The sequence below is a fragment of the Oncorhynchus gorbuscha genome, linkage group LG09 (assembly GCF_021184085.1).
Source record: "Oncorhynchus gorbuscha isolate QuinsamMale2020 ecotype Even-year linkage group LG09, OgorEven_v1.0, whole genome shotgun sequence".
Classification (NCBI taxonomy): domain Eukaryota; kingdom Metazoa; phylum Chordata; class Actinopteri; order Salmoniformes; family Salmonidae; genus Oncorhynchus; species Oncorhynchus gorbuscha.
Window position 1 is genome coordinate 83,933,950 of NC_060181.1, and position 72,089 is coordinate 84,006,038.

At 44.9% G+C, this 72,089-nt stretch overlaps 1 protein-coding gene and 1 pseudogene across 2 annotated transcripts; both read right to left on the reverse strand.

Moving 5' to 3' along the window:
* Positions 1-12,851: 12,851 nt before the first annotated feature.
* Positions 12,852-25,947, reverse strand: LOC124044459 (annotated as a pseudogene).
* Positions 25,948-36,825: 10,878 nt separating this feature from the next.
* On the reverse strand, positions 36,826-49,079 carry rnaseh2b (ribonuclease H2, subunit B). Of its 2 annotated transcripts, XM_046361162.1 has the most exons (11): positions 48,878-49,077; positions 48,334-48,405; positions 48,046-48,153; positions 47,867-47,943; positions 45,250-45,364; positions 44,881-44,945; positions 42,597-42,702; positions 39,942-40,023; positions 39,529-39,574; positions 39,078-39,155; positions 36,826-37,087 (listed from the first exon to the last, which is right to left on the reverse strand). In XM_046361162.1, exons 1-11 carry the CDS (start codon positions 48,939-48,941, stop codon positions 36,977-36,979), a joined length of 924 nt encoding a protein of 307 aa, XP_046217118.1. In that variant the 5' UTR covers positions 48,942-49,077; the 3' UTR covers positions 36,826-36,976. The 2 variants fall into 2 exon arrangements, with proteins under 2 accessions (XP_046217118.1, XP_046217119.1); XM_046361163.1 differs by lacking the exon at positions 39,078-39,155 and having other exon boundaries at positions 48,878-49,079.
* Positions 49,080-72,089: the final 23,010 nt, after the last annotated feature.

Below are 72,089 nucleotides of genomic sequence, written 5' to 3' on the forward strand. Positions count from 1 at the left end.
TGTGAGTCAGTGTGTGCATGTGTGCGTATGTGTGCAGGTGTTTGTTGAGGTGTTCAGTGAAATATGAAATAGATTTTTGGGGATAATTTATGTCTGTCCTATCTCAGTATGAATATTTTGTCAGTGGGCTCCGAGTGGACAGGGTCATGTTTGCAGAAGGAGGTAAATTATGACAGTAATAAGGATGTTGCTGTACCAGGAACAGACAGCAGGGAAGAGGGGGAACGGCTGACAAAAGACAAGGGAAAGAGAGATATAAAAGAGAGAGAGTGGTGTTTTTCCTCCCCAAATGTCCATTTTGTATGTCAGTGCCTTCAGAAAGTATTCACACCCCTTGACTTTTTCTATATTTTGTTGTGTTACAGCCTGAATTTAAATTTACATTTAGATTTTGTGTCGCTGATCTACAAAGTGAAATTTGTACAAATTAATAAACAATGAAAAGCTGAGATGTCTTGAGTCAATAAGTATTCAACCCCTTTGTCATGTTTTGACATGAGTTCCTTTGTTATGTTTTAGTTTGGTCAGGGCGTGAGTTGGGGTGGGTAGTCTGTTTTGTGGGTGATTATTTCCTGTTTAGTGTTTTTTCATTCACCTTACGGGACTGTTCATTTGTCGTTTATTGTTTTGTTCAGTTATTTTATTAAAAATATGAACACTTACCATGTTACGCTTTGGTCCTCACCTTATTCCACCACAGACGATCGTTACAGAATCACCCACCAACCAAGGACCAAGCAGCGTGGTATCGGGCAGCAGCGAGTCCTGGACTCCTGGACATGGGAGGAGATTTTGGACGGAGAGGGACCCTGGGCACAGGCTGGGGAATACCGCCGCCCCAGGGAAGAGCTGGAGGCAGCCAAAGCAGAGCGGCAGCATTTTGAGAAGTTGGCACAACAGCGCAACAGGGACGAGAGGCAACCCCAAAAATGCATTGGGGAGAGGGCACACGGGGAGTGTGGATAAGTCAGGTAGGAGTCCTGAGCCAACTCTCCGTGCTTACCGTGGACGCAGGCATAGCCCGGTGTGCTACATCGCAGCGCCTCGTATCGGCCGGGCTAGAGTGGGCATCGAGCCAGGTGCTATGAAGCCTGCTCAGCGCATCTGGTCTCCAGTGCGCCTCCTCTGCCCGGGGTATATGGCACCAGGAGAGTCTCCCTCCTGTCCAGCGCTGCCAGAGTCTCGCTCCTGTCCAGCGCTGCCAGAGTCTCCCGTCTGTCCTGAGCTGCCAGAGTCTCCCGTCTGTCCTGAGCTGCCAGAGTCTCCCGTCTGTCCTGAGCTGCCAGAGTCTCCCGTCTGTCCTGAGCTGCCGGAGTCTCCCGTCTGTCCGGAGCTGCCAGAGCCGCCCGTCAGTCAGGAGCTGCCGGAGCCGCCCGTCAGTCAGGAGCTGCCGGAATCGCCCGTCACTCCGGAGCTGCCGGAATCGCCCGTCACTCCGGAGCTGCCGGAATCGCCCGTTACTCTGTAGCTGCCGGAATCTCCTGTCCGTCCGGTGCTGCCGGAATCTCCCGTCCATTCGGGGCCCGCTGCTAGGGTCCCCAGTCCAAGGTCGGCAGCGAGGGTCGCCGCTCTAAAGGCGCCACGGAGGCGGTTAAAGAAGCGGGCAAAGACTATGGTGGAGTGGGGTCCACGTCCCGCGCCAGGGCCGCCACCACGGACAAACGCCCACCCAGACCCTCACCTATAGGTTCAGGTTTTGCGGCCGGAGTCCGCACCTTTGGGGGGGGGAGATACTGTCACGTTCTGACCTTAGTTCCTTTGTTATGTCTTTTGTTTTAGGTTGGTCAGGGCGTGAGTTGGGGTGGGTAGTCTATGTTCTTTTTTCTATGTTGTGGTTTTGTGTTTGGCCTGGTATGGTTCTCAATCAGAGGCAGGTGTCATTTCTTGTCTCTGATTGAGAATCATACTTAGGTAGCCTTTTCCCACCTGTGTTTTGTGGGTGATTATTTCCTGTTTTGTGTTTTTTCCATTCACCTTATGGGACTGTTCGTTTGTCATTTATTGTTTTGTTCAGTGTTCAGTTATTTTATTAAAAATATGAACACTTACCACGCTGCGCTTTGGTCCTCACCTTCTTCCACCACAGAAAATCATTACACCCTTTGTTATGGCATAAATAACTTCATGAGTAAAACATTTCCTTAGCAAGTCAGATAAGTTGCATGGTCTAACTTTGTGTGCAATAACTGTGTTTAACATGATTTTTGAAGGACTACCCCATCTCTGTACCCCACACACACAATTATCTGTAAGGTCCGGCAGTCGGGCAGTGAATTTCAAGCACGTATTCAATGACCAGGGAGGTTTCCAATGCCTCGCAATGAAGGGCACCTATTGATAGATGGGTCAAAAGTAACATTTAAGGGAGCAGGTGATGCCGCGGAGCTGAGCAGACATTGACAAACCAAGCTCTTCAAAGTTATTCTATTTTTACCTAAATAACAATATTCTAAGATCGGCTGATAAATTGTCAAGTACTTACCTTCCCAAAGAGCCATGGACCTCCGACGGAGAGGCAAGAAGGACGACCAAAACGTTGTTGATTCCCAAGATAACGATAACGCTACAGCCAGCAAGATTAGCATTAGCCCTCATAACTCAGATGACAGTTCCAGGCTGTTGCTCTCAGCAGCCTCTTGCGAGCCTGCCAACATGCTGGCTACTCTCCTCTGGGAAATTCAGGATGGTAACAAAGGTCTTTCTATGAAAATTGATAAGAAATCGGCTGAACTCCATTCTTCCATTGACGATCTGAAATCCTCCATGAATGATCTCCTTTTGAGAACGAGTGAGGCAGAGTTGTGCATTAGCACAGTTGAAGATACCATCGCTCGACATGACCAGGTCTTGATACAACTGCAAAAGCACAATGCCTACCTCAAAAACAAGGTCGATCAGATGGAGAACCAGAGTAGACGCAGTAATATCCGTGTGGTGGGATTGAAAGAGGACAGCGAGGGCCGTGACCCGGTCCGTTTCTTCACTCAATGGATCCCGGAGGTCCTAGGCATAATCAACTTCACCAAGCCGCTGGAAATCGAACGCGCCCACAGAACATCAGCGCCGAAACCCTGGCCAGATGTGCCCCCACGAGCCGTCCTGATCAGATTCCTCCGTTTCCAAGACAGAGAGAAGTTACTGCAACACGCAAGAGCCAAAGGGGACATCACCATCGATGGAAAGAGGGTCAGCCTTTTCCCGGATATGAGCACGGATCTCGCCAGACGCCGCAAGCAGTTCAGACCTGCCGCCAAAGCACTGAAGGAGAAGAACATCACCGGCTACCTCATCCACCCTGCGCGGATGAAAGTTCAGTACAAAGGCCAAAGCCATCTCTTCAACACACCGGGAGAAGTGCACACTTTTCTGAAAGAGCTGAACAACATCTGAGCCAGGACGGTCTCTCTGGGGGATAAGATGCAACGTCTGAGCCAGGATGGTCTCTCTGGGGGATAAGATGCAACATCTGAGCCAGGACGGTCTCTCTGGGGGATAAGATGCAACGTCTGAGCCAGGACGGTCTCTCTGGGGGATAAGGTGCAACGTCTGAGCCAGGACGGTCTCTCTGGGGGATAAGATGCAACGTCTGAGCCAGGACAGTCTCTCTGGGGGATAAGATGCAACGTCTGAGCCAGGACAGTCTCTCTGGGGATAAGATGCAACGTCTGAGCCAGGACGGTCTCTCTGGGGGATAAGGTGCAACGTCTGAGCCAGGACGGTCTCTCTGGGGGATAAGATGCGACGTCTGAGCCAGGACAGTCTCTCTGGGGGATAAGATGCAACGTCTGAGCCAGGACGGTCTCTCTGGGGGATAAGATGCAACGTCTGAGCCAGGACGGTCTCTCTGGGGGATAAGATGCAACGTCTGAGCCAGGACGGTCTCTCTGGGGGATAAGATGCAACATCTGAGCCAGGACGGTCTCTCTGGGGGATAAGATGCAACGTCTGAGCCAGGACGGTCTCTCTGGGGGATAAGATGCAATGTCTGAGCCAGGACGGTCTCTCTGGGGGATAAGATGCAACGTCTGAGCCAGGACGGTCTCTCTGGGGGATAAGATGCAACGTCTGAGCCAGGACAGTCTCTCTGTGGATAAAATGCAACGTCTGAGCCAGGACGGTCTCTCTGGGGGATAAGATGCAACGTCTGAGCCAGGACGGTCTCTCTGGGGGATAAGATGCAACGTCTGAGCCAGGACGGTCTCTCTGGGGGATAAGATGCAACGTCTGAGCCAGGACAGTCTCTCTGGGGGATAAGATGCAATGTCTGAGCCAGGACGGTCTCTCTGGGGGATAAGATGCAACGTCTGAGCCAGGACGGTCTCTCTGGGGGATAAGATGCAACGTCTGATCCAGGACGGTCTCTCTGGGGGATAAGATGCAGTTAGTTTGTTTTCTCTTATCCGGACTGAACTGCTGGTGTCTCCTGGTCACTATAATTGATTTGTACATTTTCAACTAACCGTATCTTCCAGGGTGAGTTCTATTACATTTAAAGGAGAGTATATTTTGATTTAGTCCATATCCACTGGGCGAAGCAAATAAGTGGCCTTAGGCCCACTGCTTTCCCCCTCATTTATGTTAATCTTTCGAAAAGAGACTCAAGCAGCCCTTACCGTGGGCAGTAAATATTCAGCCATAAACATCTATTCACAACGTTTGTTTTCAATTTAGAGAGTTTGCAGGTTTTAGTTTACGCCAAGGTTTAGCGAGTAAGAGCAAGATGGAAAGCGAGCAGCAACGTATCTCTACAAGTGTATTCATGTTTGATTGTTGGGACTGTTGTTCTAGTCTGACAATCGGGGTGGGTGGGATTTTTATTTATTTTTTCTTCCTTTTTTCTATGTTTATTGTTTCCTCCCTAAAGAGACACACAGGTCACTTTTGTGCCCAAACCAAAGTTGAAACATTTCCTAATTATCTGCATATGATAGATTTCCATTCAGTTACATATTTGAAACCCAACCTATGCTTAATCCACTAAAATATGTCACATTCAACGTAAAAGGTCTTAACAGCCCGATTAAAAGGAAAATAGTCTATACATACCTTAAGAAATTAAAGGCTGACTGTGTTTTTACAAGAAACACATCTTACAGCCAGTGAACACAAGAAATTGGAGGGAATGGGTAGGACAAGTTTTTGCATCATCTTTTAACTCCAAAGCAAGAGGAACTGCAATTTTGATAAGTAGACACATCCCCTTCTGCGTCAACAACACCATCTCTGATCCCTAGGGCAGAGTTGTTTTGGTGCAGGGGCATATGTTTTCAGAGTCTTGGACCCTATTGAATATTTATGCTCCTAACTTCAATGACCATATGTTTATTCAGAATGTCTTCCTTCAGGTTGCTCAAGCACCACCAGGATGGCTACTGGTTGGAGGAGATTTTAATTTTTGCTTAGATACAGTTCTTGATAGGTCCTCTGATAAACCCTCAATTCTTACCAGCTCACCATGTCATTCATGAAAGATCTCAATTTACTAGACATCTGGAGACAGTTGCACCCACAGGAGAGGGACTACTCTTTTTATTCACACCCACACAAGACACACACATGCATTGATAACTTTTTACTTTCGACACAACTGTTTCATAGAGTGTTAGATGTCGAGTATCTCCCCAGATTGCTTAGTGACCATTCTCCTCTGGTATTATCAATCTCCATTCCTACCAAGGTAAATGGAGCATATAGATGGAAACTAAATTATATACTCCTAAAGCAACCTGAATTTTGTGCATTCATAAAAGAGCAGATCAACATTTTTACCTTGACAAACAAACCCTCCGCTCCTGACAGTTTCATTGTTTGGGACACATTGAAGGCCTATCTGAGGGGACAGATTATTTCCTAAACTAAAGGGCTGAAGAGAAAACACGGTGCGGAACTGAGTGCCCTTGAATCTGAAATCTCCGAGGTAGAGAAAACCTACCAAAGAGGCCGGACTAAAGATCTATACAGGCTTTGGGTAAATAAAAAACGTAAATATAATATTCTGAACACATATCAAGCTGAGCGGGCCATCACTAAATCAAAACAGCGTTATTACGAGCTTGGAGAGAAAGCTCACAAAGTATTGGCATGGCAACCTAAAGCAGAGGAAAGTAAGAGGACAATTAATGCCATAGAAACTCTTACTAATGAGATATATTTCGACCCTACTGAAATTAATAATACTTTTAAGAAATACTTTGAAGACCTCTACACTTCCCAATCAAGTGATGATCTATCAGAGATCGACTCCTTTCTCTCCTCTCTCAACATCCCATGCCTGTCAGGGGAAGAGAGCGAGCGCCTGAGTGAACACTTCTCAGTCCCTGAATTGTTGGAGGCCATTAAATCCTTACCTTCTAATAAATCTCCTGAGGAGGATGGCTTCCCTCCAGAGTTCTATAAAGAATTTAGGGAGCTGTTGGTCCCCTACCTTATGGAGGTACTTAAAAAAGCCAGGGAAGACAACTGCTTTCCAGAGTCCTTTTCTCAAGCAGTGATTACTGTAATCCACAAGAAAGGGAATAACCCGCTAAAGTGCGCCTCCTATAGACCAATCTCTCCTTAACACAGATTGTAAACTGGTCACCAAGATGCTATCTAAGAGACTGGAATCATGTCTTCCCCTGTTGGTCAACCCAGATCAGACTGGCTTCATAATTAATAGATTGTCCTCCAATAATCTCAGAAGGTTCTTTGATATAATTCACCTTGCTAACAAAAACAAAATACCTAGTGTCGCAGACTCCCTCGACACTGAAAAGGCCTTTGATAGGGTTGAATGGCCAGACGTCTTTCGCGTCTGGGAAAAGTTTTTGCCCTCGCCACCTCTTTGCCCTCTTTGCCCTCGCCACCTCTTTGCCCTCTTTGCCTTCGCCACCTCTTTGCCCTCTTTGCCCTCGCCACCTCTTTGCCCTCTTTGCCCTCGCCACCTCTTTGCCCTCTTTGCCCTCGCCACCTCTTTGCCCTCTTTGCCCTCGCCTCTTTGCCCCCAGCTGAGGCTATTCGAACATGCCCTGACATACATGGCTTTGAGGTGGGCCCCCATACCCATAAATTAACACTCTTTGCAAAAGACCTTATCTTATTTCTAACAAACCCAGAACACTCCCTCTCTCACTTGCAGATCCTACTACAGTGTTATAGTTCTTTCTCTGGATATAAGGTCAATCTTGATAAAAGTGAAATCTTACCTTTGACCATCATACCATCAAGCACACGTTTCCTTTTAGATGGTCGCCTATGGGCTTCACATATTTGGGCATAATGGTGGATGGTAATCTGAACAACCTCTATAAACTCAATCTGGCCAGTTTGTTGCAAAAGGTGGAGGTTGACCTTTGTAAATGAATGGATTTACCTCTCACTCTACTGGGTAGAATCAATGTAATTCAAATGAATGTCCTGCCCAGATTTCTATATCTGTTTCAATCTCTCCATATCCCTGTTCCCGCAGCATTTCTTTCCTCTCGACAAGCTGACCAGACGGTTTATCTGGCACGGCAAAACCCCTAGGGTTGGCCTGGATAAACTGACCCTTGATTACAGTCAAGGGGGCTTAAACCTCCCCAATTTTAGAATGTACTACTGGGCTGCACGGTCTAGGTTTCTGGCTCAGAGGTTTGACAATGGTCCCTCTCCCTCATGGTTGACCATTGAAAAGCTTGAGGTAAATGATGACACTGGGGCAGAATTGCTTTACAAATGGGACAGAATATCTATAAAAACCATCACAGACAACCCTTTAATCATATATTCTGTCCTGGCATGGTGCAAACTGCATGAGCTGTTCAGAGGAGGGGGATTCCTTTCCCCTAAAACCCCTTTATGGAACAATATATTGATCCCTATGTTTTTCCAGAATAGTAACTTTAGACCATGGTCTGATAAGGGGATCACTCTTCTGGAACATTGTTACGAGGAAGGAGTTCTTATGTCTTTTGATCAGCTGAAACAGAAATACCACTTGCCTAACAGGGACTTCTTCAGCTACCTACAACCATGAAACTTTATTAGGGTGACTCTCAAGGGACAATGGAACCTTCCTAAGATGTCACCTATTGAACAACTCTGCCACGCAGACCAACCACTGTTCAAGACCATTTCCCGTGTATACGATTCTCTTATGTCAGGACTAACACTGCCTGGGCCTGGGTATTGATCTTGATGAGGGTCTATGTAGTGACCTAAGCAGGGATGGTGTTACATCCACATTGAACTCCAGATACAGACTGATCCAGTTTAATTTCCTCCATCAGCTCTATATCACCCCATCTAGACTGCACAAGTTCAACCCAGATATCTCCTCCCTATGTTTTAGATGTGGATCAGATGAAGGAACATTCCTCCATTCCACTTGGCAGTGTTCAAAACTACACGGTTTCTGGCAGGGGCTATGCGATACCATATCCTCAATTCCCGGGGTTGCATTCCCTTTAGACCCGGAGGTCTGTCTACTGGGTAACTTTACTAATTCCAATCTTGGGCAAAGCCATACTATAAAGCTAACAGAAATATTGCTAGCAATTGCCAAGAAATGTATTGCCTTGAAATGGAAATTGGATTCCTCCCTGCCAGTTGCAATGCGGCTTTCGGAAGTTAATAGTTGTATCCCTTTGGAGAAAATCACTTACTGCTTGAGGAATAAGTTAAAGACATTTTACAGAATTTGGCAACCTTTTATTGACTATATGGAGAATCTCCCCCCCACGTCTCATTGATTGAATCTATATATAATCCTCACATAATGTTTCACACGTAATGTATAATATGTAGCCTACGGCAGGTGATCCAATGTCTCGTTATTATTTTTTTCTTATTGTATGTTTGTATATATAATTAGAATTATTATTTATTTTTTGTTACGCTCGTGTGTTACTGTCACTTTGTCTTATCGTTGTCTAATATCTTTTCACTTTTGTTTTGAATGTTCTTAATTGGAAAATGCAAAAAAATAACATTTAATTTTCTTTTGAGCATGGTGAAGTCAATAATTCCACTTTGGATGGTGTATCAATACATCCAGTCACTACAAGATACAGGCGTCCTTCCTAACTCAGTTGACGGAGAGGAAGGAAGCTGCTCTGTCAATGGTGACTTTAAGACAGTTACAGTATTTAATGGCTTTGATCGGAGAAAAATTCAGATGGATCAACAACATTGTAGTTACTCCACGATACTAACCTAAATGACAGAGTGAAAACAGAATAAACAGAATAAAAATATTCCAAAACATGCATCCTGTTTGCAATAAGGCACAGGATTTCTTTGGCAAATAATTCACTTTTTGTCCTGAGTGCCCTAGTTACAGTTTTCACATTAAATCTGCTTGAAAATCTATGGCAAGACTTGAAAATGTTCTCCCGTGTGTCGCAGCGATCTATTGCACTGCATCTCAGTGATAGAGGTGTCATTACAGACCCTGGTTCGATTCCAGGCTTTATCACAACTGGCCGTGATTGGGAATCCCATAGGGCGGCACACAATTTGCCCAGCGTCATCCGGGTCAGAGCTTGGCCGGGGTAGGCCATCATTGTAAATAAGAATTTACAATGACTGACTTGCCTAGTTAAAAAATACATATCTGTTAAGCTGCTTGTTGATCGGTAAAATATCATTTTAAAATATGTATTTTTAAAGAATAACGGGCAAATATTGTATAATCTAGGTTTGCAAAGCTCTTAAAGACTTACCCAGAAAGAATCACAGCTGATATCGCGGCCAAAGGTGATTCTAACATGTATTGACTCAGGGGGTTGAATACACACCTAATGAAAAAATATTCGTGTTTGATTTTCCTTTATTGAAAAAAATATTTTCAAATGTTTCTTCCACTTTGACATTACAGAGTATTCTGTGTAAATCGTTGACAAAAAATAAGTACAATTAATACAATTTTAATTGCACTTTGTAACACAACAAAATGTGGAAAAAGTCCAGGGCTGTGAATAGCTTCTGAACATCGTGAATCCCTAATTGTAATGTAATATGAATGATAGTACTGTGGGTAAAACACTTAAAGCCAACCAATCCATTATGACCTGCCAAAAACCTACATGAACCCATATAATGTTTCATTAGTGTGTTAACCTACATTTTCCTACTGTCTCTACAGAATCCTTATGAAATTAAACTATTATGAGAAGAGAGCCTAAGTCTTACATGCATATTGACCTCATTATAATCCATCAGACTTGTTGTCTTTATGCAAAGTTATTGTATATATACTGTATGTGTGTTGGATTGATGATTCACTTTCAGGATGTTAGTCATAATGGAAGAGAATAGTGATGTTTTTTTTACCTCATCACACAAAGGCCTCCAGAAGCCTTGGAGAAACAATGTCATTGGGTTTGTATTGTTTGTTGATTAAGTGTTCAACAAAAATGGAAGATGTTGTCCTTGATCTTATAGAGTCTAAATGGACTGAACTGAGTTCTGTCTGCATGGAACAGTGTTCCATCTGGGCTGAACTGAGTTTTGTCTGCATGGGACAGTGTTCCATCTGGGCTGAACTGAGTTCTGTCTGCATGGAACAGTGTTCCATCTGGGCTGAACTGAGTTCTGTCTGCATGGAACAGTGTTCCATCTGGGCTGAACTGAGTTCTGTCTGTATTTCTTTTCTCTCTACATTGTTGGAAAGGGCCCTTAAGTATTTCACTGTTCTTTCTACATTGTTGGGAAGGGCCCATATGTATTTTACTGTTCTCTCTACATTGTTGGGAATGGCCCTTAAGTATTTCACTGTTCTTTCTACATTGTTGGGAAGGGCCCGTAAGTATTTTACTGTTAGTCTACACCTGTTATTTACAAAGAATGGAACAAATAACATTAGACCATTTTTTGGGGGAGAGGGTGGGTTTATTTGTGTAGAATGTCCTCCATATCATCAGTATAGGGTATGGGATGATATATGGAGTTTCATTATGCCATGATGGTCTGTTCTCTGCCTGGTCCCCTCTCTGATCCATCTCTCAGCCTGACTAGCTGTCTCCTGGACTCCAGCTGAGCCAAAGTCATTCACCCAGACACATGCAGGCAGCACACAGACCTTGAGCTGCTAACTGACAATGTGTGTTCTCCTGTTGTCCCACCTACCTGTGTGTGTGTGTGTGTGTGTGTGTGTGTGTGTGTGTGTGTGTGTGTGTGTGTGTGTGTGTGTGTGTGTGTGTGTGTGTGTGTGTGTGTGTGTGTGTGTGTGTGTGTGTGTGTGTGTGTGTGTGTGTGTGTGTGTGTGTGTGTGTGTGTGTTACCATGCGTGTCAATCAGCCGGATGCATAGCAGAGCAGCACTGAGCATTCCGGCGTGTTAGCTAGGTCACCCCTATTCATGTAATCACAAACAACTGCAAAAGGCCCCCTCAAGGCCATCCCAACGATAAGGACAAAGCGGTGTGGTTTCTGAACAGATGTAAATGAATATCTAATTAGATGGGCTGGCCTTAAAGTGTGTACATGAACCTGAGTCCAGTCACCAAATTCCCCCTGTGTATTTGCCTGCCTGCCTGCTTGCCTGCCTGCCTGCCTGCCTGCGCTTGTGTGCATGAGAAAGACACAACGCCTGCGCCAGTCACAAGATTCACAGCGGCCTTGGGTGTGATCTGAAATCCTGTGTCCTTGCCTCTCGACCTCTGTGTTAAAAGCTCTTTGTATCACAGAAATGACTTTATGAACCTATGAAAGACACTCCAAAGCTCCTATTCAGCCCCGACTGACAGCTTGTAGCTCAGTTGGTAGAGCATGGCGCTTGTAACGCCAGGGTAGTGGGTTCGATCCCCGGGACCACCCATACGTAGAATGTATGCACACATGACTGTAAGTCGCTTTGGATAAAAGCGTCTGCTAAATGGCATATATATTATTATTATTATATATTATTCACTGCTCCACAGTATCAGTAGAGCAGAAGTTTATTTAAATTTTTTAATTGTCCTCACCTTGTCCTTCGTTTTATATTTTCTGTCCCGCTCACCTTTTGTGGTTCCTGCTCTTTCGCTGGAACCTCAGACTGTTTGCTCTCTGAGAGCGAAATCTAGTTATGATCCAAGATAAACTATGGGGAATAAAATACTATTTGCCTAAAATGGAGGCTATGCATCAAATTTAGGGAAAGTCGAAATTAACAAAGGTGGGGGGGCTGGTCCAAAATAGGAGGGGTGGGGGGGGGGAAAAAGAGTAGTGAAGATTGTTTTTTTCTCTGATACCTGAGCTATTTTGCCGGTTTTACAATATAATGTCTTCGATATAGCCAATTTCCTCATCTGCTTGCATGCACCTCCCCTATCAAGGTGTTTTGGAATTTCCTTTATGCACTACACTTTTCTGCGAACTTACCATACCTCAGGTCAATATCCTCTACGGGATCTGTGTCCCTAAACCGGGACGGTTGTTGCTAACGTGCGCTAATGTGACTAGAATGACATTGTAAGTAACAGGCAACCTTCCAGGACATAGACATGTCTTATATCAGCAGAAAGCTTAATTCTTGTTAATCTAACTACACTGTCCATTTTACAGTAGCTATTACAGTGACAAAATACCATGCTATTGTTTGAGGAGAGTACATAACAAAAAACGCTTTTATCGCGGCCACTGGTTTATACATTCACCTCTAAAGGTAAATAATGTACTTACATTCAATAATCTTGCTCTGATTTGACATCATGAAGGTCCCAGAGACAAAAGGTAGCATAGTTTTGTTTGATCAAATCTATTTTTATATTCAAATGTAGGAACTGGGTTCCACAGTTTGAGCCCCTGCTGATCCACCAAGACTCTTCCTAGAATTGGCTGCCCGGCCAAACTGAACAATCCAGGGGAGAAGGGCCTTGGTAGTCAGGGGGATGACCAAGAACCCAATGGTCACTCTGACAGAGCTCCAGATTTCCTCAGTGGAAATTGGAGAACCTTCCAGAAGGACATTTGCTTCTCTAACAACCACACAGATGCCAGAGCATTTTGCAACAAATTTATAAATTATTTTTGGTTAGATTCATTTGGTAAATATTTTATAATTTCATATGGTTGTTACATCAATCTTCTCAGGTCACAAACTATTTTCTCTAGGCTAGCTACTCAGGATACCTGCAGAGGCTAGCTAGCGGTAAAGCATAGCTAATTTATTTGATAACTTACTATGGGTAAACTAGCTAGCTGACTGTTATAGCTTGTCAAAAAGGGGCATGAATAAGCCACTTAGAAGGGGAAATAAGGACAATGATTTGGCAAAAATGACCTACTGCTGCTGATTAATATTAGACATTGGTGCATGTACAGTGGGGCAAAAAAAGTATTTAGTCAGCCACCAATTGTGCAAGTTCTCCCACTTAAAAAGATGAGAGAGGCCTGTAATTTTCATCATTGGTACACTTCAACTATGACAGACAAAATGAGGAAAAAAATCCAGAAAATCACATTGTAGGATTTTTTCTGAATTTATTTGCAAATTATGGTGAAAAATAAGTATTAAGAATATATACATATAAATATATGGATGAGCAATAACAGAGCAGCATAGGCAAGATGCAATAGATGGTATAAAATACAGTAAATACATACGCGATGAGTAATGCAAGATATGTAAACATTATTAAAGTGACTAGTTATCCATTTATTAAAGTTCCCAATGATTTCAGGTCTGTATGTAGGCAGCAGCCTTTCAGTGTTAGTGATGGCTGTTTAACAGTCTGATGGCCTTGAGATAGAAGCTATTTTTCAGTCTCTCGGTCCCAGTTTTTTATTTGTTAGTTTATTAGGATCCCCATTAGCTGTTGCAAAAGCAGCAGCTACTCTTCCTGGGTTCCACACAAAACATGAAACATAATACAGAATGATATAATACAGAACATCAATAGACAAGAACAGCTCAAGGAGAGAACTACATTTAAAAAATGCAAAAGACACATGTAGCCTGGATACCAATACATACACACAAACTATCTAGGTCCAATAGGGGAGAGGCGTTGTGCCGCGAGGTGTTACTTTATCTATTTTTTGAAACCAGGTTTGCTGTTTATTTGAGCAATATGAGATGGAAGGAAGTTCCATGCAATAAGGGCTCTATATAAAACTGTACGCTTTCTTGAATTTGTTCTGGGTTTGGGGACTGTGAAAAGACCCCTGGTGGCATGTCTGGTGGGATAAGTGTGTGTGTCAGAGCTGTCTGTAAGTTGACCAAGCAAACAATTTGGGATTTTCAACGGAACGACTTGATTAGTGTAGTGTCAACAATGCAGCCACTGCCAGCTAGCCTACAAAGTCAACAACGCAGCCACTGCCAGCTAGCCTACTTCAGCAGTACTGTATCATTTTAATCATTTTAGTCAATAAGATTCTTGCTACGTAAGCTTAACTTTCTGAACATTCGAGACATGTAGTCCACTTGTCATTCCAATCTCCTTTGCATTAGCGTAGCCTCTTCTGTAGCCTGTCAACTATGTGTCTGTCTATCCCTGTTCTCTCCTCTCTGCACAGACCATACAAATGCTCCACACCGCGTGGCCGCGGCCACCCTAATCTGGTGGTCCCAGCGCGCACGACCCACGTGGAGTTCCAAGGTCTCCGGTAGCCTCTGGAACTGCCGATCTGTGGCCAACAAGGCAGAGTTCATCTCAGCCTATGCCTCCCTCCAGTCCCTCGACTTCTTGGCACTGACGGAAACATGGATCACCACAGACAACACTGCTACTCCTACTGCTCTCTCTTCGTCCGCACACGTGTTCTCGCACACCCCGAGAGCTTCTGGTCAGCGGGGTGGTGGCACCGGGATCCTCATCTCTCCCAAGTGGTCATTCTCTCTTTCTCCCCTTACCCATCTGTCTATCGCCTCCTTTGAATTCCATGCTGTCACAGTTACCAGCCCTTTCAAGCTTAACATCCTTATCATTTATCGCCCTCCATGTTCCCTCGGAGAGTTCATCAATGAGCTTGATGCCTTGATAAGCTCCTTTCCTGAGGACGGCTCACCTCTCACAGTGCTGGGCGACTTTAACCTCCCCACGTCTACCTTTGACTCATTCCTCTCTGCCTCCTTCTTTCCACTCCTCTCCTCTTTTGACCTCACCCTCTCACCTTCCCCCTACTCACAAGGCAGGCAATACGCTCAACCTCATCTTTACTAGATGCTGTTCTTCCACTAACCTCATTGCAACTCCCCTCCAAGTCTCCGACCACTACCTTGTATCCTTTTCCCTCTCGCTCTCATCCAACACCTCCCACACTGCCACTACTCGGATGGTATCGCGCCGTCCCAACCTTCGCTCTCTCTCCTCCGCTACTCTCTCCTCTTCCATCCTATCATCTCTTCCCTCTGCTCAAACCTTCTCCAACCTATCTCCTGATTCTGCCTCCTCAACCCTCCTCTCCTCCCTTTCTGCATCCTTTGACTCTCTATGTCCCCTATCCTCCCGGCCGGCTCAGTCCTCCCCTCCCGCCCCGTGGCTCGACGACTCATTGCGAGCTCACAGAACAGGGCTCCGGGCAGCCGAGCGGAAATGGAGAAAAACTCGCCTCCCTGCGGACCTGGCATCCTTTCACTCCCTCCTCTCTACATTTTCCTCCTCTGTCTCTGCTGCTAAAGCCATTTTCTACCACTCTAAATTCCAAGCATCTGCCTCTAACCCTAGGAAGCTCTTTGCCACCTTCTCCTCCCTCCTGAATCCTCCTCCCCTCCCCCCTCCTCCCTCTCCCTCTCTGCAGATGACTTCGTCAACCATTTTGAAAAGAAGGTCGACGACATCCGATCCTCGTTTGCTAAGTCAAACGGCACCGCTGGTTCTGCTCACACTGCCCTACCCTGTGCTCTGACCTCTTTCTCCCCTCTCTCTCCAGATGAAATCTCGCGTCTTGTGACGGCCGGCCGCCCAACAACCTGCCCGCTTGACCCTATCCCCTCCTCTCTTCTCCAGACCATTTCCGGAGACCTTCTCCCTTACCTCACCTCGCTCATCAACTCATCCCTGACCGCTGGCTACGTCCCTTCCGTCTTCAAGAGAGCGAGAGTTGCACCCCTTCTGAAAAAACCTACACTCGATCCCTCCGATGTCAACAACTACAGACCAGTATCCCTTCTTTCTTTTCTCTCCAAAACTCTTGAACGTGCCGTCCTTGGCCAGCTCTCCCGCTATCTCTCTCTGAATGACCTTCTTGATCCAAATCAGTCAGGTTTCAAGACTAGTCATTCAACTGAGACTGCTCTTCTCTGTATCACGGAGGAGCTCCGCACTGCTAAAGCTAACTCTCTCTCCTCTGCTCTCATCCTTCTAGACCTATCGGCTGCCTTCGATACTGTGAACCATCAGATCCTCCTCTCCACCCTCTCCGAGTTGGGCATCTCCGGCGCGGCCCACGCTTGGATTGCGTCCTACCTGACAGGTCGCTCCTACCAGGTGGCGTGGCGAGAATCTGTCTCCTCACCACGCGCTCTCACCACTGGTGTCCCCCAGGGCTCTGTTCTAGGCCCTCTCATATTCTCGCTATACACCAAGTCACTTGGCTCTGTCATAACCTCACATGGTCTCTCCTATCATTGCTATGCAGACGACACACAATTAATCTTCTCCTTTCCCCCTTCTGATGACCAGGTGGCGAATCGCATCTCTGCATGTCTGGCAGACATATCAGTGTGGATGACGGATCACCACCTCAAGCTGAACCTCGGCAAGACGGAGCTGCTCTTCCTCCCGGGGAAGGACTGCCCGTTCCATGATCTCGCCATCACGGTTGACAACTCCATTGTGTCCTCCTCCCAGAGCGCTAAGAACCTTGGCGTGATCCTGGACAACACCCTGTCATTCTCAACTAAGATGGAGAGAGAGAAAAATAAGCGCAAGGATGAGAGACTGGGATAGAAAAGCTCCCACGGAACATCAAGGCGGTGGCCGCTTCCTGTAGGTTCATGCTCTACAACATCCGCAGAGTACGACCCTGCCTCACACAGGAAGCGGCGCAGGTCCTAATCCAGGCACTTGTCATCTCCCGTCTGGATTACTGCAACTCGCTGTTGGCTGGGCTCCCTGCCTGTGCCATTAAACCCCTACAACTCATCCAGAACACCGCAGCCCGTCTGGTGTTCAACCTTCCCAAGTTCTCTCACGTCACCCCGCTCCTCCGCTCTCTCCACTGGCTTCCAGTTGAAGCTCGCATCCGCTACAAGACAATGGTGCTTGCCTACGGAGCTGTGAGGGGAACGGCACCTCAGTACCTCCAGGCTCTGATCAGGCCCTACACCCAAACAAGGGCACTGCGTTCATCCACCTCTGGCCTGCTCGCCTCCCTACCACTGAGGAAGTACAGTTCCCGCTCAGCCCAGTCAAAACTGTTCGCTGCTCTGGCCCCCCAATGGTGGAACAAACTCCCTCAAGACGCCAGGACAGCGGAGTCAATCACCACCTTCCGGAGACACCTGAAACCCCACCTCTTTAAGGAATACCTAGGATAGGATAAGTAATCCTTCTCACCCCTCCCCCCTTTAAGATTTAGATGCACTATTGTAAAGTGACTGTTCTACTGGATGTCATAAGGTGAATGCACCAATTTGTAAGTCGCTCTGGATAAGAGCGTCTGCTAAATGACTTAAATGTAAATGTAATATTGATGTTTCTTATAAAAAGCTTTGATGTACCTGTCCTAACACTTCCTTGTTGTGGTATTGGGGTGAACAGGCAGTGGCTCGGGTGGTTGTTGTCCTTGATGATCTTTTTGGCCTTCCTGTGACATCGGGTGCTGTAGGTGTCATGGAGGGCAGATAGTTTGCCCCCGGTGATGCATTGTGCAGACTGCACCACCCCCTGGAGAACCTTGCGGTTGTGGGCGGTGCAGTTGCCGTACCAGGCGGTGATGCAGCCCGACAGGATGCTCTCAATTGTGCATCTGTAAAAGTTTGTGAAGGTTTTAGGTGACAAGCCAAATTTATTCAGCCTCCTGAGGTTGAAGAGGCGCTCTTGTGCCTTCTTCACTGCACTGTCTGTGTGAGTGGACCATTTCAGTTTGTCTGTAATGTGTACGCCGAGGAATTAAAAGTGTGCAAAGCTGTCATCAAGGCAAAGGGTGGCTACTTTGAAGAATATCAAATATATAATATATTTTGATTTGTTTAACAATTTTACTACCTGATTCTATATGTGTTATTTCATAGTTGTGATGTCTTCACTTTTATTCTACAATGTAGAAAATAGTACAAATAAAGAAAAACCCTTGAATGAGTAGGTGTGTCCAAACTTTTGACTGGTACTGTATATCTCTGAAATGAATATTGCCTTGATTAGAATGTCCATCAAGTGAAAAGCTCTGTAACTGACATTATTTTTCTAATTTATATATGCATTTAACGCTAGGACAGCACATTAGTTACTTGCTTGCTACCCCCATCAGTTACTGTGGGGGAACTCTATTCCACATCAATTAACTGACGCAAGCAGTACAATTAGATTTAAAAAACAGATAAAAAACACCATATGGAACAGCGGGGACTGTGAAGCAACACAAACATTGACACACACACACACACACACACACACACACACACACACACACACACACACACACACACACACACACACACACACACACACACACACACACACACACACACACACACACACACACACACACACACATGATAACATACGCACTATACATACACATGGATTTATTAATGATATAGATATGTGGTAGTGGTGGAGTAGGGGCCTAAAACATTGTAATGTTTTAAAATTGTATAAACTGCCTTAATTTTGCTGGACCCCAAATAGAGTAGCTGCTGCTTTGGCAGCAAATGGGCGTCCATAATAAATACAAATACAAAATACTGTGTGTCTTTCTCCTGTCTTGCCTGCAGGCTCTTTCTCATGCAGTTTGGTCCTTTGTAGCTCAGTAGTGCTTATAATGTCAGTGTAGTGGGTTTGATTCCCGTGACTACCAATACGTAAAATGTAAGTTGTTTTGGCTACACGCATCTGCTAAAATGCCATATGTTAAAAACAGATCCATGCACAGTGTCAAGTGTCAGTCGTGCAGAGGTGAGGACAGAGTCAGGCACAGGACACAGAACTGAGTAAAATAACGTACTCAGAAAAAATATCAGCCAATAAATCCACTCAGGGATAACAAACCCTAACACAACAGACTAACAGAAAACCAGGAACAATCACGAACAAAACATAATGAGAACCAGAGGGTTAAATAGGGAAATAATAATAACGTAATGGGAACCAGGTGTGTACAATCAAGACATAACAAATCGAAAAAGAAATGTGGATCGGTGGCAGCTAGAAAGCCGGTGTCAACGACCGCAGTACGCCGCCAGAACAAGGAGAGACACCAACTCGGCGGAAGTCGTGACACAGCTTCTGGTCTGTTTGGAGTTTCACAAATCTAGTTGACTGTCAGGCTCAAGAGATGTTCTATAACAACGAAACAAACTCATTATCTTTTAGATCCCTATTTTGCGGCACCCGACACAGCGAGAGACGTAAAATCATTACTCAGTGACACGTTAAATACACAGAATTACGTCTTTAAAAATGTGATTGTTTTGGAAGCAAAGGATTTAAGATTACAGTGCCGCTTTATTTGAAAAAATAAAGCACACATATAGGCTTCATAAACACTGCATAAATGAGTCACAAATCATCTGTAACCGTATTTCATGCTCTATAAAAGATTAATACATGTGAACAAATAAATTGATGGTTATGTCACACAGTTATGCCACATTATGAATCTTTAGAGAGTACATTATACTGTTATGGAGGATTTGTGAGGCATCCATGTAGTGCTTAAGAAGCCTATATGAAGACTTTTTGAAGCCTTCATAAGATGCACTTCAACTAAAGTGGAACCAACATTACTATTATCTTTTCAGATGTACTATAACGAGTTTCCATTTTATTCCAGTCATAATTTCATAAGAGTAGGTGTCACTTTTTCCAAATGGTGACTATAGTGTTTTGCAAAAAAAATAATGTGTAGATGTTTTGGTTACATTTGGTGTCTGATCTGTAAAAAACAATAATTCACAAATGTGTATCACAGATTTTCATCCCTGCTCCAATTTAAAACAAAGCTCTAAATCAAAATTGGCCAAAATGGCCTCAAGCTACTTTTTATTAAATGTTTTATTTAACCAGGTAGGCCAATTGAGAACACCTTTATTTAACCAGGTAGGCCAGTTGAGAACACCTTTATTTAACCAGGTAGGCCAGTTGAGAACACCTTTATTTAACCAGGTAGGCCAGTTGAGAACAAGTTCTCATTTACAACTGCGACCTGGCCAAGATAGAGCATAGCAGTAAGACAAAAGCAACAACACAGAGTTACACATAAACAAACGTACACTTTAATAAATTATGTGGAAACCATTTGTGCTGCAGCTTGGTCAGACCACTTTTACGACGAACGTGACAACTGGAGTGATAGATGTGCAGATGATGATGTGCAAGTGGAGATACTGGGGTGCAAAAGAGCAAAAAAATAAATAACAATATTGGGATGAGGTAGTTGGGTGTACTATTTACAGATGGGCTGTGTACAGGTACAGTGATCGCTAAGCTGCTCTGACAGCTGATGCTTAACGTTAGAGAGGGAGATATAAGTCTCCAGCTTCAGTGATTTTTGCAATTCGTTCCAGTCATTAGTAGCAGAGAACTAGAAGGAAAGGCGGCCAAAGGAGGTGTTGGCTTTGGGGGTAACCAGTGAAATATACCTGCTGGAGCACATGCGACAGGTGGGTGTTGCTATGGTGACCAGTGAGCTGAGATAAGGTGGGGCTTTACCTAGCAAAGACTTATAGATGACCTGGAGACAGTGGGTTTAGCAATGAATATGTAGTGAGGGCCAGTGAGGGCCAGCCAACGAGAGCATACAGGTCGCAGTGGTGGGTAGTATATGTGGCTTTGGTGACAAAACGGATGGCACTGTGATAGACTACAACCGATTTGCTGAGTAGAGTGTTGGAGGCTATTTTGTAAATGGCATCGCCGAAGTCAAGGATTGGTAGGATAGTCAGTTTTACGAAGGTATGTTTAGCAGCATGAGTGAAGGATGCTTTGTTGCGATTAGGAAGCTGATTCTAGATTTAATTTTGGATTGGAGATGCTTAATGTGAGTCTGGAGGGAGAGTTTGCAGTCTAACCAGACACCTAGGTATTTGTAGTTGTCCACATAAGTCAGAACCGTCCAGAGTAGTGATGCAGATCGGGTGGGCGGGTGCGGGAAGCGCTCGGTTGAAGAGCATGCATTTAGTTTTACTAGCATTAAAGAGCAGTTGGATGTCACGGAAGGAGTGTTGTATGGCATTGAAGCTTGTTTGGAGGTTTATTAACACAGCGTCCAAAGAAGGGCCAGATGTATACAGAATGGTGTCGTCTGCGTAGAGGTGGATCAGAGAATATCCAGCAGCAAGAGAAACATCATTGATGTATACAGAGAAGAGAGTCGGCCCGAGAATTGAACACTGTGGCACCCCCACAGAGACTGACAGAGGTCCAGACAACAGGCCCTCTGATTTAACACACTGAACTCTATCTGACAAGTAGTTGGTGAACCAGGCCAGGCAGTCATTTGAGAAACCAAGGCTGTTGAGTCTGCTGATAAGAATGTGGTGATTGACAGAGTCAAAAGCCTTGGCCAGTTTGATGAAGATGGCTGCACAGTACTGTCTTTTATCGATGGTGGTTATGATATCGTTTCGGACCTTTAGCGTTGCTGAGGTGCACCCATGACCAGCTCGGTCGCCAGATTGCATAGTGGAGAAGGTACGGAGGAATACGAAATGGCCGGTAATCTGTTTGTCAACTTGGCTTTGGAAGACCTTAGAAAGCAGGGTAGGATGGATATAGGTCTGTAAGCAGTTTGGGTCTAGAGTGTCTCCCCCTTTGAAGAGGGGAATGACCGTGGCAGCTTTCCAATCTTTAGGGATCTCAGACAATACGAAAGAGAGGTTGAACAGCCTGGTAATAGGGGTTGCCACAATTTTGGAGGATAATTTTTTAGAAAGAAAGGGTCCAGATTGTAAACAAAAGGGAATATGTTCCATCATCTATGTTCATTTACATTCGAGCAAATTGTCCTGTCATTTCTCAGCCCTTTTGGCTGTATGAGTCTATACCTATATCCATTCTGCCCTGCCTATCTAAGGTCTTCGAAAGCCAAGTCAACAAACAGGTCACTGACCAACTCGAATCCCACCGTACCTTCTCCGCTATGCAATCTGGTTTCCGAGCCGGTCACGGGTGCACCTCAGCCACACTCAAGGTACTAAACGACATCATAACATGAGCAGCTAACCGATCGCTGCAGCTGTACATAATCTATTGGTAAATAGCCCACCCATTTTCACCTACCTCATCCCCACAGTTTTTATTTATTTACTTTTCTGCTCTTTTGCACACCAATACCTGTACATGATCATCTGATCATTTATCACTCCAGTGTTAATCTGCAATATTGTAATTATTCGCCTACCTCCTCATGCCTTTTGCACACATTGTATATAGACTCCCCTTTTTTTCTACTGTGTTATTGACTTGTTAATTGTTTACTCCATGTGTAACTCTGTGTTGTCTGTTCACGCTGCTATACTTTATCTTGGCCAGGTCGCAGTTGTAAATGAGAACCTGTTCTCAACTAGCCTACCTGGTTAAATAAAGGTGAAATAAAAAAATTAAAAAAATACCCTCACACATATTTGTTCTTTGTTATTATGAAAGTTGAATGTACTTTTCCAGCACATTCCCCCCCCCCCCCCCCCATCTATTTACTTTGTTTATGCATATTCAGTGTGTCCTGATTATGTCAAAAAGATGGGAGGAATTGTGTAGCTGACAGCCAACTTTTATTGTAATTTTGAAATCTCTATTAAACCCTAAACTGGATGTCATTGAAACCAGTTTGAATGCAGGTTTTTGTTTTATGCAATGGAGTGGAAGTTGTTTTATGTACTAGGTCTGGAAGAGTTAACGCCCCAGCCATCTCTTCTAACCCAAACCTCAGCTGGAAAAACAATGCCTGTTTTTCATTTTCTTTCAAGGTCTCTGGAAATCAGTTTGTTTGAATATGCTCAAACTGTGGGGGCTGTCAGTGCAGTGTGTGTGAATCATATTTACATGTGTGTTTTTGTTTGGGTCTGCCAGGACTGGATTCTTTTAACTAGTACCTAGGCCGATGGAGCTTGATGAAAGCAGAACAACTGAACATGTGTCTCCATGGCCTTGAGACTTCACACTGGCCTCAACTGCAGTGCTCCGCTCTGTAAACACAGTTTCCTCCCGTGGCTGTGTGTTTGGACAAGAAACAAGGAAGTGGATCAAACCCTGGCTCAGAAGGGCAAATGGTGTGGCGGTTCCTTCAGATCGAAGGAAATGTGGATAAATAAACATGTAGCATTGGGTCTCACTGATGTTCAAATGCAGGTGGTTCTGTTTTTCTTTGGTTCGCGTGGGACGTGTCAGCAGCTACGCCAAAAGTATAACCATGGTGAGCTGAGATTCTTATCTTTCACCTGTCTCAGGCAATGTGGAGGAAGCGAAAGCATAGACACACACACACAGGTACAAACACACAGGTGCACACGCAGGTACAAACACACACACACACAGGTGCAAACACAAACATGTACATATACTCATACACAGACACCCAGTACATATGCACAGATACACACACACACACACACACACAAACAAAGAATTACGTACAGACAGACATACAGACATACAGAGACAGACAAACACTCAGTACAGTATGTTTAAGACTTGGTCGTGATGACATCATTGGCGGCAGACGATAGGGAGTGGAATATAACAACCCATTAGCTGTATGGCTTCAAGGAGATGGGTAGGACAGGAGACAGAAAGACCGAGAGAGTGGAAGAGGATGACTGGGAGAGAGACGTAGAAAGAGAGAGGGAGGGAGAGAGAGAAGGACTGGGATAGAGGGGAGGAAGAAGCTGCATGAGAGAGAGAGTGCGTAAAATAAAAAGAGCGGGCAAGAGAGTGCGAGAGAGACAGAGGAGAGGCAACATACTATAAGACAGAGAAGGAAAAATTTGGCCTGGCAGATCCTGCTGGGATACACCTCTCTGCTCCCCTCTTGTGGTAGCTTAAAAAAGTGCAGATGGCAGAGCACACTTCACTACTTACTCAGCTACAGATACAGCCTACATAGAACATAGTTTTTATGTGCAGTAAAACTATCCTGAAATTCTTTAGAACGCATCGAGGTGGTTGTGAAACCTATCTGGACATTCACTGAAGGGCTGAGAGTGTTTTCTCCAACTCTTTGACCACTCAAATGTTATATCACCACAGGACCACTTCAGTGTACCGTACTTTCACGATAATCTATTGGGAAGGATGTGCTGTACTGGGAGCATATCAGTGTTGCTGACATTTGTGTGATCAGCATGTTTATTGATTTTGCACTAAAATAATGAGACAATAACATTACATCCAACGTTACTGTTCTCTTTATGAAAACATGAGAACAGTGCAGACGTCTTTCCTCTCAACCACAGTTTCCACCTGAATGTCCATCTATTTCTATCACTGCAGCTGTTTGGAAGCAGTTTCACTTCCCCAGAACGGTATGTACTGACAGGAGAAAGGGAGAACCTGAGTGAAGGTAGAAAAATAAGAAACAGGGGAGTCTTTCACCAGACTTTAAAACTAGGGGGAGAGTGAACCTGTCTAGTACTGGATGACAGATGAGTCAAGTGTTAGTTTGATCTCTGTAGCAAGGTGGTGTCTGAGTCCAGTTGTTTCAGGGGTCAGGGGTTAAAAGATGTTTTTAACTTGGGGGTCAATTGTAGAGCTGAGAGGTCCCTGAGGTGTTGCTGCTGGGCCCCCTGCAATAATAGCAACAGTAGAAGTAGAGGTAGCACTAGCACCACTAGCAGCAGCACCAGTAGATGTAGCACTAGCACCACTAGCAGCAGCACCAGTAGTAGTATATGTAGCACTAGCAGCAGCACCAGCAGTAGTAGATGTAGCAGTAGCACCACTAGCAGCAGCACCAGTAGTAGTAGATGGAGCAGTAGCACCACTAGCAGCAGCACCAGTAGTAGTAGATGTATCAGTAGCACCAGTAGATGTAGCAGTAGCACCACTAGCAGCAGCACCAGTAGCAGTATCAGTGGGGAGCTGCAGATCCATAGAGATCTGGAGCAGGGGAGTACTGATCTCACTGGACTGCAGGCCGCTGGCCACCCTCAGTAAGCAGCTGAGCACCATGTCTTTGGCCCGGCCCGCTTCCAGATGGCCCTCACGGCTCAGCTGCAGGGTGATCTGATCCAGGCTGGTAAGAATCAACTCTGAGGCCAGCAGAGGGCAGTGCAAGCCCTCACCATGTTCTCCAGCATGTACTGTTGTTACAGGTCCAGTATCTTGTTGTCCAGGTAGCGGTTGAGCTGCGAGTTAGAGAGTGGCCCCTCGAGCCCCTGAAAAAGGACGCTCTGGTCGCGGCCGCTCCCCAACCTCCAGCGGGAGGACCCCGGGCCTGAGCCCCACTGGAGAGGACGCAGAAGCCCGTCTTTAGTGGCCCAATCTGGGGGAGATCTGCGGTCGGGGGTATGTCACAGGAATGCGGCTTGGTTGTCGCTACATCGCAGGACCTCCACATTGTGGGCCGAGAGGCAGCACCTGGTCACCCCCATGTGGTGGTCGCTGTAGTTCTGACAGATGCTCTGGCAGAAGGAGGGCACCAGGAAGGGGACCTCACCACCGGAACAAGCCTGCCCAGGGATCTCCATTTCTGGGGAGATGTGTCTGTCAGGATGGGGCTACTGGGAATGCAGGTCTTGCGGTGGAGATAAAGCCTGGGGCTGGATTTGGGCACTCGCCTGGGAGGGCCTCTGGCTTTGGAACACTCTACTGAGGATGGAGTGGACATTTCTGCTTGGCTGGCCTGGAGAGGCCTGAAGCAGGGTGGCTGCAGCCGGCTCTGACCCAGCCTTCACGCTCATCCTGGGGGGCTCTATTATAGGGGGGAGAGGGTCCAGTCTATCCTGGTCACTACAGTAGGTCATGCTCCATAGTCTGCTCTCACACAGCATGGCTGGAAAGGAACACACATACAGCAGTTTGGCCAGATCATTTTTACACCTCTGGTACTTGCTGTTTATTATCTATGCATAGTCACTATACCCTTAGCTACATGTAAAAATGACCTTGACGAACCTGTAACCCCGGACATTGACTCGGTTCCGGTACCCCCTGTATATAGTCTCATTATTGTTATGTAATTGTGTTACTTATTTATTTTACTTTTGTTTATTTAGTAAATATTTTCTTAACTGCATTGTTGGTTAAGCGCTTGTAAGTAAGTAAGCATTTCACGGTAAGGTCATACCTGTATTCGGCACATGTAACTAATAGAATTTGATTTTACAGCAGTTTGATCAGTTTACAGCAGTTTGGTCAAAATATATTTTGGAATGTATTCATATATTTAAGAACTAACTGTGGGAAGTTATATGCATTTTTTGTTTGTTAGTAAAGCACCTTACCTTCAAATTCAAATGATGCAATGCGTCTCTTCAAGTCATGCAGTCCTCCACCTGTTCCTCTGGGTTGGAGGTGTGCTTCTCTCCTCGCTGTATTCAGGTCAATGTCTCCAGCTTCTCCAGGTCTGTTATACCAAGCCAGTGCAGTGTTGTACCAAGCAAGTGCAGTGTTGTACCAAGCCAGTGCAGTATTGGACCAAGCCAGTGCAGTATGGTACCAAGCCAGTGCAGTACTGTACCAAGCCAGTGCAGTGTTGTACCAAGCCAGTGCAGTATTGTACCAAGCCAGTGCAGTGTTGTACCAAGCCAGTGCAGTGTTGTACCAGGCCAGTGCAGTGTTGTACCAAGCCAGTGCATTATTGTACCAAGCCAGTGCAGTGTTATACCAAGCCAGTGCAGTATTGTACCAAGCCAGTGCAGTATTGTACCAAGCCAGTGCAGTATTGTACCAAGCCAGTGCAGTATTGTACCAAGCCAGTGCAGTGTTGTACCAAGCCAGTGCATTGTTGTACCAAGCCAGTGCAGTGATGTACCAAGCCAGTGCAGTGTTGTACCAAGCCAGTGCAGTATTGTACCAAGCCAGTGCATTATTGTACCAAGCCAGTGCAGTGTTATACCAAGCCAGTGCAGTATTGTACCAAGCCAGTGCAGTATTGTACCAAGCCAGTGCAGTATTGTACCAAGCCAGTGCAGTATTGTACCAAGCCAGTGCAGTGTTGTACCAAGCCAGTGCATTGTTGTACCAAGCCAGTGCAGTGATGTACCAAATCAAATCAAATCCAATTTTATTTGTCACATACACATGGTTAGCAGATGTTAATGTGAGTGTAGCGAAATGCTTGTGCTTCTAGTTCCGACAATGCAGTGATAACCAACAAGTAATCTAACTAACAATTCCAAAACTACTGTCTTATACACAGTGTAAGGGGATAAGGAATATGTACATAAGGATATATGAATGAGTGATGGTACAGAGCAGCATACAGTAGATGGTATCGAGTACAGTATATACATATGAGATGAGTGTGTAGACAAAGTAAACAAAGTGGCATAGTTAAAGTGGCTAGTGATACATGTATTACATAAGGATGCAGTCGATGATGTAGAGTACAGTATATACATATGCATATGAGATGAATAATGTAGGGTAAGTAACATTATATAAGGTAGCATTGTTTAAAGTGGCTAGTGATATATTTACATCATTTCCCATCAATTCCCATTATTAAAGTGGCTGGAGTTGGGTCAGTGTCAATGACAGTGTGTTGGCAGCAGCCACTCAATGTTAGTGGTGGCTGTTTAACAGTCTGATGGCCTTGAGATAGAAGCTGTTTTTCAGTCTCTCGGTCCCAGCTTTGATGCACCTGTACTGACCTCGCCTTCTGGATGATAGCGGGGTGAACAGGCAGTGGTTCGGTGGTTGATGTCCTTGATGATCTTTATGGCCATCCTGGTGTAGGTGTCCTGGATCCAGTGCAGTGTTGTACCAAGCCAGTGCAGTGTGTACCTGCAGTAGTAGCAAGCCAGTGCAGTATTGTACCAAGCCAGTGCAGTGTTGTACCAAGCCAGTGCAGTAGTGTACCAAGCCAGTGCAGTGTTGTACCAGTGCAGTATTGTACCAAGCCAGTGCAGTATTGTACCAAGCCAGTGCAGTGTTGTACCAAGCCAGTGCAGTGTTGTACCAAGCCAGTGCAGTATTGTACCAAGCCAGTGCAGTATTGTACCAAGCCAGTGCAGTATTGTACCAAGCCAGTGCAGTATTGTACCAAGCCAGTGCAGTATTGTACCAGTGCAGTATTGTACCAAGCCAGTGCAGTGTTGTACCAAGCCAGTGCAGTGTTGTACCAAGCCAGTGCAGTGTTGTACCAAGCCAGTGCAGTATTGTACCAAGCCAGTGCAGTATTGTACCAAGCCAGTGCAGTATTGTACCAAGCCAGTGCAGTATTGTACCAAGCCAGTGCAGTATTGTACCAAGCCAGTGCAGTATTGTACCAAGCCAGTGCAGTGTTTGTACCAAGCCAGTGCAGTATTGTACCAAGCCAGTGCAGTATTGTACCAAGCCAGTGCAGTGTTGTACCAAGCCAGTGCAGTATTGTACCAAGCCAGTGCAGTATTGTACCAAGCCAGTGCAGTATTGTACCAAGCCAGTGCAGTATTGTACCAAGCCAGTGCAGTATTGTACCAAGCCAGTGCAGTATTGTACCAAGCCAGTGCAGTATTGTACCAAGCCAGTGCAGTATTGTACCAGTGCAGTATTGTACCAAGCCAGTGCAGTATTGTACCAAGCCAGTGCAGTATTGTACCAAGCCAGTGCAGTATTGTACCAAGCCAGTGCAGTGTTGTACCAAGCCAGTGCAGTAGTTTGTACCAAGCCAGTGCAGTATTGTACCAAGCCAGTGCAGTGTTGTACCAAGCCAGTGCAGTATTGTACCAAGCCAGTGCAGTACCAAGCCAGTTGTACCAAGCCAGTGCAGTGTTGTACCAAGCCAGTGCAGTATTGTACCAAGCCAGTGCAGTATTGTACCAAGCCAGTGCAGTATTGTACCAAGCCAGTGCAGTATTGTACCAAGCCAGTGCAGTATTGTACCAAGCCAGTGCAGTATTGTACCAAGCCAGTGCAGTGTTGTACCAAGCCAGTGCAGTATTGTACCAAGCCAGTGCAGTATTGTACCAAGCCAGTTGTACCAAGCCAGTGCAGTGATGTACCAAGCCAGTGCAGTATTGTACCAAGCCAGTGCAGTGTTGTACCAAGCCAGTGCAGTGTTGTACCAAGCCAGTGCAGTATTGTACCAAGCCAGTGCAGTATTGTACCAAGCCAGTGCAGTGTTGTACCATGCCAGTGCAGTATTGTAATAGCCAGTGCAGTATTGTACCAAGCCAGTGCAGTTTGTACCAACCAGTGCAGTACTTGTATACAAGACCAGTGCAGAGGAAGTGCAGTATTGTACCAAGCCAGTGCAGTGTTGTACGGTCAGTGTTGTACCAGTATTGTACATGCAGTATTGTACAACAGTTTAGCCAGTGCAGTGTTGTACCAAGCCAGTGCAGTATTGTACCAAGCCAGTGCAGTATTGTACCAAGCCAGTGCAGTATATGTAAAGCCAGTGCAGTATTGTACCAAGCCAGTGCAGTATTGTAATACTAAGCCAGTGGACAGTATTGTCCAAGCCAGTGTAAAAGTATTGTACCAAGCCAGTGCAGTAACCAAGCCAGTGCAGTATTGTACCAAGCCAGTGCAGTATTGTACCAAGCCAGTGCATTTACCAAGCCAGTGCAGTATTGTACCAAGCCAAAAGCCAGTGCAGTATTGTACCAAGCCAGTGCAAGGAAGTGCAGTTTGTACCAAGCCAGTGGCCCAAGCCAGTGCAGTGTACCAAGCCAGTGCAGTATTTACTTTTCGATAATACAGTATTGTACCAAGCCAGTAGAAAACCAGTGCAGTATTGTACAAAGTAATGTACCAGTGCAGTATTGTATAAAGTGCAGTATTGTACCAAGCCAGTGCAGTATTGTACCAAGCCAGTGCAGTATTGTACCAAGCCAGTGCAGTATTGTACCAAGCCAGTATTGTACCAAGCCAGTGCAGTATTGTACCAAGCCAGTGCAGTAGTTGTACCAAGCCAGTGCAGTATTGTAGCCAGTGCAGTGTTGTACCAAGCCAGTGCAGTATTGTACCAAGCCAGTGCAGTGTTGTACCAAGCCAGTGCAGTTTGTACCATGCCAGTGCAGTGTTGTATTGTTGTACCAAGCCAGTGCAGTGCCAGTGCAGTGTTGTACCAAGCCCAGTGCAGTTTGTACCAAGCCAGTGCAGTGTTGTACCAAGCCAGTGCAGTAGTCACCAGTGCAGTATTGTTGCCAAGCCAGTGCAGTGTTGTACCAGCCAGTGCACCAGTCCAAAGATGGTGTTCAGAGGGCAGTGTTGTACCAAGCCAGTGCAGTGTTGTACAACCAGTGAGACTGTACAGCCAGTAAGTATTTATTTGTGCAGTGTTGTAAACCAGTGCAGATATTAATCTCCCAGTCTGAGTATTGATTAGGTTTTATAATAGACCAGTGTGATAGCTAGGTTTTCAAGACCAAGAGGAAGTGCATGCAGAGCTCTGGTCCTCATGAGAACTGAATCAACAGTTTAGTTGAAAAAAAAGCAGGTGAGTAGTTTAAAAGAGGAAGGAAATAGTTATTTAATGAAAGAACACTACAAGCAAATACTATAGAAAGGGGACTCTCTTTCTCCTTTTGTCTCAGTGTAAAAGGATGTGGCCCTTCTTAAAGTATTGGAACGGTGTGTGTGTGTGTATTTAATAAGAGTGGAGCGAAAACCCACAGACACTAGGCCCATCAAGGAATGAGTTTGACACATGGCTAGAGTCTGCTGGCTTTTCCTTTCGATAATACATAGAAAACCAGGTGAGGGGAGTTCCAAACTAATCAGTGACCTTAATTCATAAATCAAGTTTGGGAGGAGAAACTAAGACACTCAATGTGAACTGTTGTTTAAATGTGCAGTCACTGGAGATTGTTTTCTGTTGGCCATTTCAGAACCAGTCCAAAGATGGTGTTCAGAGGGCCTGAAACATGAGACTGCAGCTTAATTATTTATTTGGCAGGGAAACTTCAATCTCCCAGTCTGACGATTAGGATAGCTAAGGTTTTGTCAAATAATGAGGAATGCATGCATGGCTCTGGTCCTCTGAGATCTGAATGGGATGTTTAAGAAGATCAATTCAACACTGCTGTAATTTTTCCTAATTTAAATCCAATGAAAATCAACAAGGTACAGTAGGGATGTTTGACACTAGATCAACAACATGACAGATGGTGGGATGCCTTTATTCAGAAGTTTCAGAACTAAGGACTATCAATGTGACACTGTTGTTTAAATGAGCAGTCCACTTGTTTTGTCGGGCATTTCTGAGGAATATTGTTTGGAAACAGTTATGGATGGATGTGTCAATGTCATTTCGACACCACAATCTAGAGACCATTATATTCTCTAACTGTGAGCCGCTCCACTCGCAATAGGGATGTTTAAGAAGATCAACAACACGCTGTAATAGGGATGTTTAAGAAGATCAACAACATGCTGTAGGGATGTTTAAGAAGATCAACAAGGTGCAGTAGGGATGTTTAAGAAGATCAACAAGGTACAGTAGGGATGTTTAAGAAGATCAACAACACGCTGTAGGGATGTTTAAGAAGATCAACAACACGCTGTAGGGATGTTTAAGAAGATCAACAAGGTACAGTAGGGATGTTTGAGAAGATCAACAACATGCAGTAGGGATGTTTAAGAAGATCAACAAGGCCCATAGGGGTGTTTAGGAAGATGAACAAGGTGCAGTAGGGGTGTTTAGGAAGATGAACAAGGTGCAGTAGGGGTGTTTAGGAAGATGAACAAGGTGCAGTAGGGGTGTTTAGGAAGATCCATCAACTCCACCCTAAAGTGGAGCAAAAGTTGTGTAAATGTCGAGTCCACCAGCGCCTTGTATTATTACCAGAGGCAGGACTGGACATGGCTCTAATCTCAGAACCAGAACTGTCTGGAGTATTTGAAAGAGCTGGTGGCTTTGAGACAGTAAAACACAAGGAAAGTCAACAACTTAAAAATCAACAAGATGAAGGCCACCTTCTCCCCCAAGAAGAAGCCAGAACCCCTGCCACTCACCTCCAAGGACGCACAGGTAGAGAGGCTTTGTGAAACACTAAATGGCTATGACCTCTCCTTACCATTATCTTTAATGTGTCCTAAATTAAATTGTTGAACCACTGAATGCCTAATCAATAAACAATCTTATTCTCTCTTTTGTTTGTGCTGTTTTTTTCCCCGACAGATCATGAGGACCAACCCGTTTGCCCCTCTAATCCCAGGAGGACACTTGACTTACACTTGGTCCTTCTGTAAGCTCAGTTGGTAGAGCATGGTGCTTGTAACGCCAGGGTAGTGTGTTCGATCCCCGGGACCACCCATACGTAGAATGTATGTACACATGACTGTAAGTCGCTTTGGATAAAAGCGTCTGCTAAATGGCATATATTATATTATATTATACTTATTTTACGCTGTCATGGCGAGCTGTGACCCTGAGCCCACGAGCAAGCTCCACTTAAACGATGGACACACTTCACTTTATTGGCGAGTTGTTATTTAGTTAGAAGTAAGATCCAGTTGCTTAAAAAATGAAGACAGTGGACAACATCCTGTGGTTGATCTACTGGTCATTGTGAGCGACACTGATGAAATCGGCCGACATAAAGTTTCTTGTCTACGAGTAACTGTAACTGATCACAAACTATCTTTTTGTGTTTTTTCCTGTCTTCCTGTGTAGAATTTTGATGGGCATTTTGAGAACTGAAGTGAACCCATCTCTCTCTCTGTGACCACAAGCACCTGTGAGCACATGACCTCCACTCCAACAGGGTCAAGAGTGTCCCACAGCATCTCATGGATGAGTCCAAGCTGAAGAATCCGGCCCCAACCAGTGACTGCAGCAGCAGCACGGCCAAGAAGAACAGCCACAACAAACGGCCGACGACACCTACAGAGGCACCCCATCCACCTGCACAAAGTGGTTGATTTCTCCTTCCAGACCTCGCGACATGTACACAGCGGGAAATGATTGGCTCAGTGTTCTGTCACTCATGGAGTCACTGTCACCGCAAAATCTACAAAATCTACAGGGATAGCTCCAAAATTCAATCCCCTTGGGTGCTGCCATAGAGTTACATTAGAAGTGCCCATTAGTGCCCATCCAAGAAGGCTAAAGGTCATTTACACAGATAAAATGAAGTCAAATCATGTTATATCTACCATAGCTTTGATTGGACTGATCATGTCAACATCATAATTTCAAAATCTTAGCTAGCAAGTTGAACAAGCAGTCATCATCATGAATCACATAAATATACTGGCAAATCCTTTTTATCCTTGTAATATGAAGATAAATTATAGATAAAACATATTAGTGCTCATCGGCCATAAACATTGCACAAGTTGGAAATCACAAATTCAACAATGAGTGGTTTGGGAGGAATCAGTGGCTAACTGCAATCCATAGCCTGTCATAAGGTGAATGCACCAATTTGTAAGTCGCTCTGGATAAGAGCGTCTGCTAAATGACTTAAATGTAAAATGTAAATGTATTTAGCGGAGTGGGTGTGTGGTCCAAGTCTGGGTTTAAGGGTCTCTTTTCCAAGCTGAAAAGGATAAACATTCAACACCATGGGCCAGAAAAGTTTGAATACATTGGCCATGCTATCAATCTAGCATGACTTCTGCCACGTTCAAAACAACTGGAAACTCAGAAATGGGAAATCTCAGACTTCAGTGAGGGGGAACGAGCTCCGACTGGGAAAATACATTTTGAATGGTTATCCAACTCAGAATTCCAAGTAGGGAACTCGGGACTCTTTCTAGAGCTCTGACCTGAAGATCACTGATGTCATGATTCAACCTTGTTTTTTCAGTTTCCTAGTTGTCTTGAAAGCAACAAAAATCCAGAGAATGCCAGACTTTGATGACAAAATTTGCCCACAAGGACCGCTGAGCCACCTTCCTGTTAAAGTGAGCACAGCACAACAAGGTGAGTCCAAAAACGCTGCTGCATAAATTATTTAATATGCCTGGGTAATGTGTATACTGTAACTAAGAAAGTAATACTAAGTCTATGTTGTGTAGTAAGCTGTTAGTAGCCCATGTGCCACACCCCAATAATTTGGTCCCTTTCCCCCTCATAACTTAGCCTACTGTTCTGACTTGGTGGTGCCTTGGTGTAGCCTATTGCCTGTTTTAGAGAAATTGAATCAGTGAATATTGTAAGAGCTTTCATTGTCTACTTATATGCCCCCTTTATTTATCTTACAAATCTGACTGTACAAGGAGAAAACTGTTTAAGCAAGTCAGCCATATCAGCTATGTTTTTTTAAAGGCAGTAAATGAGGCTGAATTAACTGTTTCGCAGCCAGGTGTAGCAGTGATAAGGATTCACTCCATGGTGCTGAAAAGAAAGCTCTGCTGTTGGGACAGCTTTATGTAGGCCCGGTTTGGGGGCACCGTTTGTCGCCGTTATAGTGCAATTAAGTGTATTGTTTAGTGCTGTGTAGTGGCTTTGCTAGCACGCATTAAAAAAATATATTTTTGTCCCACCAAGATTTACATGCTAAAATTGCCACTGCTACAGGGGGAACAGAGAAAATGGTGTCTTCCAGAGCAGAGGCACCAGTCCTGACAACATCTGTTGGCTTTTCACATGTTTAAACCTGGCGGCCTAATAGACCAGTCTGCTGCGGCCCCTGTGACTGGTACCTGATCCTCAAACGGCTGTGTGTAACTTGGGACAGCGTAATGCCCATCCTGGCGGCCTGATAGCTGCTGCGGCTGCTGTGACTGGTACCTGATCCATAAACGGCTGTGCGTAACTTGGGACAGCATAATGCCCATCCTGGCGGCCTGATAGCTGCTGCGGCCCCTGTGACTGGTACCTGATCCATAAACGGCTGTGCGTAACTTGGGACAGCGTAATGCCCATCCTGGCGGCCTGATAGCTGCTGCGGCCCCTGTGACTGGTACCTGATCCATAAACGGCTGTGTGTAACTTGGGACAGCATAATGCCCATCCTGGCGGCCTGATAGCTGCTGCGGCCCCTGTGACTGGTACCTGATCCATAAACGGCTGTGCGTAACTTGGGACAGCGTAATGCCCATCCTGGCGGCCTGATCCACTGGTACCTGATCCATAAACGGCTGTGCGTAACTTGGGACAGCATAATGCCCATCCTGGCGGCCTGATAGCTGCTGCGGCCCCTGTGACTGGTACCTGATCCACAAATGGCTGTTCGTAACTTGGGACAGCATAATACCCAACAAATGCTCTCATTACCTAGTTACTGTAAACAGACCATCTACTCCACATGACTCAGCTGTCATCACACGTCTGTCAGCTGAACAATGCATCTGTCCATTTCCTTTATGTAGAGGCTCATTTTATCAAGTTTTTCCTGGAGCATCCATCTCTCAAGACAACCAACATTCGGTTGTTCACTATGTACCTCAAAGACTGAATTATTAAACCAAGGTTCTGCTAATTTAATATTATGCTGTAGAGCAGGCTATCATTGTACTATTACAACATGATATATTCTATTAAGCGTATATTTCTGCACATTAAAATGGCTCACCGTGGCACGTTCACTTTTTCATGTGGACCTGTGATGTCTTTGTTAAATTGTACTTTGTCTGAAACTGAAGATTACATGTTGTACTCCTACTGGTTATCTACAGTAATCTGAGACCACATGTTGTATTCCTACTGGATCTACAGTAATCTGAGACCACATGTTGTACTCCTACTGGTTATCTACAGTAATCTGAGACCACATGTTGTACTCCTACTGGTTATCTACAGTAATCTGAGACCACATGTTGTATTCCTACTGGATCTACAGTAATCTGAGACCACATGTTGTACTCCTACTGGTTATCTACAGTAATCTGAGACCACATGTTGTACTCCTACTGGTTATCTACAGTAATCTGAGACCACATGTTGTACTCCTACTGGTTATCTACAGTAATCTGAGACCACATGTTGTACTCCTACTGGTTATCTCCAGTAATCTGAGACCACATGTTGTACTCCTACTGGTTATCTACAGTAATCTGAGACCACATGTTGTACTCCTACTGGTTATCTACAGTAATCTGAGACCACATGTTGTACTCCTACTGGTTATCTACAGTAATCTGAGACCACATGTTGTATTCCTACTGGATCTACAGTAATCTGAGCACTCTGTAAAGAAAAGAGTGGGAGCAGCAAGTTTGAACATGTACCATCATATACTCCAACCTTGAAAGAATAGTAACTATTCATTATCTTAGGCTTTGTCCCCTGCCTCTCAATGCGCTTCGCTCCAGATGAGTTTCCTGCATCATCCCTATTGTTTGGAGATTCAACCCTTTTCAAGGACAAAAAAAGGGGACAAAAATAGTTATTTTCTTTATTACCAAAAGCACATGTGTGCGTGCACACACACTGTAGACACACCGACAGACACACACACACACACACTAGAAACCGACCGACCGACACACACACACACCAACCGACAGACAGACACACACACTGTATACCCGCACACCGACAGAAACACACACTGTAGACACACACACACACCGACCGACACACACACACTGCAGACACACCGACAGACACACACACACACTAGAAACCGACCGACCGACATACACACACCAACCGACAGACAGACACACACACTGTATACACGCACACCGACAGAAACACACACTGTAGACACACACACACACCGACCGACAGACACACACACTGTAGACACACAGACACTAGACACACACACAGAGAGACCGACAGAAACACACACTGTAGACACACACCAACCGACAGACAGACAGACACACACACTGTATACACGCACACCGACAGACACACAAACTGATGTATCATTCTAACATTCATTTTTTCTCTGCCTTGCCCTTGGGGCTGAAGAAGGCCGACATGCTCTTCATGCCTGTTTTGTCCACCTTGGCCAGGGTCTTCTGTGCAGCACTCATCTTCTTGGGCGGCTGGAGGACGAGAGAAGAGTCAATAGCATTGCTCATCCGCCTTGAGTGAAGACGGCTGAAACGTTATTACATATCAGCGTGACTCATTTCCAGACAGAGGTTACTTGTAGGCCTCTGCACTGCATTGCTTTAAACTGCAATCACGTAGACTGGTTTAGCTTGACAGAAAATTATATACAGGGCTGTAAAATACATTTATATACAGGGCTGTAAAATACATTTATATACAGGGCTCTAAAATACATTTATATACAGGGCTCTAAAATACATTTATATACAGGGCTCTAAAACACATTTTCGTTGATAGCACTGCTGCTCCCAATTTAAAGTTAGGAGCGCCACATCAAATTTAGCAACCCCAGAAAATGTTTTTATTGATTGATATACAGTCTATGTAAATTCTAGCTTCTGCTGAAGCACATGTTGTTCCCTAGAAACTAATACGAAACACTATAAATTAGTTTAGCTAAAATATTGATACAAATACCTGTCATTGAAATGAAAAAGAGTTGTGAAAAATTAGGTTTCTACTGTTTCCTACTGAGATGCATTACATAGACAACTGTATACTGTCTGTTTAAGAATGTCAGGTTTATGATGAGGACATGCAAATCTGTCATTCAATCAATGCTATGATCATTGATCACCTGAAGAAGCTAAGCCCTTTTCGTTTCCTGCCCCCACGTCTGGATATACTGTTAAAGTTACCAGGTCCAGGTTGTTAACTAGCTAGCTAATGAGGTAACGTCACTGATCAAGGTGCTAACGACCCGCGACATGGTTTATGAATGTAAAATGCAGCCTGCTAATGGACGTGGTCACAACTTTTGAATGGTTTGGGCTAGAGGCGCTTGTTTCTCCAGGGCACCGGGAAACAGCGGTACAGCGAAGCCTAATCATTACTTTTGGGAACTATTTTTTTTCTTCTAGATGGTGCTCCTAAATCAAAATTGAATGTCACGCAGCTAAAGATTTAGGAGCATATGTGACCAAAATGTTTGCACTTCAGAGCCCTGTAAACATATATGTATGATGTAGGCATGACTATAAAACCAAAAAGACATGAGATTTAGTAAGGTACGGGAAACCTATCACTACCTAGAAAACTGTTAGAGAAAAAAATGCCTGCAAGATTCCCCCCCCCATTTCTCTCCTTGGTCCCTTTGTGCAGACTGCCCCTAATCTCACTCCCTTTGTGCAGACTGCCCCTAATCTCACTCCCTTTGTGCAGACTGCCCCTAATCTCACTCACTTTGTGCAGACTGCCCCTAATCTCACTCACTTTGTGCAGACTGCCCCTAATCTCACTCAGACTCCCCTAATCTTTTTGTGCAGACTGCCCCTCAATCTCACAGACTCCCTTTCACTCACTTTGTGCAGACTGCCCCTAATCTCACTCCCTTTGTGCAGACTGCCCCTAATCTCACTCACTTTGTGCAGACTGCCCCTAATCTCACTCCCTTTGTGCAGACTGCCCCTAATCTCACTCCCTTTGTGCAGACTGCCCCTAATCTCACTCCCTTTGTGCAGACTGCCCCTAATCTCACTCCGTTTGTGCAGACTGCCCCTAATCTCACTCCTTTGTGCAGACTGCCCCTAATCTCACTCCCTTTGTGCAGACTGCCCCTAATCTCACTCACTCACTTTGTGCAGACTGCCCCTAATCTCACTCCCTTTGTGCAGACTGCCCCTAATCTCACTCCTTTGTGCAGACTGCCCCTAATCTCACTAGACTGCCCCTAATCTCACCCTTTGTGCCTGCCCTTTGTCTCACTCACTTTGCAGACTGCCCCTAATCTCAATCTCCCCGTTTGTGCAGACTGCCCCTAATCTCACTCCCTTTGTGCAGACTGCCCCTAATCTCACTCCCTTTGTGCAGACTGCCCCTAATCTCACTCCCTTTGTGCAGACTGCCCCTAATCTCACTCCCTTTGTGCAGACTGCCCCTAATCTCACTCCCTTTGTGCAGACTGCCCCTAATCTCACTCACTTTGCGGGAGAAATCGGAGCTGTTGAATTTGGTGTAGTCCTCTCCTGCCTCCAATGGTTTGTCAGTCAGTCTCCGCTTCTGCCGACCGAACACGGCACTTACACAGTTAGCCGTACTTTCCACTCAGAACACCAACCATCACATCACAGACACACGGCACAGACACGCCAGGGACACGCAAGATACCATGACTACCGCAAACCCACCAACACATGTGAAACAGGAATAAAAACACACTAATTTACTGCTACACTGCAACCATCAGGTGAATGTCAATAGAACACAGTTGAAAAGCCACTGGTGCTGCAATATCTAAAAAGCAAGCAGTAAATTGAAGAAAATGCAAAACATTTGACCAAATAAATAAACACATAACTTGGAACAAATATACTGAAAACAAATATAACTACAGTGTGACGACACAAATTCAAAATGAAGCTGGAGAAAATACCTTTGAGGGAGGCTCCACCTCTTTAGGACTTGAGAGCTCAGGTAACCTGTCAGGAGGAAACTGAAGGATTACTGACTCACCATCAAACTGTTACACACTAACAATACTGCTTAATGTGATACCTTTAGTACTATCATGGTCTTAATATCACAATCTGGCACACATTTCCAGTCAAAGTGCTGCCCTGGGCCCTGCACTGTGTGGGATGTGTTTTGAAAAGAACTGTCAGCGAGTTCTGTGAATTCTGTGGTGACGGCCTCAAACCGCCCACTCATCTGCAGTTTTGGGGTCGGTTTCCATTAAATAAAAATGACTCAGTGGCAGTTACAATGAAGCTACATGAAAATGTAATTCTAGATTGTGCTTTTAACATGAATACATAAAAACTAAGTATAGTCCATGTGTGTACATACTGGAGATGCTTGAGGAGGGCTTTGCTCAGCTCTTCACTGATGTACTCAGATATCAGGCCATGGGCATACCGCAGGTAGTCCTCTGTGTGATTATGAATAGAGGGCATGAGAGTGTTAATACCACAGCATCACTTTATACACTTCATTACACAATTATAACCTTCCTATTGATATCACAGAAAACTGAGTTTACAATCTGATCTTGTGTGAAACTCAATGTAAAACAGGAATTGGCTGTGTCTGCTGTGCTAGGTCCTGGGGCATGGCTAGGTCCTAGGGCGTAGCTAGGTCCCGGAGCGTAGCTAGGTCCCGGGCCGTAGCTAGGTCCTGGGGCTAGGTCCCGGGCTAGGTCCCGGGCGCTAGGGGCTAGGGGTCCTGGGGCGTAGCTGGGTCCTGGGGCGTAGCTGGGTCCTGGGGCGTAGCTGGGTCCTGGGGCGTAACTAGGTCCTGGGGCGTAGCTAGGTCCCTGGGCGTAGCTAGGTCCTGGGGCGTAACTAGGTCCTGGGGCGTGGCTAGTCCTGGGGCGTAGCTGGGTCCTGGGGCGTAGCTGGGTCCTGGGGCGTAGCTAGGTCCTGGGGCGTAGCTAGGTCCTGGGGCGTAGCTAGGTCCTGGGGCGTAGCTAGGTCCCGGGGCGTAGCTAGGTCCCGGGGCGTAGCTAGGTCCCGGGGCGTAGCTAGGTCCCAGGGCGTAGCTAGGTCCTGGGGCATAGCTAGTCCCGTAGGGGTCCTGGGGCGTAGCTGGGTCCTGGGGCGTAGCTGGGTCCTGGGGCGTAACTAGGTCCTGGGGCGTAGCTAGGTCCCTGGGCGTAGCTAGGTTCTGGGGCGTAGCTAGGTCCTGGGCGTAGCTAGGTCCTGGGGCGTAGCTAGGTCCTGGGGCGTAACTGGGTCCTGGGGCGTAGCTAGGTCCTGGGGCGTAGCTAGGTCCTGGGGCGTAGCTGGTCCTGGGCGTAGCTAGGTCCTCTGGGGTCCCTGGGCGCTAGGTTCTGGGGCGTACTAGGTCCCTGGGCGTGGGCTAGGTCCTGGGGCGTAGCTAGGTCCTGGGGCGTAGCTAGGTCCTGGGGCGTAGCTAGGTCCTGGGGCGTAACTGGGTCCTGGGGCGTAGCTAGGTCCTGGGGCGTCCTGGGGCGTAGCTAGGTCCTGGGGCGTAGCTAGGTCCTTGGGAATATGTACAAAATACAGCCCAAAATGTGCATGCGCCAGTTCACGCAAAAGTTGGCATTCTCACGTCAATTTAGTTGATGTGAGAATATGCTCACCTCTCCGCAAACTATAGACTATGAGTACACATCTCTGCTAGTGGTTGAAATATTGTATTGCAAGGTGTGATTTAAGTATTTTGTGCAAATGGAGAAAATTATGAAAAGCTTGTTCATAAATAAAACAGGAAAACATATGAACAAGAATTCAGCCATTTGCCGTTAGTGAGAAGAGAAAAAAAATATCTGTAGAATTTAAGATAGACATACGAATATTCATCCTATTTAGTTTATTTTCATAACCATTGGAGAATAAATGAGTCACCTTTTTTGGCCGTGATGGGTTTATATTCCCGAAGAAGCCATACAACAAACGACCATGCACATCTCATTTAACCTAGTAGCCGAGGAAATAAATAGGCTATAAATAGGCGTTCAAGTTTTCAATCCCATAGAGAGCACATTTTATAATACAGTCAAATTTAACATTGAAGTAGGCCTATGTATACTACTGCAAGTACTGTAAATACATTTTATTTTGAGTCGTCGGCCCTAGACAATGTCTCAGAATCTGCGTGCCGTCCATCATGTTTAGGTTGGTGGAAGAGTGGATGGAGAACATTGCTGAATCTAAATGTTCTACTGACAGGTCCACAACAAGTTGCCGTTGTTTTCTCATTCACAAACTGACACAAGCCAGAAATGACTGCTAAAGACTGAAACAGTCTGCCAACACAGTAAATAGACCGGTAGCTTTACGTTAAATATTTGACAGTATGGGTCACAGTATTGCTGTGTGATATGAGCATGACATCATAGCCTATTTCATCTCAGAGACTATTTTTTTTTATTTACCTTTATTTAACTAGGCAAGTCAGGTAAGAACAAATTCTTATTATCAATGACGGCCTAGGAACAGTGGGTTAACTGCCTGTTCAGGGGCTGAACGACAGATTTGTACCTTGTCAGCTCGGGGGTTTGAACATGCAACCTTCCGGTTACTAGTCCAACGCTCTAACCACTAGGTTACCCTGCCGCCCCTATACCAAGACAGGACATAGAAAAACAATATTCTACTGACAAACTAAATATTGAACAACAATTCATATTTTTTATGCTGTGGCCTAATGCCAATAGTTACAAATTATACAGCAAATGATAGGCGTCATATTCATCATAAATGGTGAATGGAGGGTTTTCCGACAGATAAATTATAACAGGTGATTTATAACAGGAAACATGGTGTGCACCAAGTATAGAATCTAAATATTTTTGCTCAGTCTTTTCAGAAATGGCACACGCAGATATTTAGTGTGAAATGTATGAAACAGTTATAAATGAGGCCCCTGATCTCTACAAGGTGTTTGGTGCCTTCCTCTGGTTCATGTTATGTATGCAGGCCAGGGAGAGCATGCACAGGTATATAGTACTGGACCAGACTGGAACTGGGCTTGACTCACCTTCCTGGGTCTCTGACTCCTGCTTGACTCGGACATACGTCGTGGACTTTACTCCCTCTCCCACTGAGATGTTACTCTTTCTGAGGGTCTTCACTGTCCTCTCAGCCTGGAACAGCAGAGACACAGCAAGACCAACACACAGTTAACGCTGTCACATCTACTGGCCAATCCCCACTCCTCTCCTGGAAACCCACAGCATGACCAATCCCCACTCCTCTCCTGGGAACCCACAGCATGACCATTCCCCACTCCTCTCCTGGGAATCCACAGCATGACCATTCCCCACTCCTCTCCTGGGAACCCACAGCATGACCATTCCCCACTCCTCTCCTGGGAACCCACAGCATGACCATTCCCCACTCCTCTCCTGGGAACCCACAGCATGACCATTCCCCACTCCTCTCCTGGGAACCCACAGCATGACCATTCCCCACTCCTCTCCTGGGAACCCACAGCATGACCATTCCCCACTCCTCTCCTGGGAACCTGGCATAACACCTGATTACTGATTAGTTTACCACCTCCCCAGGTCCCCTAAGGGTGCTGGGCCTACCTGGCACTAAACACCTGATTACTGATTCCACAGGGGGTACTAGGACACCTGGGGGTGCTGGGCCTATCCACAGGGGGTACTAGGACACCTGGGGGTGCTGGGCCTATCCACAGGGGGTACTAGGACACCTGGGGGCACTGGGCCTATCCACAGGGGGTACCAGGACACCTGGGGGTACTGGGACTATCCACGGGGGGGTACTGGGCCTATCCACAGGGGGTACTAGGGCACCTGGGGGTACTAGGACACCTGGGGGTACTGGGCCTATCCACAGGGGGTACTAGGACACCTGAGGGTACTGGGCTTAACCACAGGGGGTACTAGGACACCTGAGCGTACTGGGCCTATCCACAGGGGGTACTAGGACACTTGAGGGTACTAGGACACCTGGGGGTACTGGGACTATCCACAGGGGGGGTACTGGGGACACCTGAGGGTACTCCACAGGGGGCACTGGGCACCACAGGGGGTACTAGGACACCTGGGGGTACTGGGACCATCCACAGGGGGTACTGGGCCCCACAGGGGGTACTGGTCACCACTGGGGGTACTGGGACACCTGGGGGTACGGGGCCCATCCACAGGTTGGTACTAGGTCCCCTGGGGGTACTGGTCCTATCCACAGGGGGTACTGGGACACCTGGGGGTACTGGGCCTATCCACAGGGGGTACTAGGACACCTAGGACACCTGGGGGTACTGGGGCTATCCACAGGGGATACTAGGACACCTGAGGGTACTAGGACACCTGGGGGCACTGGGCCTATCCACAGGGGGTACTGGAAAATAATCATGAGACCAATGAATGGCCTGCTGGTAAAATGCACATGAGGGGGTACTTCAGGGGTCCTCCGGGCAGAGTAACATTCAGTTGGTGGTACAGAGTAACATTCAGTTGGTGGTACAGAGTAACATTCAGTTGGTGGTATAGAGTAACATTCAGTTGGTGGTACAGAGTAACATTCAGTTGGTGGCACAGAGTAACATTCAGTTGGTGGTACAGTTGGTGGTAGTAACATTCAGTTGGTGGCACAGAGTAACATTCAGTTGGTGGTACAGAGTAACATTCAGTTGGTGGTACAGAGTAACATTCAGTTGGTGGTATAGAGTAACATTCAGTTGGTGGTACAGAGTAACATTCAGTTGGTGGCACAGAGTAACATTCAGTTGGTGGTACAGAGTAACATTCAGTTGGTGGTACAGAGTAACATTCAGTTGGTGGTACAGAGTAACATTCAGTTGGTGGTATAGAGTAACATTCAGTTGGTGGTACAGAGTAACATTCAGTTGGTGGCACAGAGTAACATTCAGTTGGTGGTATAGAGTAACATTCAGTTGGTGGTACAGAGTAACATTCAGTTGGTGGTATAGAGTAACATTCAGTTGGTGGTACAGAGTAACATTCAGTTGGTGGTATAGAGTAACATTCAGTTGGTGGTATAGAGTAACATTCAGTTGGTGGTATAGAGTAACATTCAGTTGGTGGTACAGAGTAACATTCAGTTGGTGGTATAGAGTAACATTCAGTTGGTGGTACAGAGTAACATTCAGTTGGTGGTACAGAGTAACATTCAGTTGGTGGTACAGAGTACCATTCAGTTGGTGGTATAGCGTAACATTCAGTTGGTGGTACAGAGTAACATTCAGTTGGTGGTACAGGAACTGAAAAAGGTTGGAAACCACTGCAATAGAGGATGATATGGGCATATGCAGCTCAGTGATCAACGTGTACCTTTTTCTTTAACCATTCCATGGTCCTCTCCTGGCTGTAGCGCTGAAACTTCTGACTGCCCACCTCTGAAGGAGCAGCACAAAGAGCATGTATTACATTTACACCTGAGACCACCACATTACACTTGTATTCTGTGTGCACATTCTTAGAAAATCAGAAACAATGTGACAAGAGTGCTACAGTCTCTGAGGATCTGATATACACATTTAATCCAGCAACCATTCATGTGCGCTTCTGACTGACGTATGAGAGAGAAGATAATTATTGGGTTGAGAGGGGTTGTAATCAGAGATTGATAGTTGATTGTTTCTGAGGAGCACATTAACTTTCAACATTAGTTTGTATCTGCTGAACACAGTGACCTCTGACCTTTCTCCTCAGCCACATGGTGCAGGGAGGCCTGGGAGCGTGTGCAGCTCAGCAGCCTGGTGCATGCTGGGAAGTCCTCGTCCATCACTACCTGGTCCACGGGCTGGAACTTCCCCTACAGCAGAACACAAAGAAATTAAATCACAAAAAGAAGAAGACAGATGACATCACAAAAGGGCAGAAATGACCTTGCAGAGAGAAAGACCGAATGATATGTCATCACAATGACCGAACAGAGATGGAATCACACAGGACAGAGATGACATCACAAAGAGAGATAGATGAAATCACAAAGGGGGGACAAGAGAGATCACAAGGAAAGAAAGACTGACAAAGATCATAAAGGGGGAGAGATGAAGATGCAATAAAAACCAATGAAATTCATTTCAAAAGTGAGTATGGTCTTATGGCCTTACCTTAGGGTTTCCACCCAGAGTGTGTGAAAAAGCACTTTGGTGTTGACATTTCCTTTCCTTATGTTATAAAATACATTTTACCAAGACAAATATAATTCATGTTCTGAATCATTCAGTGGGGTCGTTCTCTGAAATAGCATTAACATTATGTCCAAAAAGTCTGATTTCTTAACCTAATACATCCGATAATAAGCACCGAGCTCTGTTAACAGAGAGGTGTAGCTTTATCTGCAAAACTTTTCAGGATTTTACATTGTGGTCGTCGTCTTCCAAGTTGTTTCCATGGGTCGCAAAACTTTTGCAGGACATGAGCTGAATTCAATGTAAAAGGCTTGAACATTTTTTTAAAGAACAGGAAACTAAATGACTTAAATGTAATGTAACGCTGCATTAGAGGTCGACTGATGGCATTTTTGAACGCCGATTACATTGCAATCCACGAGGAGACTGCGTGGCAGGCTGACCACCTGTTACACGAATGCAACCAGGAGCCAAGGTAAGTTACTAGCTAGCATAAAACTTATCTTATAAAAAAATAATTAATCTTAACATAATCACTAGTTAACTACACATGGTTGATGATATTACTAGTTTACCAAGCTTGTCCTGTGTTGCATATAATCAATGCGGTGCCTGTTAATATATCATCGAATCACAGCCTACTTCGCCAAACGGGTGATGATTTAACAAAAGCACATTCACGAAAAAAGCACAATCGTCGCACCAATGTACCTAACCATAAACATCAATGACTTTCTTAAAATCAATACACAAGTATATATTTTTAAATCTACATATTTTGTTAATATTAATTAATTTTAGCAGGCAATATTAACTAGGGAAATTGTGTCACTTCTCTTGCATTTAGTGCAAGCAGAGTCAGGGTACATGCAGCATTTTGGGCTGCCTTGCTCGTTGCGAACTGTGTAAAGACAATTTCTTCCTAAATTTTACATAATTATGACATAACATTGAAGGTTGTGTAATGTAAAAGCAATATTTAGACTTAGGGATGCCATCCGTTAGATAAAATACGGAACGGTTCCGTATTTCACTGAAAGAAAAATGTTTTGTTTTCTAAATGAGCTCCTAGAGTTTCCGGATTTGACCATATTAATGACCAAAGGCTCGTATTTCTGTGTTTATTATATTATCATTAAGTCTATGATTTGATTTTGATATAGCGTCTGACTGAGCAATGGTAGTAGGCAGCAGCAGGCTCGTAAGCATTCATTCAAACAGCACTTTCCTGAGTTTGCCAGCAGCTCTTCGCAATGCTTGAAGCACAGCGCTGTTTATGACTTCAAGCCTATCAACTCCCGAGATTAGGCTGGCAATACTATAGTGCCTATAAGAACATCCAATAGTAAAAGGTATATGAAATACAAATGGTATAGAAATAGTCCTATAATTCCCATAACTACAACCTAAAACTTCTTAACTGGGAATTTTGAAGAACACCAGCTTTCATATGGTCTCATGTTCTGAGCAAGGAACTTAAATGTTAGCTTTTTTACATGGGACATATTGCACTTTTACTTTCTTCTCCAACACTTTGTTTTTACATTATTTCAACCAAATTGAACATGTTTATTTAATTATTTGAGACTAAATGTTGATGTATTGATGTATTATATTAAGTTCAAATAAAAGTGTTCATTCAGTATTGTTGTAATTGTCATTATTACAAATATATATATAAAAACCGTCCGATTAATCGATATCGGCTTTTTTTGGTCCTCCAATAATCGGTATTGGCATTGAAAAATCCTAATTGGTTGACCTCTACTTTGTATTCATATGAACAGCGTATACTAAAATATGAAAAGACTTGATGTCATGTCTCAAAAACAATATATATTTTACCTCTATATTGTTTTATGTCCCCTAGATTTCAAAAGAAAGATGTCAAGTTCAACCTGCCTGTCAGGTAGCCTTTATTTTCACACAGCATCCAACCTAGCTGACACAGTGCTATTTTCCTGATGTACAGTATGACCACTTTTCCCTCTGGCCTCCATTGATTTAGTCGTGCTAATTTTGACCATACTACAAGGGTAAAAACTCCAAGAAGTTTTCAACGGATTATGAAAGAGACATGAGGTTTGAACATTGGTTTTCTTAGAGGATTATCTACATAATAAAGATAGTATTTTGCACATTGGTCAAAAGATGCGTTTTTGATTGGACACACTACTTACCTCTTCACCCGCTTTGATCAAGTAGGGCAACAGTAGGTAGAGGGGATCCATTGGAGTGACATACAGAAGTCTCCCATCTGTTCAAAATCAAATAAAACATTTGAATCTTCAACACCACAATGTACTCCATGTATTAAGACTGGTTAAGCTTAACTACCTATCATCTGATTGGAAATTACCTCGCTGTACTGTCTGGCCAATGAACCAGGAGTGGAAGTCCTCGTTGAAGGCTTTGACCTCATACAGCTGCACATCACCACTGCCCAACAGGTACAAAGACGCTGCATCTAGAAAAGTACAAATAGATAGCTAGCTAATTCCACTAGATAGAGTAAAGAAAAAGCTAGCTACCACTTTTGAGAATGCTTTTTTTCCCAATGCGTTTGACTTTCATAGTTTTGCTTCGAATGATAGGTAGTTTACGTGGTGTTTCTATGTAAAATGTGCTATTGATGCCAACTTGCTACCTGTTGAAGGGTTCCTAAGCCGGATGAAAGTAGGGTCACCGTCATCTTTCTTTGGTGTTTCCACTGCAGAGTCTGTGTGGACAAAGAAATACACAAATACACGACATGCTGCTGCTGTTGTCACCGATGCAGACCACTGCTGGACGCGAAACTTTGTTGCAAGTGGAACTTCTCCAGTTAGATAACAATAGATCTAGCTCTAGTTTAGATCACTGTAATATGGATTTATAGCTATGGCGAAGTTGCGCTAACTCGACTACGATTCATCATGCAACAACAACTGCCATTGTAGTAGCTGGAAAGACGAACCAGCAATGACAATAACTTAGCTACATTCTGTCTAAACTACTATAACGTTAACTACCTAACGTTACGTAGATGCCAGCGAGCTATTTAGTTAACTAGCGAACGTTAGACCACAGGTTAGATATACATATATTTGTTATACCACAGATATAACAATTACTGTTACAATATTAGGTTGTGCACAGATGAAAGTGAAATTAGTAAACTAACGTTAGCTAGCTAAAGTTGCCTAATTTACCTGCTGCAACAACAACCCATCTGTCGTTTTGTGAATGTGGTGTCCGCTTCTTTTTAGTGGTCATTTTGATCTCGGCTGGCTAGCTAGTTAAAATGGCACGCAAAAATGTAAACTTGTATTTTTTTTCAAGAAGATAGTTAGCTAGCCGGTTGTTGTCAGTGCAACAAATCAGCATCTCGTCAGCAGCACAAAAAAAAGTACTTCCGTGTCACGGAATTTGGGAAATTGTCAAATAAAAGTCCCCCACGTAATAGTAGAAAAGTCTCAATAACCTGTAATTATTAATTACATATGACAATAATTAGAGTATCAGCAGCATAAAAGAGCATAAAAGAGGGGGTTTGGTGGTGGGACACAATGCAAATAGTCCAGGTAACCAATGTGCGGGGGCACTGGTTAGTCGGGCTAATTGAAGTAATATGTACATGAATGTGTAGTTAAAATGGTATTCATTTGATTACCTGTGCAGGAGTCTTATGGCTTGGGGGGGAAAGCTATTGAGAAGCTTTTTGGTCCCAGACTTGGTGCTCCAGTACCGCTTGTGGTAGCAGACAAAATAGTCTATGACTGCGGTGGCTGGGGTATTTGACCATTTTTAGGGCCTTCCTGTGACACCGCCTGGTGTAGAGGTCCTGGATAGCAGGCAGCTTAGCCACAGTGATGTACTGGACGGTACGCACTACCCTCTGTAGTGCCTTGCGGTCGGAGGCTGAGCAGTTGCCATACCAGGAAGGATGCTCTCGATGGTGCAGCTGCAGAACCATTTGAGGTTCTGAGGACCCATGCAAAATCTTTTTAGTCTCCTGAAGGGGAATAGGTTTTGTCGTGCCCTCTTCACGACTGTCTTGGTGTGCTTGGACCATGTTATTTTTTTATTTAATTTTTTCCTTTTTTTTAGAGGGAGGATCAGCTTAATATTGAGGAAAGAATGTAGCTTCCAATGTAATTGTCTGCATCATTTCCAATCCCCCATATTTTTGGGGTAAATATATCCATACACGCATGTATACATATACACATATATACATACACATACAGTGGGGCAAAAAAGTATTTAGTCAGCCACCAATTGTGCAAGTTCTCCCACTTAAAAAGATGAGAGAGGCCTGTAATTTTCACCATAGGTACACTTCAACTATGACAGACAAAATGAGAGAGAAAAATCCAGAAAATCACATTGTAGGATTTTTAAAGAATTTATTTGCAAATTATGGTGGAAAATAAATATTTGGTCAAAAAGTTTATCTCAATACTTTGTTACATACCCTTTGTTGGCAATGACAGAGGTCAAACGTTTTCTGTAAGTCTACACAAGGTTTTCACACACTGATGCTGGTATTTTGGCCCATTCCTCCATGCAGATCTCCTCTAGAGCAGTGATGTTTTGGGGCTGTTGCTGGGCAACACGGACTTTCAACTCCCTCCAAAGATTTTCTATGGGGTTGAGATCTGGAGACTGGCTAGGCCACTCCAGGACCTTGAAATGCTTCTTACGAAGCCACTCCTTCGTTGCCCGGGCTGTGTGTTTGGGATCATTGTCATGCTGAAAGACCCAGCCACGTTTCATCTTCAATGCCCTTGCTGATGGAAGGAGGTTTTCACTCAAAATCTCACGATACATGGCCCCATTTATTCTTTCCTTTACACGGATCAGTCGTCCTGGTCCCTTTGCAGAAAAACAGCCCCAAAGCATGATGTTTCCACCCCCATGCTTCACAGTAGGTATGGGGTTCTTTGGATGCAACTCAGCATTCTTTGTCCTCCAAACACAACAAGTTGAGTTTTTACCAAAAAGTTATATTTTGGTTTCATCTGACCATATGACATTCTCCCATTCTTCTTCTGAATCATCCAAATGCTCTCTAGCAAACTTCAAATGGGCCTGGACATGTACTGGCTTAAGCAGGGGGACACGGAGCCTCTTGTCTGTCATAGTTGAAGTGTACGTTGATGAAAATTACAGGCCTCTCTCATATTTTTAAGTGGGAGAACTTGCACAATTGGTGGCTGACTAAATACTTTTTTGCCCCACTGTACCCCACTGTACCTATATAGACATACATACTTTTTAAAAGAATATACCTTTATTATTATTCTCCGCAAACCCTACTGCCAATCCCCCAATTGGAGTAAACTAATAAACACTTCTACATTTACCTTCAGTTTATACATCTTATACACATTTTACAGACACAGTCTACTTTACAATAGTTATCTCTTGTTTGTTCTTAGTCTTTCCTCTATTTCTGATGTCCGTCCAGTTTGATTTCTATTTGTAATTATGCTATTTCACGGAAGTTCTGAACCTATATACATTTTATATATCCCGTATGCTTTACATTGTTTATCTTGTTATTAGTCCCACCCTTCAGCTCCATTCAACCCCTCCCATCTGTCTCTCAACATCATCCATTTCAGATTTCTATTTGCCATATATTTTTCAACTGTGCTGTGATGCTTCTCAAAATAATTGAACCTTCCTATTCTCATAGATTCTACAGATTGTAAAATAAAAATAAACATTGTTATATTATTATATTATTGATTGATTGGCTATGGCTTTTCAAATCACCCAGTATTGCTATCTGTAATATTAGTTCTAGGGAAATGTTGCAACTCTTCAGCCATTCCTGGACCTGTGATCAAAAATGAGCTACATATGGACAATACCAAAATAAATAATTTAATGACTCTGCCTCCTCACAGTATAATCTGCAGAGCTGGGAAGATTGTCACGCCCTGGTCGAAGTATTTTGAGTTTTTCTTCATGTATTTGGTCAGGCCAGGGTGTGACATGGGTTTTTGTATGTGGTGTGTAGCTTAGTGGGATTGTAGCTTAGTGGGGTGTTCTAGGAAAGTCTATGGCTGTCTGAAGTGGTTCTCAATCAGAGGCAGGTGTTTATCGTTGTCTCTGATTGGGAACCATATTTAGGCAGCCATATTCTTTGGTTGTATTGTGGTTGATTGTCCTGAGTGTCTTGATGGCCTTGTTCGATGGTAGTTGACACAAGTATAGGCTGTTTTCGGGTTTCGTTTCGTTTATTTGTTTTGTAGTATTTGTGTTTAGTCGTGTTTACGTTTGTTTTCAATAAACATGGATCGCAATCGACACGCTGCAGTTTGGTCCTCTACTTCACCACATGAAAACCGTGACAAAGATTGTATCCCCCATATATATATATATATATATACCTTTCTGTTAATTGCAAGAATTTTGTATAGTCATTTATATTGAAAAATGTGAAGTTTTGAATCCGGCGTTGTTTTGCGTATCAATTCATAAACCATGTGCCATGGAATGGGTACATCGAAAATCTCTTCCCAACTATTTTGCAATTTATATGGCACAGCTGTCAGTTTGTTGGTCCTTAATAAATTAAATTGGTACATGTTTTTATTTATCACTTTTCTTTAACCATTTATGTTCTTTAATACATGGCCGACATACAAGTTCCTTACTTTTTTCCCCTTCTACTTGCCTCTTCCATTTTTGTGGTAATGCTGCAATCAGTTGGTTGTAATTTTGGGTAGAGCAGACATTTCCATATGTCTGTGTTAGCTGCATGTGTGACAACTCCACCAGTCCTATATATGATATCATTCACTAAATGTATACCTTTTTTAAACATTTCTTCGATAAATAGTTTTTTTCATCAATTAGTATATTTGAATTTAACTACAATATTTGTTGTACTATTTGTTCCGTCCTTTCAGGTGGATTAAACTGTAATTGCAACCAACTTTCTAAGGCTTGTTTAAAAAATAAAGATATTTTGGAGATGATTTCCTTTTCAAACAACAGTGAGCAGGTGTAATCTGAATAAAGGGAAAAAGGCCCTTCCTGAATATAGGATGAGACATTCCTACCAATTGACTAGAGAACCAGTTTGGATTTAAGTATAACTTTGTTTGACTGATGCCTTTAGTGAGAGTAAGGGGATTCTTCTGTCCTAGTTCTAAACAATGTATCATCTAGTAGGCTTTGATTAAATTTCCAAAATCCTCACCCACGTGGAACTTCTGTAAGAGTAATATGCCAATTATGTGATGATCCGACCGCATTCTGTCCCCTATCAACACTTTTTACACTTTTGGTGCCAGAGAGAATGGTATAAGAAAGTAGTCAAGGCGACTAGCTTGATTAAGCCTCCGCCATGTATATCTCACTAGGTCAGAGTATTTAAGTCTCCATATATCCACTAATTCCAATATATCCATGACATTCATGATTTCCTTAAGTGCCTGAGGGTGATAGTTTGTAGTGTGATTTCCTTTCCGGTCCATAGAGGTATTTAAGACCATATTAAAATCTCCCACCATAATAATAGAGTCTAGTGTTGCTTGTAGAGTTGATACATTCTTATATATATTTTCAAAGAAGCTTGGATCATCATTATTCGGACCGTATAGGTTGATAAGCCCTATCTGTTTATTGTCCAATAACATATTTAAAATAATCCATCTACCTTGAGGATCTGTTTGAACAATATGCACATTTGGATCAAAATTATTGTTAATTAAAACAGTCACCCCCACAAAACTTCATCTAAAACTGTTGAATGGGTTGCCTGTAAACAATAGATATATTCCTTCTCTTTTAGCCAGGTAAATACGGATTGTATTTTCTTATTATCTGCTAGGCCATTACATTTTTACATTTTACATTTTAAGTCATTTAGCCATTATCAGATTGTATTCACTGACATCCAGTGGGACAGTCACTTAACAATAGTGCATCTAAAACTTAGGGGGTGGGGTGAGAGGGATTACTTAACCTATCCTATATTCCTTAAAGAGGTAATGATTGACTCCGCTGTCCATTACAACTTTCAATTATTTTTATAAAAATATATCTTTGTAAACGTGCCATTAAAAAGTAACATGATGATTGAGTGTCTATATAGCTGCACCACTTCCGGGTTGGAGCGAGTGGTCGCATCGGCACTTCGCTCCCGCAGGTAGTATAACTTTTTCATTACATTTCATTACACTTCATTATATTTCATTATAGCACAACGGTTTGATTTGTCTAATCTTAGCAATTTCTTCTCAGCTAGCTACATAGCCGTCTTTGTATCAAAGATAATTGCGTAATTATCGTATTTCGCCGTCCTAACGTAGTCTTCACTAGCCAGCTAGCTAACGTCCACTGATTAGCTGCACTGGAGAAACTATTACACTCAACTGAACGACTTGATTAGTGTAGTGTTAGCTAGCTACATAGCTGTCTTTGCTGTCTTCGTATCTTCGTATCCAAGATAATTGTGTTGTTTAGGTTTAGAGTGTGTAGTCTTAGAGTGATTATCTTAATTTACCGAGGTTAGCTAGCCAGCTATTTGTCGTCCTTAACGTAGGAGACTCTGCTAGCTAGCCAACGTCTTCTGAATAGAACTCAACAACCCGGTCGCATTCACAGGTAGTATCACATTTTCACCTCATTTCATTACAGTACAACGGTTTGATTTGTTTGATCGTAGCTAGCTACATAGCTAGCTACATAGCCGTCTTTGTATCAAAGATAATTGTGTAGTCTAGAGCGATTTTCTAGGTTAGCTAGCAAGCTATTGTCGTTCTTTTAACGCAACGTAACGTAAACAACACTACTAGCTAGCCAGCTAGCCCCCGAATAGCAGCACTGCAGAAACTATTACACTCAACGGAACGACTTGATTAGTGTAGTGTCAACAACGCAGCCACTGCCAGCTAGCCTACTTCAGCAGTACTGTATCATTTTAGTCAATAAGATTCTTGCTACGTAGCTTAACTTTCTGAACATTCGAGACGTGTAGTCCACTTGTCATTCCAATCTCCTTTGCATTAGCGTAGCCTCTTCTGTAGCCTGTCAACTATGTGTCTGTTTATCCCTGTTCTCTCCGCTCTGCACAGACCATACAAACGCTCCACACCGCGTGGCCGCGGCCACCCTAATCTGGTGGTCCCAGCGCGCACGACCCACGTGGAGTTCCAGGTCTCCGGTAGCCTCTGGAACTGCCAATCTGCGGTCAACAAGGCAGAGTTCATCCAGTCCCTCGACTTCTTGGCACTGACGGAAACATGGATCACCACAGACAACACTGCTACTGCTACTGCTCTCTCTTCGTCCGCCCACGTGTTCTCGCACACCCCGAGAGCTTCTGGTCAGCGGGGTGGTGGCACCGGGATCCTCATCTCTCCCAAGTGGTCATTCTCTCTTTCTCCCCTTACCCATCTGTCTATCGCCTCCTTTGAATTCCATGCTGTCACAGTTACCAGCCCTTTTAAGCTTAACATCCTTATCATTTATCGCCCTCCAGGTTCCCTCGGAGAGTTCATCAATGAGCTTGATGCCTTGATAAGCTCCTTTCCTGAGGACGGCTCACCTCTCACAGTTCTGGGCGACTTTAACCTCCCCACGTCTACCTTTGACTCTTTCCTCTCTGCCTCCTTCTTTCCACTCCTCTCCTCTTCTGACCTCACCCTCTCACCTTCCCCCCCAACTCACAAGGCAGGCAATACGGTCGACCTCATCTTTACTAGATGCTGTTCTTCCACTAACCTCATTGCAACTCCCCTCCAAGTCTCCGACCACTACCTTGTATCCTTTTCCCTCTCGCTCTCATCCAACACCTCCCACAGTGCCCCTACTCGGATGGTATCGCGCCGTCCCAACCTTCGCTCTCTCTCCCCCGCTACTCTCTCCTCTTCCATCCTATCATCTCTTCCCTCCGCTCAAACCTTCTCCAACCTATCTCCTGATTCTGCCTCCTCAACCCTCCTCTCCTCCCTCTCTGCATCCTTTGACTCTCTATGTCCCCTATCCTCCAGGCCGGCTCGGTCCTCCCCTCCCGCTCCGTGGCTCGATGACTCATTGCGAGCTCACAGAACAGGGCTCCGGGCAGCCGAGCGGAAATGGAGGAAAACTCGCCTCCCTGCGGACCTGGCATCCTTTCACTCCCTCCTCTCTACATTTTCCTCCTCTGTCTCTGCTGCTAAAGCCACTTTCTACCACGCTAAATTCCAAGCATCTGCCTCTAACCCTAGGAAGCTCTTTGCCACCTTCTCCTCCCTCCTGAATCCTCCTCCCCCTCCCCCTCCTCCCTCTCTGCAGATGACTTTGTCAACCATTTTGAAAAGAAGGTTGACGACATCCGATCCTCGTTTGCTAAGTCAAACGACACCGCTGGTTCTGCTCACACTGCCCTACCCTGTGCTCTGACCTCTTTCTCCCCTCTCTCTCCAGATGAAATCTCGCGTCTTGTGACGGCCGGCCGCCCAACAACCTGCCCGCTTGACCCTATCCCCTCCTCTCTTCTCCAGACCATTTCCGGAGACCTTCTCCCTTACCTCACCTCGCTCATCAACTCATCCCTGACCGCTGGCTACGTCCCTTCCGTCTTCAAGAGAGCGAGAGTTGCACCCCTTCTGAAAAAACCTACACTCGATCCCTCCGATGTCAACAATTACAGACCAGTATCCCTTCTTTCTTTTCTCTCCAAAACTCTTGAACGTGCCGTCCTTGGCCAGCTCTCCCGCTATCTCTCTCTGAATGACCTTCTTGATCCAAATCAGTCAGGTTTCAACACTAGTCATTCAACTGAGACTGCTCTCCTCTGTATCACGGAGGCGCTCCGCACTGCTAAAGCTAACTCTCTCTCCTCTGCTCTCATCCTTCTAGATCTATCGGCTGCCTTCGATACTGTGAACAATCAGATCCTCCTCTCCACCCTCTCCGAGTTGGGCATCTCCGTCGCGGCCCACGCTTGGATTGCGTCCTACCTGACAGGTCGCTCCTACCAGGTGGCGTGGCGAGAATCTGTCTCCTCACCACGTGCTCTCACCACTGGTGTCCCCCAGGGCTCTGTTCTAGGCCCTCTCCTATTTTCGCTATACACCAAGTCACTTGGCTCTGTCATAACCTCACATGGTCTCTCCTATCATTGCTATGCAGACGACACACAACTAATCTTCTCCTTTCCCCCTTCTGATGACCAGGTGGCGAATCGCATCTCTGCATGTCTGGCAGACATATCAGTGTGGATGACGGATCACCACCTCAAGCTGAACCTCGGCAAGACGGAGCTGCTCTTCCTCCCGGGGAAGGACTGCCCATTCCATGATCTCGCCATCACGGTTGACAACTCCATTGTGTCCTCCTCCCAGAGCGCTAAGAACCTTGGCGTGATCCTGGACAACACCCTGTCGTTCTCAACCAACATCAAGGTGGTGGCCCGTTCCTGTAGGTTCATGCTCTACAACATCCGCAGAGTACGACCCTGCCTCACACAGGAAGCGGCACAGGTCCTAATCCAGGCACTTGTCATCTCCCGTCTGGATTACTGCAACTCGCTGTTGGCTGGGCTCCCTGCCTGTGCCATTAAACCCCTTCAACTCATCCAGAACGCCGCAGCCCGTCTGGTGTTCAACCTTCCCAAGTTCTCTCACGTCACCCCGCTCCTCCGTTCTCTCCACTGGCTTCCAGTTGAAGCTCGCATCCGCTACAAGACCATGGTGCTTGCCTACGGAGCTGTGAGGGGAACGGCACCTCAGTACCTCCAGGCTCTGATCAGGCCCTACACCCAAACAAGGGCACTGCGTTCATCCACCTCTGGCCTGCTCGCCTCCCTACCACTGAGGAAGTACAGCTCCCGCTCAGCCCAGTCAAAACTGTTCGCTGCTCTGGCCCCCCAATGGTGGAACAAACTCCCTCACGACGCCAGGACAGCGGAGTCAATCACCACCTTCCGGAGACACCTGAAACCCCACCTCTTTAAGGAATACGTAGGATAGGATAAGTAATCCCTCTCACCCCCCCCCTTTAAGATTTAGATGCACTATTGTAAAGTGACTGTTCCACTGGATGTTATAAGGTGAATGCACCAATTTGTAAGTCGCTCTGGATAAGAGCGTCTGCTAAATGACTTAAATGTGAAATGTTAAATGTCTGTACCATGATCTTTGCATTTCTACTAAGTAAACCTCCAATTGGTCCCTACTATTCCACCCACTAAAAGCCCTCCTCATCCCGAGTTGGGTTGTCATCCCAATGCCCGGCAGACCACCCTCGACCCCCTGTATCCCATAACCGACTGGGATCCATCCGTTGAAAAGAGCACACAGTGCCATTTACTGAATTGAAGAAGATGAACTGCCAAATGCATTTCCATCGCCCTCACCTCGATTTGTATTATATATAGCTGTGGATCATCCTCTATTGTCCCTAACATCTTTTACTCCTTCGCAACAGTTGTGGGATACACACATACACTCACTCACACACACTCAACCCATACCCCCACACAACCATAAGTTCACTTACTCAACAATTGCACCATCCCAGAGCCCAACTCAAGAAAGGTCTTGATTTACAAATGCACTTGCAGTTGCAGCTGCACGAGAAGGCCTGCAAGACCGCACAAAAAATAGCCACAATTTTAGAGATTTTATTTACCATTGTCACATCCTAGATGATGGAAGTCAAATGTACACCTTTCCCTGAAACACCCACAATACAGCTACCCATATTGACCATATTCCCAAGAATCCCATGCAGTCCGACTTGATTCTGTGCCACTAGGATCACAATAATATACTCCCTCTCTGAATGTCAGAGTGTGACACCCTCCCCATGGGTTACTGCAGCTAGTGTTGCCAGCACTGCCTGGGTGGGGGAACCCCACCAGAATCCCCACCGGCTAGGTACAAGGTCATCAAGGTTCTCATTAGCAGCTTTGAGAATTTCCTTGTGTAGTATGCTCTCCCTTTAGGGGGCTTTGGCTTGGCAGGACCAACCTTGCCAAGCAGGCTCAGAATCTTGAGGGGGCAGCTGCTCTTGGTCTCTGACCATCATTTGGCTGCATACAGACCGCTTACAGCAGACCCATAAAACAGTTAAGGACTTCTCCTTAGTATGTGGGTCATTCAGGTGGGTGTCTAGGGTATAGGGTTATGGACCGTACCATTACATTAGGACTCCTCCTTAGTCTCTGGGTCATTCAGGTGGGTGTCTAGGGTATAGGGTCATGGACCGTACCATTACATTAGGACTTCTCCTGAGTCTCTGGGTCATTCAGGTGGGTGTCTAGGGTATAGGGTCATGGACCGTACCATTACATCAGGACTTCTCCTTAGTATCTGGGTCATTCAGGTGGGTGTCTAGGGTATAGGGTCATGGACCGTACCATTACATTAGGACTTCTCCTAAGTCTCTGGGTCATTCAGGTGGGTGTCTAGGGTATAGGGTCATGGACCGTACCATTACATTAGGACTTCTCCTGAGTCTCTGGTTCATTCAGGTGGGTGTCTAGGGTATAGGGTCATGGACCGTACCATTACATTAGGACTTCTCCTGAGTCTCTGGGTCATTCAGGTAGGTGTCTAGGGTATAGGGTCATGGACCGTACCATTAAAATAGGATCATAAATAAATAATTAGATATAATTTATTTTAAAAATGTAGTTCCCCATGATAGGACAATAACAAATCAAATGCATCATCTATTTTAAAACTGTTCCACCATGATAGGACAATAAATAAAAAAGACATTATAAAAGTATATCCATCATCTGAACAACATTGAAAGCCCTCTCATACCCGGCCCACAGCAATACATTGGCTCTGGGATATGCAACCATTTCAGTGCTCATTCACTCTACTTTCCAAACCTAACAAATCAAAATAAACATACACCACACCATCCACACATACTGTGCTGTCTGTTTACTTAGTTTTTATCTTTACTATGTTGAATTAGTGCTTGTGTGTTCAATTAGTTTTATGTGAAGATATATAGAAAAGCTATATTTTTTATTGTATTGTTACAATCCATAACCGGGCTAGAATTTGATTTATTTTCCTCATCTATGAGAACTTTACCATTTTTAAAATAACCATGGAGTAGTCTTTGAGTCTCTGTACAACTGGTTATCAATATGTAGTTTATCAACGACAAGAGCTACTTGTTTCGCTTTTAATCTATTTTCTAGGAAAATTGGATACAGGACCATGTTAGTTTGTTGGTGATGTGGACACCAAGGAACTTGAAACACTCAACCTACTCCACTACAGACCCGTTGATGAGAAGGGGGGCGTGCTCGGTCTTCCTTTTCCTGTAGTCCACCATCATCTCCTTTGTCTTGATCACGTTGAGGGAGAGGTTGTTGTTCTGGTGTAACAGTATAACTTTCATCCCTCCCCTCGCCCCGACCCGGGCTGGATCCAGGGACCCTCTGCACACACAGACAACTGACACCCACGAAGCATCATTAGCATCGGAACCATTACTTCAAGATCTCCAAGCGAGTGACGTCACCAATTTAAACGCTATTAGCACGCACTACCGCTAACTAGCTAGCCATTTCACATCGGTTACACTCACCCCCCTTTTGACCTCCTTTTCCGCAGCAACCAATGATCCGGGTCAACAGCATCAACAGTATAGCTTTAATCTGAACCAGGGACCCTCTGCAGACATCGACAACTGACACCCACGAAGCATCGTTACCCATCGCGCCACAAAAGCCACAGCCCTTGCAGAGCAAGAGGAATCACTACTTCAAGGCCTTAGAGCGAGTGACGTCACCGATTGAAACGCTATTAGCGCGAACCACCGCTAACTAGCTAGCCATTTCACATCGGTTTCACAGGCACCACACGGCCAGGTGACTGACTTTCTTCCTATAGGCTGTCTCATCGTTGTCGGTGATCAGGCTTACCACTGTTGTGTCATCGGCAAACTTAATGATGGTGTTGGAGTCATGCCTGGCCATGCAGTCATGAGTGAACACGGAGTACAGGAGGGGGCTGAGCACGCACCCCTGATGGACCCCCGTGTTGAGGATCAGCGTGGCGGATGTGTTGTTAACTATTCTTACCACCTGGGGGGGCGGCCCGTCAGGAAGTCCAGGATCCAGTTGCAGAGGGAGGTGTTTAGCTTTTATTGGTGAGCTTTGAGGGCACTGTGGTGTTGAACGCTGCGCTGTAGTCAATGAATAGCATTCTCACATAGGTGTTCCTTTCGTCCAGGTGGGAAAGGGCACACTTCCCAGGTGGGAAAGGGCAGTGTGGAGTGCAATAGAGATTGCATCATCTGTGGATCTGTTGTGGTGGTATGCAAAGTGGAGTGGGTCTAGGGTTTCTGGGATAATGGTGTTGATGTGAGCTATGACCAGCCTTTCGAAGCACTTCATGTCTACAAACGTGAGTGCTGCGGGTTGGTAGTCGTTTAGTTATCAACAGTGAAGTCATCAAAGCATGCCTTGAAGTAATTAATCAGCTTCTGGATAAAATCAACATGGTTGGGAACATCTTTGTCTCCCTGCATTTGCACCAGAAGATTGGGGAAGTGGACAAGTTCTCCCTGGAGAAAAGTATTAATATATATATATATATATATATATATATATATTCAGGGTTGCGGCAGCATCCTCAGCACCCCTACTTCCCACGGCTATGGTTCCTAATGTTTTGTACACAGAGATCGTACCATAACATACAATTACATTAAATACCAATCTCTCAATGTGCTCCACCTTATAATGTACATTATCTTATATAAAGTAGTATTTCTCATTAGTTTAGATTTATCCCCTGATGTAGTTATAATTTTGTAACATAATTCTTACATTGTGCACTATGACTAAGCAAAGCTACAAAAAAGATTGATTTCGTATAGTTTTCATAGCGTTTTACCACAGACTTATATTTTGAAGGCAGGATCGGACGACCGGAAGTATTAATGCTGCAGCGGTGACGCCAATCTGCAACAAGAACTGGCGGTGGGTGACAGTGCAATGTTGCGACGTGAGCAGGGCACACTGGACAAAAAAGGCGGGTAACTCCCTGTCGTTCCACAAGGATGTGGTCTAGTCTAGAGATTAGCGGAGGTGGGGAGGTTACATTTATATGCTAAAATGCACAAATACATTAATAGGTGAATATGCAACTTCGTGCACTTTGGCCATGCAAACTTTCAGAAATTAAAACTTATTCAAAACCATTTTACCAGTATTGTACTTGTCTTTGATTTGTCTAGAAACTATATCTGATTATGGCTGCGATCCTACTATTCAGGAATGTATATATTTTTGTCATTTTTCCCAGACAGCCATACACAACTGTAATTTCCATCACGTCATTAAACATCAATTTTAGTTGAAAATGAAATATCATACAATTGATTTATAACGGATTTCTTATGCATTTGTACATTAACTTGAATGAATATTATTTTGAATGATTTTTAAAGTTTTCCTAATATTAATAACTCAACACGACCCCTGAATGTATAAACTTGTCTTGTTGGCAGCTGAAAACATGTATCTATCATGAAAAATACGATTTTTCCACCCAACCTTTTTGTGAGATTATGATAAGAACCATATGATTTCCATATCTAAAACAAATAAATGTGTGTAAATTATACATAATATACTCATTTACCTCAAAATATGGGTTGTAAAGGAAATGACATGGTGTGGTGGAAATGACATCTATGTAAAAAAAAATGTATGAAAACCATATTTTATTGCAAACATTTAGAACAACAACCATTGTTCAAGATTTCAGACCTATATTGGTTTGTAGGCCCATCACTCACAAAGTGTACAGCAGTAGCCAATGGGCAGAGCTCACGGAAGTAGGCCAGTGGTTTTGAGAGGGCCCAGAAAACAGGGGTCATGTTGCATAGAAGAGCTCAGTGAGCAAAGTGAAACTATCAGTTGTGGTATATCCAACACAGGTGTGGAGGGTCACCTGCTTGTGAGAATCACCAAAGTGAACTGCCTGGATTTCACTGGTGTATTTACACAGGTAGTTCTCTGCAAAGTCAATATGATATGAAAAATTAATTCCCTAGTTTATCAAGACATTTTGCAGGAGAATGTAAGGATATCGGTCTGCCAATTGAAGCTCAACAGAAGTTAGTTGATGCAACAGGACAACAGCCCATTAGACAGATGTAAATCAACAACAGAATGGCTTGAACAGAATAAAATACGCCTTCTGGATTGGCCCAGTCAGAGTCCTGACCTCAACCTGAGTGGCCCAGTCAGAGTCCTGACCTCAACCTGAGTGGCCCAGTCAGAGTCCTGACCTCAACCTGAGTGGCCCAGTCAGAGTCCTGACCTCAACCTGAGTGGCCCAGTCAGAGTCCTGACCTCAACCTGAGTGGCCCAGTCAGAGTCCTGACCTCAACCTGAGTGGCCCAGTCAGAGTCCTGACCTCAACCTGAGTGGCCCAGTCAGAGTCCTGACCTCAACCTGAGTGGCCCAGTCAGAGTCCTGACCTCAACCTGAGTGGCCCAGTCAGAGTCCTGACCTCAACCTGAGTGGCCCAGTCAGAGTCCTGACCTCAACCTGAGTGGCCTAGTCAGTCCTGACCTCAACCTGAGTGGCCCAGTCAGAGTCCTGACCTCAACCTGAGTGGCCCAGTCAGAGTCCTGACCTCAACCTGAGTGGCCCAGTCAGTCCTGACCTCAACCTGAGTGGCCCAGTCAGAGTCCTGACCTCAACCTGAGTGGCCCAGTCAGTCCTGACCTCAACCTGAGTGGCCTAGTCAGTCCTGACCTCAACCTGAGTGGCCCAGTCAGTCCTGACCTCAACCTGAGTGGCCCAGTCAGAGTCCTGACCTCAACCTGAGTGGCCTAGTCAGTCCTGACCTCAACCTGAGTGGCCCAGTCAGTCCTGACCTCAACCTGAGTGGCCCAGTCAGAGTCCTGACCTCAACCTGAGTGGCCTAGTCAGTCCTGACCTCAACCTGAGTGGCCCAGTCAGAGTCCTGACCTCAACCTGAGTGGCCCAGTCAGTCCTGACCTCAACCTGAGTGGCCCAGTCAGAGTCCTGACCTCAACCTGAGTGGCCCAGTCAGAGTCCTGACCTCAACCTGAGTGGCCCAGTCAGAGTCCTGACCTCAACCTGAGTGGCCCAGTCAGTCCTGACCTCAACCTGAGTGGCCCAGTCAGTCCTGACCTCAACCTGAGTGGCCCAGTCAGAGTCCTGACCTCAACCTGAGTGGCCCAGTCAGTCCTGACCTCAACCTGAGTGGCCCAGTCAGAGTCCTGACCTCAAACTGAGTGGCCCAGTTAGAGTCCTGACCTCAACCTGAGTGGCCCAGTCAGTCCTGACCTCAACCTGAGTGGCCCAGTCAGAGTCCTGACCTCAACCTGAGTGGCCCAGTCAGAGTCCTGACCTCAACCTGAGTGGCCCAGTCAGAGTCCTGACCTCAACCTGAGTGGCCCAGTCAGAGTCCTGACCTCAACCTGAGTGGCCCAGTCAGTCCTGACCTTAACCTGAGTGGCCCAGTCAGAGTCCTGACCTCAACCTGAGTGGCCCAGTCAGTCCTGACCTCAACCTGAGTGGCCCAGTCAGAGTCCTGACCTCAACCTGAGTGGCCCAGTCAGTCCTGACCTCAACCTGAGTGGCCCAGTCAGTCCTGACCTCAACCTGAGTGGCCCAGTCAGTCCTGACCTCAACCTGAGTGGCCCAGTCAGTCCTGACCTCAACCTGAGTGGCCCAGTCAGAGTCCTGACCTCAACCTGAGTGGCCCAGTCAGTCCTGACCTCAACCTGAGTGGCCCAGTCAGTCCTGACCTCAACCTGAGTGGCCCAGTCAGTCCTGACCTCAACCCGTTTGAGATGCTGTGGCATGACCTAGAGAGAGAAATTCACACCAGACATCCCAAGAATATTGCTGAAGTGAAACAATTTTGTAAAGAGGAATGGTCCAAAATTCCTCCTGACCATTGTGCATGTCTGATATGCAACTACAGAAAATATTTGTTTGAGGTTATTGCTTCCAAAGGAGGGTCAACCTGTCATTAAATCAAAGGGTTCACATACTTTTCCCAACCTGCACTGTGAATGTTTACACGGTGTGATCAATAAGGGAAGGCAGGTAGCCTAGTGGTTAGAGAGTTGGACTAGTAACCAAAATGTTTCAAGATTGAATCCCCAAGCTGACAGTGTAAAAATCTGTCATTCTTCCATTAAACAAGGCAGTTAAACTGCTGTTCCTAGAATGTCATTGAAAACAAGAATTTGTTCTTAACTGACTTGCCTAGTTAAATAAAGAGATGATAATTGTTTGTTTGTTAGTAGTTTAAGCATGACTGTTTTTGTCTCATTGTTGTAACTTAGATGAAAATCAGATACCATTTTATTACCAATTTATGCAGAAATCCAGGTAATTCTAAAGGGTTCACATACGTTTTCTTCCCACTGTAAATGACAGAGTGACAAGAAGGAAGCCTGTACATCATAAAATATTCCAAAACATGCATCCTGTTTGCAATATAGTAAAACTGCAAAAAATGTGGCAAAGAAATGTACTTTTTGTCCTGAATGCAAAGCATTATGTTTGGATCAAATTAAACACAACACATCACTGAGTACCACTCTTGATATTATCAAGCATGGTGGTGGCTGCATCATGTTATGGACTAGGGAGTATTTTAGGATCAAATTAAACACAACACATCACTGAGTACCACTCTTGATATTATCAAGCATGGTGGTGGCTGCATCATGTTATGGACTAGGGAGTATTTTAGGATACAATTAAACCGAATAGAGTGAAGTCCTAGAGGGAAACCTGTCAGTCTGCTTTCCAACAGACACTGGGAGACAAATCCACCTTTCAGCAGGACAATCACCTACAGCGCAAGGCTAATTATACACTGTCATACAACTATACACTTATGGCTTTCCATAGCCCCCCTACACACACTGCGGTGCGTTCCATCCATTGTGCTGACACAGATTTTGTGTCAACCTGTCACTCAATCATTTGAACTTTTTTGCTATTGTTGTGTTACTGGTTATAGCTCTTCCTAGCTAATTATGTGTGGGTAAAGAATGGCCATGACAAGAATGATTCACGTTTGATGGACATTTACTGAAGGATCTTCTCATATGATAAAAGTATAATAATGATGGGAATTCAAATGAAGATACTGGCACTCAGCACGTTCTTATACAACTGGCGATAACACAGGCTATGTCTAGGCGCTCTTGCTCGGGCACAGAACGATGTCCACGTTCGTGCGATGTGCATGCGAGCAAACCTCCAACTAACTGTGGGAAAACTAGAGTACAGTATAAGACATGGGAGAGAACAAGGGGCTATGCCATCTGCACTACACATAAATACAGTCCTTACAGTCTGAACTCGCTGTAGACTGGTTTAAACAGTAAAGATTATAAAACAAAGTCCACAATCTCTCTGACTTGTAACGTGTCTGAAAACTACACAGTCCATGGTTTCTTTCTTACCCCTTTTTAACAGCGGGTTTGTGAACCTTTCGTCCACAGAGTGTCGTCTTCACTGTCTTGTTTACCATCGGGTCTTTGCCATCATCTGTGTCTGATATTTCCACTTGTTGTAGTTTGTACTGTCGACAACGGCCTGCAGCAGTCTGTCACTTTTTCTCTTTGCTGTTTCTCCTTCGGCTCCTGTTCAGGAGAGTCTGAGGCTGCCATCTGGTGGTGGCTCAGGTAGTTGCTGAGGTTCCAGGTGTGTGGGTGTCACTGTGGAGTCTTTACAACGCTGTTGGACCTGGTTCCTTTGACTGTTGATCAACACCAGGATAACCTCACTGTCATGTTGTTGCTGAGGTTTCTTGGCGGTGGTTTCAGCTCCTTGGTCAGGAACAGGAACAGCTTCAACCCACCAAGTAAATTGGTTGATGATGATGAGAATGTTTCTGGAACTGGACACTGGAAATGAGTCTAGTATGTCCACATGGAGATGATTCAGGTAGGTTTTGTAGGAACCTGCAGCTGTCTGAGAATTACAGTGATACCATCTCTGTATGAACAGGTGGACATCTCTTCCCATTTCGTACCAGTGGTAGCTCTGGCAGAGATGCTCCAAGGTCTTCCCCTCCCCCAAATGACCAACACTTCAGTCTGCATTTAGGCTGTCACCAGCATCAGTGAAGATGGGCTGAGTCCACCAGCTTGCTCCCTGCCGTAGTAGAGAACGTAGTTCACCTTAAGGCCAGCACAGCCAGCACTTCCTTACTGCAGGGCTATCCCGGGTAGATTGATCCTTTGTTGCAAGGTTTCCTGACTCTTTCAGGGGATGGAACCAACTGAAACCATTTCCTTATATTACTGCTAGGGTTTATGGGTATTATGACTCATACTGTGGTACTCTATTCAGCCGACAACTCCTTAGACTGGCGATGTTCTCCTTACTTCCTTGTGACTGTGGTCGGGGGGGGCCCCTAACCAAAGCGCTGGGGAGCTGTTACTTGATAAGCTTATAGTCCTCCGGAATATGCTCAGGCAGTGAGAATACATACAGTTGAAGTCCGAAGTTTACATACACCTTAGCTAAATACATTTAAACTCCGTTTTTAACAATTCCTGACAATTAATCCTTGTAAAAATTCCCTTTCTTAGGTCAATTAGAATCACCACTTTATTTTAATTAAGAATGTGAAATGTCAGAATAATAGTAGAGAGAAGGATTTATTTCAGCTTTTATTTCATTCATCACATTCCCCGTGGGTCAGAAGTTTACATACACTCAATTAGTATTTAGTAGCATTGCCTTTAAATTGTTTAACTTGGGTCAAACTTTTCGGATAGCCTTCCACAATCTTCCCACAACAATTTGGGTGCATTTTGGCCCATTCCTCCTGACAGAGCTGGTGTAACTGAGTCAGGTTTGTAGGCCTCCTTGCTCGCACACGCTTGTTCAGTTCTGCCCACAAATGTTCCATGGGATTGCGGTCCGGGCTTTGTGATGGCCTCTCCAATACCTTGACTTGGTTGTCCTTAAGCCATTTTTCCACAACTTTTGAAGTATGCTTGGGGTCATTGTCCATTTGGAAGAGCCATTTGCGACTAAGCTTTAACTTCCTGACTGATGTCTTGAGATGTTGCTTCAGTATATCCACATAATTTCCCTACCTCATGATGCCATCTATTTTGTGAAGTGCACCAGTCCCTCCTGCAGCAAAGCACCCCCACAACATGATGCTGCCACCCCCGTGCTTCATGGTTGGGATGGTGTTCTTCGGCTTGCAAGACTCCCCCTTTTTCCTCCAAACATAATGATGGTCATTATGGCCAAACAGTTCTATTTTTGTTTCATCAGACCAGAGGACATTTCTCAAAAAAATACGATCTTTGTCCCCATGTGCAGTTGTAAACCGTAGTCTGGCTTTTTTTATGATGGTTTTGGAGCAGTGGCTTCTTCCTTGCTGAGTAAACTTTCAGGTTATGTTGATATAAGACTTGTTTTACTGTGGATATAGATACTTTTGTACCTGTTTCCTCCAGCATCTTCACAAGGTCCTTTGCTGTTGTTCTGGGATTGATTTGCACTTTTTCGCACCAAAGTACGATCATCTCTAGGAGACAGAATGCATCTCCTTCCTGAGTGGTATGACAGCTGCACGGTCCCATTGTGTTTATTCTTGCGTACTGTTGTTGGTACAGATGAACATGGTACCTTCAGCCATTTGGAAATTGCTCCCAAGGATGAACTAGATTTGTGGAGGTCTACAAAAACAATTCTGAGACGGCTGAATCAGCCAAGACGGCTGATTTCTTTTGATGTTCCTATGATGTCAAGCAAAGAGGCACTGAGTTTGAAGGTAGGCCTTGAAATACATCCACAGGTACACCTCCAATTGACTCAGATGTCAATTAGCCTCTCAGAAGCTTCTAAAGCCATGACATAATTTTCTGGAATTTTCCAAGCTGTTTAAAGGAACAGTCAACTTAGTGTATGTAAACTTCTGACCCACTGGAATTGTGATACAGTGCATTAAGTGAAGTAATCTGTCTGTAAACAATTGTTGGAAAAATGACTTGTGTCATGCACAAAGTAGATGTCCTAACCGACTTGCCAAAACTATAGTTTGTTAACAAGACATTTGTGGAGTGGTTGAGTTTTAATGACTCCAACCTAAGTGTATGTAAACTTACGACTTCAACTGTATCTGATGGCTGCTCCACACAGGCATTAATGTAGCCAGACGGTCAACCTGCTGAGCACCGTTCCAGCCATACTTCTTAGCCTGACATTCAAATGGCAACAGGAAGGACTTCCAATCTTCATTTCCACCGAAAATGGCTAGCTTAACCTTTGGGCCATCCTGTGTGGTGTGTTTGTTCTGCTGATTGAAGTTTACAGACCTCTGTTCACCACTCTATTACATCTAGCTCCGCTGAAAAATGGCCACCGGTCCCATGGCTGGGCCTTTCCTGGATGTCCCAGTGGAATGGCAGGGGGGAGTCAGAGTGGGGCCGATGTCTCTCTTGTGCGGCGTGTTGGGAGCTCTCATTAATATCCCCTCTGGAGGCATTGGCCATTGTTGCTGGTTGAGTCTGAGTTCAAGTGGGGTTGCTCCCTGATGTGTGCTTCATTACAGAAAAGAGCATGATTACAGTTGTTGGTTCTGGTTATCCAGCACTGCTCTCAGCCAATTTGAGGGTTGGTCCAGCTCAGGGGAAGTTGCCATGGCTTCATTCTGTTCTACTTCATACATGTTTGTTTTTTATTTGTTGTTGTACTTATTTTCTCATTAATGTACAGTACCAGTCAAAGGTTTAGACACACCTACTCATTCATTTATTTTTCTTTATTTTGACTATTTTCTACATTGTAGAATAATAGAGTAATAAGAAATCAAACATGTGAAATAACACATACGGAATCATGTAGTAACCAAAAAAAGTTTTAAACAAATCTAAATTTGATGTAATTTGAGATCCGTAAAAGTAGCCACCTTTTACCTTGATGTCAGCTTTGCACACACTTGGCATTCTCTCAACCAGCTTCATGAGGTAGTCACCTGGAATGCATTTCAATTAACAAGTATGCCTTGTTCAAAGTTCATTGGTGGAATTTCTTTCCTTCTTAATGTGTTTGAGCCAATCAGTTGTGTTGTGACAAGGTAGGGGTGGTATACAGAATATAGCCCTATTTGGTAAAAGACCGAGTCCATATTATGACAAGAACAGCTCAAATAAGCAAAGAGAAGTCTGAAATCTGGGTAGATACCAAGGGTGAATTTACGACCGCACCCCTTGATTACTCAAATATGTCTCTTGACCTGTGCACCTATGTTGTAAACTTTCATAGGCTAGGTTATAGCAACCTCATGGTATAGGGAACATTACAGTATCATGTAGTAGCCTAAACCTATCGATGATACAGTGAACTGGTTGAATAGAATATGAATGACAGCCATCCAATATGCTGTAATGGAAATAAGGCCATGCTTATAATAAATAAAAAAATCTTCCTCCCTCATCTTAAACGTCACCCCCACTGTCAGGACTCTCTCTCGCACACACATGGTGGCCTGTCCACACACTAACTCAATGTCATTCACAGCTGGCCTGCAATATTTTGTCATTTGACAATCAAACCAACAGATGAATAATTGAGTAATGCAAATAAGTATCCCATTGAGTGTTTGTCCATTTTCGGTTGTCAGTTTTACACTTATGCCACTAGATGGCGTCAGAAAATCATGAAGAGAGGGCCTGGAGGCTGAAGCCGCGTTAGGAAATGTCTTCATCCTTATAGAGGACAGAAAGTTGGATCAGTTAGCACAGACTTTTGTAAGGGGATTGTTCAACATTATTTTAAAAAGGTTCCGACTTCTTATAATTCTCCCACTAGGTTTTCATTTAGTGCTTCTTTTTGGACTCCTTGGCCCTCAAGAGATGAGAACTACAGACACACACAGACAGAGAGAGAGAGAGAGAGAGAGAGAGAGAGAGAGAGAGAGAGAGAGAGAGAGAGAGAGAGAGAGAGAGAGAGAGAGAGAGAGAGAGAGAGAGAGAGAGAGACAGCATGGATGCCTCATACAGGATGTGACATTTTATCTCCCAGTGGGTTTCCTGTGAGTCACTTGTTTTTTTATTCCTTCACTGTTCAGTCTGATAAATAAGCCTGTGTGTTTGTTTATCCCAGTTGGCACGCTGCCTCTCTTTAGGGCAGCTGGGCTCTCTTCTGTTCATCCTTATCAGCCAGACTCTGTTCCTGAGGATAATGTGTTGCCTCTGTTTGTCTCTGTGACTTGGAGATGATAACATGCTTACAGAGTCATATAGGGAGAGGGGGAAAAGTCAAGACACAGTCAATTATCCTATATTCTAGTGTGTGTGCGTGCGCGTCCGTACAGTATGTAAGTGTGTACTTTTGAGGAAATGCTGACTTAGCACATTTGTGTTTGCCTTTCTGTCTCAGCTACGCTAAAGTGCAGTAGCCTCTCTGGCATGTTTCTGAGGGTCCTTCATCGTGTTGATCTCTCTATCCTAGAGGCACTCGTAGCACAGCCCATTAACGAGACTCCAATTAGCTTGTTTTGCTAACAAGGAGGTTAGGGCAGGGGAGGGTTGTGTGTTGTTGGGTGACCAGCGGAGCTTTGAAGCACTGCTATGGAGGAGTCCCTATGGGGTGGATTGCATCCCACCGGAAAAATACAGACAGATACATCTACATTGAGGAGCTAGCTAGGGCTCAATCTCCTCGTCTCCATCTACACTGAGGAGCTAGCTAGGGCTCAATCTCCCCGTCTCCATCTACATCTACACTGAGGAACTAGCTAGGGCTCAATATCCTCGTCTCCATCTCCATCTACACTGAGGAACTAGCTAGGGCTCAATCTCCCCATCTCCATCTACATATACACTGAGGAGCTAGCGAGGTCTCAATCTCCCCGTCTCCATCTACATCTACACTGAGGAGCTAGCTAGGGCTCAATCTCCTCGTCTCCATCTACATCTACACTGAGGAGCTATCTTGGGCTCAATCTCCCCGTCTCCATCTACATATACACTGAGGAGCTAGCGAGGGCTCAATCTCCCCGTCTCCATCTACATCTACACTGAAGAGCTAGCGAGGTCTCAATCTCCCCGTCTCCATCTCCATCTACACTGAAGAGCTAGCTAGGGCTCAATCTCCTCGTCTCCATCTACATCTACACTGAGGAGCTAGCTAGGGCTCAATCTCCTCGTCTCCATCTCCACTACATTGAAGAGCAGACTCGGGCTCAATCTCCTCGTCTCCATCTACATCTACACTGAGGAGCTAGCTAGGGCTCAATCTCCCCTTCTCCATCTACATCTACACTGAGGAGCTAGCTAGGGCTCAATCTCCCTGTCTCCATCTACATCAATGCTGAGGAGCTAGCTAGGGCTCAATCTCCTCGTCTCCATCTACATCAATGCTGAGGAGATAGCTAGGGCTCAATCTCCCTGTCTCCATCTACA

What these genes read in the sequence shown, in the direction of transcription:
- rnaseh2b (XM_046361162.1), bottom strand. Translation starts at nt 48,941, where the DNA reads ATGACCACTAAAAAGAAGCGGACACCACATTCACAAAACGACAGATGG. An exon ending in ATGGGTTGTTGTTGCAGCAG is followed by an intron (nt 48,406 to 48,877) that starts GTAAATTAGGCA and finishes TTGTCCACACAG; the next exon opens with ACTCTGCAGTGGAAACACCA. An exon ending in GCCCTCCTCAAGCATCTCCA is followed by an intron (nt 39,575 to 39,941) that starts GTATGTACACAC and finishes TCCTCCTGACAG; the next exon opens with GTTACCTGAGCTCTCAAGTC.